This window comes from Rutidosis leptorrhynchoides, chromosome 6, assembly GCF_046630445.1.
Source record: "Rutidosis leptorrhynchoides isolate AG116_Rl617_1_P2 chromosome 6, CSIRO_AGI_Rlap_v1, whole genome shotgun sequence".
Classification (NCBI taxonomy): Eukaryota; Viridiplantae; Streptophyta; class Magnoliopsida; order Asterales; family Asteraceae; genus Rutidosis; species Rutidosis leptorrhynchoides.
Genome location: NC_092338.1, coordinates 226,377,665 through 226,449,753, shown reverse-complemented (window position 1 = coordinate 226,449,753; position 72,089 = coordinate 226,377,665). Strand labels below are relative to the sequence as shown.

The 72,089-nt window shown below is 33.9% G+C and overlaps 1 protein-coding gene across 1 annotated transcript; it reads left to right on the top strand.

Annotated features, from left to right (window-relative positions):
* Positions 1 to 19,275: 19,275 nt before the first annotated feature.
* LOC139854415 (sodium/calcium exchanger NCL2-like) lies at positions 19,276 to 65,902 on the top strand. Its single transcript, XM_071843720.1, has 7 exons — positions 19,276 to 19,573; positions 63,663 to 63,869; positions 64,003 to 64,184; positions 64,285 to 64,403; positions 64,493 to 64,766; positions 64,939 to 65,247; positions 65,657 to 65,902. The coding sequence occupies exons 1-7, from the start codon at positions 19,276 to 19,278 to the stop codon at positions 65,900 to 65,902; spliced, it is 1,635 nt and encodes a 544-aa protein (XP_071699821.1).
* Positions 65,903 to 72,089: the final 6,187 nt, after the last annotated feature.

The following is a 72,089-nucleotide window of genomic DNA, read 5'->3' as shown; positions in this document are numbered from 1 at the left end:
AGCTGCAACTCTCTCCGCTTCTAGCTCTTCAGCAGTTTTGTCACGAGCAGTGACCTCTACATCATCATCAAGATCAGCGGATAAAAGAGCAGAGCGAACCTGCATCACGGAGTTGGCTGCAAAAATTATACATAAACAGCAATATAAGTAAACATAACAAACAATAGACACAAATCTATATATATAATAGGATGATCATATCACATCCTACCCTGGTTTTTCTCACGAAGTACTGGCACAGAATTGCTTGGCCATTCTTGACTCACTTTGCACAGCAGAAGAATTCCCTCATACCTTTCGTATGATCTGGGCAGAAGACGGAGCTCTTTCAAGCTATTTACTATCCGCTGCTCTGAGGGAGAAATCTTAAAGCCCTTTCCTATACCAGCATCAATAGCACCCCATTCCCGGACAACGGAGTACTCTTCCGGAATAACGGTCTCATCAACAAAGAAAAATGGACTTTTCCAGTCCTTTAAATTTGAAACTCTTTTCGGACCAACAAAATGGTTATTTTTCTTACTATCAATAGTAAGCCAGCAAACACTAATTGTACGAATTCTAAACAAAGAGATAAAAACTTTAATGCGAGGCTTTATATTAATAGCATTGCAGTACATTTCAAAAAGGATGATTTTTTGAAGGCCGTGGGGATGCATTTGACTAAGACAGGCCTTATAATATCTAAGAAGGCGAAGAAGAAAATTAGTAAGGGGAGCACGGAGGTTGCCGTGGGTAATTTGTAAGGCGTATAAAGTAATTTTTCCCTCAGGAGGGTTGTCAGCAGTTTGTCTATTGGTGGGAAGAACAGGGTTGTATTGATTGAGATGGCGGAAGGCAATCTTTAAGCCATCTAAATATTCACTTGTCAATGATGAAGCCATCGTGCTAACTTCTGGGATGTCAGCGGTATTTGATGAAGAAGGCTTAGCGTGCTCTTGGCCAGTACTCTGTGTAGAAGCCATGATAATACAGTAAAAGATATCAACAAGAAGAAAATAGCAGTAAGATGAAGTGTACTGACCTTGGAAGACGGTAAACCTTAAAAAGTTGAAGATTGAAGAAGGCGATGAAGATTTGGGGGAGAAATATGCTTTTTAGATCTTGGCAAAAGTAAAAAAGTGATGGTAACAGGGTTATGACGGTTTTTATAGGATTTCATCGATGCAATTTTTATGGCCACGATTAAGACACGTGTAGGGGTGAGTTTAAACGAAGGGTACGAAATAACACTTTTTACAGCTGGAGGCGCGTGGATGATCTCAGCCGTAAAAAATTAATCATAACAGCATCAGTAAAATTCGTCTGCATTTAATGCCTAAAATGTTTTTCCCGATGCAAGTGGGCAATGAACAGGCTGGTTTGGCATGCGTTTTCAAAAGTTTAACGACTTAATCATTCTTCAAATGCTTAAGTCATTAAACTGGGGGGACTTAATGGTGTATCCTATCGTATACACGCATAAAAGGCATAACGGTTGCATAAAAGTTGCATCAGGAAGGCTGGAAACAACAGTTTTGTGGAGTTAACCGTCCAGCGTTCTCTGTTGTACAGGCTGCTCCGTCATGAGTAAGCCCTGAAGGCCGCCTAGCGCGTAAGCCCTGGTTGGAGAACGCCACCTTCAGCGTAAATTACAGATCACGAATAACAGAACGTATCATCATCTGACACGTGTCCCCGAGAAATCTGGTGGATCTGACACTATAAATAGACCCCTTGGGTCGTCATTTTACACAGTTCAGATATTCTGACAACTTTGAGAGCTGAGACTTCACTTCTCTCTCTATCTCTCTACTTTCTCTCACTAGAAGTCATCCGGCCAGCACTCTTACGCTCTACGGACGACAGATTGATTAAGCCACCCCACAAGTTTCTACACTTGTGAACCGGGTCTGCAGGGATTATTTCCCGAGGGTAAAAATTAATCAGAAACACTCCGCCCTCCTAAAGCTAGATTACTTCTAGTATCTTGTTGACACACTAAGCCTTACCTCATAAGGAAATAGGTGTTAACAATTACAAACACAAGTTTGAATCTTTATAACAAAATAACAAGTTTTAAAGTTAAAAGATATAGATCTACAAAGTGGGTAAAGATTTGAAGCTAGAAAGCTTGAATCTTCCATGTTCTTGAAGGATTCAAATCCATGTTTGAATCTTCAAGATGTAATCAAGATCAAAAGCTAAAAAGCTAGACCCATGATGATGATGATGATGAATTCATGGTGATGAGAAGGAGAAGAAGAAGAAAAATTCAAAATACTTACACTTTTAGAGAGAGAAAGAACTAGAGAGAATTAGAGAGTGTGTGTGTGAATTACAAATGAAAGCAAGTGTAAAATGGATGGAATAAGGCTAGTATTTATAGTTGAATGAGGGAGGGGAGGGGTGAAGGTGTCCGTGAATTAGGAGGGGGGACAAGGGAGACAAAAGTTTGCTTTTTGGTTAATGGTTGTCTAAAGTTGGTGCTTATGTTGGGATCCCATGCAACATTAAGGATAATACTTGACATAAATGCTAGTATGTTCCCTCTAATAAATGGACATTTATCTTACATATTAATGGGTCACTAGCTAATATTAATTGGACTACTTAAATAGTCCACTAACTAGTGTAGGGTGGGCTAAGGCCCAACAAGGTAGAAAGTCTAACAAGACTAACTAGTAAGCATAAGTAAATTACTACGCGTAATTAAGCATTCATAAACCCAAGTAATTATTATTATAAAATAATAATTAAGATTTCGTAGTCATAATATCCCGATTACGACAAAAGTTAAATGTGTACGTAGTACGCAGTTTGTTCGTAACTTCAAGAGACACTAACGGTCATAAAGGTTTTCGATGAACAAATTAAGTATCCAACGTACTTAAAGGCACGTTTTAACACATAAATGAAAGTAAGCCATGAAATGTCCCGTTCATATTGATTATGAACGTTCCATATTAATTGATTTCGTCACGAGGTTTTGACCTCTATATGAGACGTTTTTCAAAGACTGCATTTATTTTTAAAACAACCATAACCTTTATTTTATCGATAAAGTTTTAAAAAGCAATACGTAGATTATCAAATAATGATAATCTAAAATATACTGTTTACACACGACCATTACATAATGGTTTACAATAAGAATATATTACATCAAATATAAGTTTCTTGAATGCAGTTTTTACATAATATCATACAAGAATGGACTCCAAATCTTGTCCTTATTTTAGAATGCAACAACGGAAGCTCTTAATAATCACCTGAGAATAAACATACATAAAACGTCAAAAAAATGTTGGTGAGTTAAAGGTTTAACCTATATATTATCAAATCATAATAATAGACCACAAGATTTCATATTTCAATATACATCCCATACATAGAGATAAAATTCATTCATATGGTGAACACCTGGTAACCGACATTAACAAGATGCATATAAGAATATCCCCTATCATTCCGGAAAATCCTTCGGACATGATATAAATGAATTCGAAGTACTAAAGCATCCGATACTTTGGATGGGGTTCGTTAGGCCCAATAGATCTATCTTTAGGATTCGCGTCAATTAGTAGATCGGTTTACTAATTCTTAGGTTACCAAGCAAAAGGGGCATATTCAGCTTCGATCATTCACCCATATAATGTAGTTTCATTTACTTGTGTCTATTTCATAAAACATTTATAAAACTGCATGTATTCTCATCCCAAAATATTAGATTTTAAAAGTGGGACTATAACTCACTTTCACAGATTTTTACTTCGTCGGGAAGTAAGACTTGGCCATTGGTCAATTCACGAACCTATAATAAATATGTACATATATATCAAAGTATGTTCAAAATATATTTACAACATTTTTAATACGTTTTACTATTTTAAATTTATTAAGTCAGCTGTCCTCGTTAGTAACCTACAACTAGTTGTCCACAGTTAGATGTACAGAAATAAATCGATATATATTATCTTGAATCAAACCACGACCCAGTGTATACACGTCTCAGGTTAGATCACAACTTAAACTATATTTGAAGGAAGTCGTCTCCAGACATGGAATACCAATCTCTTTTATCTCTGATAGGGATGGCAGATTTATTTCAAGATTCTGGCAGACATTACAGCAAGCGTTAGGAACTCGTCTAGACATGAGTACTGCCTATCATCCACAAACTGATGGGCAGAGCGAAAGGACGATACAAACGCTTGAAGACATGCTACGAGCATGTGTTATTGATTTCGGAAACAGTTGGGATCGACATCTACCATTAGGAATTTTCCTACAACAACAGCTACCATTCAAGCATTGAGATGGCGCCGTTTGAAGCACTTTATGGTAGAAAGTGCAGGTCTCCGATTTGTTGGAGTGAAGTGGGGGATAGACAGATTACGGGTCCGGAGATTATACAAGAAACTACCGAGAAGATCATCCAAATTCAACAACGGTTGAAAACCGCCCAAAGTCGACAAAAGAGCTACGCTGACATTAAAAGAAAAGATATAGAATTTGAAATTGGAGAGATGGTCATGTTTAAAGTTGCACCTTGGAAAGGCGTTGTTCGATTTGGTAAACGAGGGAAATTAAATCCAAGGTATATTGGACCATTCAAGATTATTGATCGTGTCGGACCAGTAGCTTACCGACTTGAGTTACCTCAACAACTCGCGGCTGTACATAACACTTTCCACGTCTCGAATTTGAAGAAACGTTTTACTAAAGAAGATCTCACTATTCTGTTAGATGAAATCCAAATCAACGAAAAACTCCAATTCATCGAAGAACCCGTCGAAATAATGGATCGTGAGGTTAAAAGACTTAAGCAAAACAAGATACCAATTGTTAAGGTTCGATGGAATGCTCGTAGAGGACCCGAGTTCACCTGGGAGCGTGAAGATCAGATGAAGAAGAAATACTCGCATCTATTTCCAGAAAATTCGTCAACACCTTCAACAGCTTAAAATTTCGGGACGAAATTTATTTAACGGGTAGGTACTGTAGTGACCCGAACTTTTCCATGTTTATATATATTAATTGAGATTGATATTTACATGATTAAATGTTTCCAACATGTTAAGCAATCAAACTTGTTAAGACTTGATTAATTGAAATATGTTTCATATAGACAATTGACCACCCAAGTTGACCGGTGATTCACGAACGTTAAAACTTGTAAAAACTATATGATGACATATATATGGATATATATATATAGTTAACATGATACTATGATAAGTAAACATATCATTAAGTATATTAACAATGAACTACATATGTAAAAACAAGACTACTAACTTAATGATTTTTAAACGAGACATATATGTAACGATTATCGTTGTAAAGACATTTAATGTATATATATCATATTAAGAGATATTCATACTTGATAATATCATGATAATATAATAATTTAAAATCTCATTTGATATTATAAACATTGGGTTAACAACATTTAACAAGATCGTTAACCTAAAGGTTTCAAAACAACACTTACATGTAACGACTAACGATGACTTTACGACTCAGTTAAAATGTATATACATGTAGTGTTTGAATATGTATTTATACACTTTTAAAAGACTTCAATACACTTATCAAAATACTTCTACTTAACAAAAATTCTTACAATTACATCCTCGTTCAGTTTCATCAACAATTCTACTCGTATGCACCCGTATTCGTACTCGTACAATACACAGCTTTTAGATGTATGTACTATTAGTATATACACTCCAATGATCAGCTCTTAGCAGCCCATGTGAGTCACCTAACACATGTGGGAACCATCATTTGGCAACTAGCATGAAATATCTCATAAAATTACAAAAATATGAGTAATCATTCATGACTTATTTACATGAAAACAAAATTACATATCCTTTATATCTAATCCATACACCAACGACCAAAAACACCTACAAACACTTTCATTCTTCAATTTTATTCATCTAATTGATCTCTCTCAAGTTCTATCTTCAAGTTCTAAGTGTTCTTCATATATTCTACAAGTTCTAGTTACATAAAATCAAGAATACTTTCAAGTTTGCTAGCTCACTTTCAATCTTGTAAGGTGATCATCCAACCTCAAGAAATCTTTGTTTCTTACAGTAGGTTATCATTCTAATACAAGGTAATAATCATATTCAAACTTTGGTTCAATTTCTATAACTATAACAATCTTATTTCAAGTGATGATCTTACTTGAACTTGTTTTCGTGTCATGATTCTGCTTCAAGAACTTTCAAGCCATCCAAGGATCCTTTGAAGCTAGATCTATTTTTCTCATTTCCAGTAGGTTTATCCAAGGAACTTGAGGTAGTAATGATGTTCATAACATCATTCTATTCATACATATAAAGCTATCTTATTCGAAGGTTTAAACTTGTAATCACTAGAACATAGTTTAGTTAATTCTAAACTTGTTCGCAAATAAAAGTTAATCCTTCTAACTTGACTTTTAAAATCAACTAAACACATGTTCTATATCTATATGATATGCTAACTTAATGATTTAAAACCTGGAAACACGAAAAACACCGTAAAACCGGATTTAACCGTCGTAGTAACACCGCGGGCTGTTTTGGGTTAGTTAATTAAAAACTATGATAAACTTTAATTTAAAAGTTGTTATTCTAGGAAAAATGATTTTTATTATGAACATGAAACTATATCAAAAAATTTTGGTTAAGCTCAAAGTGGAAGTATGTTTTCTAAAATGGTCATCTAGACGTCGTTCTTTCGACTGAAATGACTACCTTTACAAAAATGACTTGTAACTTATTTTTCTTACTATAAACCTATACTTTTTCTGTTTAGATTCATAAAATAGAGTTCAATATGAAACCATAGCAATTTGATTCACTCAAAACGGATTTAAAATGAAGAAGTTATGGGTAAAACAAGATTGGATAATTTTTCACATTTTAGCTACGTGAAAATTGGTAACAAATCTATTCCAACCATAACTTAATCAACTTGTATTGTATATTATGTAATCTTGAGATACCATAGACACATATACAATGTTTCGACCTATCATGTCGACACATCTATATATATTTCGGAACAACCATAGACACTCTATATGTGAATGTTGGAGTAAGCTATACAGGGTTGAGGTTGATTCCAAAATATATATAGTTTGAGTTGTAATCAATACTGAGATACGTATACACTGGGTCGTGGATTGATTCAAGATAATATTTATCGATTTATTTCTATACATCTAACTGTGGACAACTAGTTGTAGGTTACTAACGAGGACAGCTGACTTAATAAACTTAAAACATCAAAACATATTAAAAGTGTTGTAAATATATTTTGAACATACTTTGATATATATGTATATATTGTTATAGGTTCGTGAATCAACCAGTGGCCAACTCTTACTTCCCGACGAAGTAAAAATCTGTGAAAGTGAGTTATAGTCCCACTTTTAAAAATCTAATATTTTTGGGATGAGAATACATGCAGGTTTTATAAATGATTTACAAAATAGACACAAGTACGTGAAACTACATTCTATGGTTGAATTATCGAAATCGAATATACCCCTTTTTATTAAGTCTGGTAATCTAAGAATTAGGGAACAGACACCCTAATTGACGCGAATCCTAAAGATAGATCTATTGGGCCTAACAAACCCCATCCAAAGTACCGGATGCTTTAGTACTTCGAAATTTATATCATATCCGAAGGGTGTCCCGGAATGATGGGGATATTCTTATATATGCATCTTGTTAATGTCGGTTACCAGGTGTTCACCATATGAATGATTTTTATCTCTATGTATGGGATGTGTATTGAAATATGAAATCTTGTGATCTATTATTATGATTTGATATATATAGGTTAAACCTATAACTCACCAACATTTTTATTGACGTTTTAAGCATGTTTATTCTCAGGTGATTATTAAGAGCTTCCGCTGTCGCATACTTAAATAAGGACGAGATTTGGAGTCCATGCTTGTATGATATTGTGTAAAAACTGCATTCAAGAAAATTATTTTGTTGTAACATATTTGTATTGTAAACCATTATGTAATGGTCGTGCGTAAACAGGATATTTTAGATTATCATTATTTGATAATCTACGTAAAGCTTTTTAAAACCTTTATCTATGAAATAAAGGTTATGGTTTGTTTTAAAAATGAATGCAGTCTTTGAAAAACGTCTCATATAGAGGTCAAAACCTCGCAACGAAATCAATTCATATGGAAAGTTTTTAATCAATAAGAACGGGACATTTCATTAGGTGACTCACATGAGCTACTAAGATCTGATCATTGGAGTGTATATACCAATAGTACATACATTTAGAAGCTGTGTATTGTACGAGTACGAATACGGGTGCATACAAGTAGAATTGTTGATGAAACTGAACGAGGATGTAATTGTAAGCATTTTTGTTAAGTAGAAGTATTTTGATAAGTGTCTTGAAGTCTTTCAAAAGTGTTATACATATTAAAACACTACATGTATATACATTTTAACTGAGTCGTTAATTCATCGTTAGTCGTTACATATAAATGTTGTTTTGAAACCTTTAGGTTAACGATCTTGTTAAATGTTGTTAACCTATTGTTTATTATATCTAAAGAGAAGTTAAATTATTACATTATCATGATATTATGATATATTAATATATCTTAGTCTGATATATATACAGTTAAATGTTGTTACAACGATAATCGTTACATATATGACTCGTTTCGAAATTCTTAAGTTAGTAGTCTTGTTTTACATATGTAGTTCATTGTTAATATACATAATGACATGTTTACTTAACATTTATAATGATTAAACATAGTGTAACAATATCTTAATATGATTCATATGTAATTAGTAAGACGTTGTTATAACGATAATCGTTATATATATCGTTTCGAGTTTCTTAATTCAAAAAAACACAATTTTATATATATAACTCATTGTTAAAATACCTAATGAGATACTTACTTATCATAATATCATGTTAACTATATATATAATCATATATATGTCATCATATAGTTTTTACAAGTTTTAACGTTCGTGAATCACCGGTCAACTTGGGTGGTCAATTTTCTATATGAAACCTATTTCAATTAATCAAGTCTTAACAAGTTTGATTGCTTAACATGTTGGAAACACTTAATCATGTAAATATCAATTTCATTTAATATATATAAACATGAAAAAGTTCGGGTCACTACAAGCCATGTATATAAAGATTCCAGAGTATAAGGTAGCACAGTACGCACAAATACGCAGTTTCTCTAAAACCACAAGGCACAGAAACAAGTCAAAAAAGTCGAATCGTCACACGAATGATATAAATTCCTTATTTGCATGATATAACTTCCTTTAAATAATACGTTTACTTACACTTATTCATTATAACTTAACCCTCAAACCTTAAATTTAGTATGTACACACTATTACACTAATAAATTTTATAAACCCTAAAACTTAGTATGTACACACTAATAAAATTTATATACGATCTCCTATATACTAGACAGTATCCATATTTAAAGTATAAACTTTTAAAGTTAATCCACAAAATTCACTCATCTTCATCAATTGCGATCGGTGTAAACTTTTCGTTCATATCTGTTCATATATTAATTTTCAAGCTTTTTCGTTCATATATATCTCTTATAAGTTCTTTTGATTTAGAACTAATATTATTACTATGATTTTGATTTAAATTACCATTATTACTTTAAATTTTATTCTGATATCCGGGTTGGGTTTTTAACGGACCCGCTCGGACCGAACTAGAACCGGACCGGAACCAAACCGTATATAATTGGTCTGGTCCTCGGTTCTCATTTCTCTAGAAATTCGGTCCTATCTGCCCCATATGTCCCATACTAGTTCGGCCCCTGTATACCAAGAAGGTGTACATAACATGCTTTTTAGATGGCGTCGCATATTCAGTTATATGCTCAATAGGCTATTTATTGGCATAATAATCTTTTTTTCTATATCAATGCATGTTTTAAAACCGGAGTCTTATAATAAAAACGAAATAGTTGCATGTATGGAGATCATGGGGGTGGGGCCACGTTGTATTGTATACGTGTGGTATGGGTCGTTTACATATGACACCAGCCATTAGTTATTTCACCTTAAATTTCACCTTAAGACAATCACTAATGCACCCGTGCTGGAGCCCAAGTACACCCAACACTCCGTTAGCACACAGCTAACGCAACATGTTGGGGGGTGGAGGGGGTGGCATGCTGGATGTTAGCACACGAAAGGTGGTGGTGTCTTTGAACAATTTCGTTTAGGTGACAAGTCCGGAATTATCTTCAACGGATATATGGAATTAATTTGCAACGGATATTGAATATTTTGCATATATATATATATATATATATATATATATATATATATATATATATATATATATATATATATATATATATATATATATACACACACACACACACACACGCACGCACACACACTGATCAATCCTTAATTAAGGAGTTACTTAATTACAGATTGAGTGCAATGAGATTATGATGGAAGATGGGATGTTTGATGATTATTTTGGGCCCCGATGATCGTCTTTCACTTTAACTATAAAGTGATCAACCACCCCGACCCGGTCTTGATTGTTAATTAGCATGATTCACCTTAACTCAATGTAAAAGTTCCTTGGACAAAGTCACAAGTGAAAATTACAAAGGCTTGGGCAAATGGCGGAGAATCAACATCCTATAAATGAGAGGTCATGCTCTCTATTTATAGTATCCGAAATATCCGCGGTTTGCGGATTGCTTAATTATCCGCGGAAGCTTAGCGGATTAAACCGCAGTCTTTCATTAATGGAAAAATATAACCGCTGTACTTATTTTCAGCGAATATTCCACATTTTTTTTTATTATAGTTCGCGTAACTTCTAATTTTGACTTTTAGCAAATAAAATATACATATACAATGCTATGTATATGATCACACACATATACATTTATCAAACACAGACCATCTATATACATTTTAAGTTCACATACATTTTATCAAACACAAACCATGAATTCGAACTAAGTTTTCATTAATTTTTAGTGTGTTTTATTAATTTTTTTTATAATCTACAAAATAATAATATAAATTAATTAAACAAAATAAATTAAAATCAATAAAAATGAAAGCATAATGAAAAAGAAATTAAAAATACCCCACCACTACCCATCAACACGCCACTAAACACGCCACACATTAGCCAGCAGTTTACCTGCACGCCCATCAAGCACTCCACCTCTACATTAGCCAGCAGTTTATCTGCACACCCATCAAACACTCCATCTCTATCCTGCAACACGCCAACACGACTGAGAGGGTTAAAGATGGTCTAATACAACACATTTTCACCATAGTGATTACAAGTAATCCAAAGGTTGGCTCAACATTCAATATCGCGAGTTGCTATTATATTTTTTATTTTTTTTTTATTTTTTTGAAGTTTATATAAACTTGATTATCTTTGTCATATAAATACAAATTAATTTTAAACTATTTGTGATTTTATTTTATTTTATCATCTAATTTAGTTAAAATCAAGATTTTAAACTACTTTCATAATTTCGCGAATTCGGAATATTAAATTAGTTAACTTTTAATATATAAAATGAATAGAACCTAGAACCGTCTATAAGCCTAATTAAGCTAATAGACATTTGACTTTGAGACCTTGAGTGTTAAACGGTTATTATGTAAAATATAACTATACATTTATATAATGTTTTCTTCTAACTTCTTATCATAATATAAAATAAGGATTTTCTTATCACACTGATAGTGGTGTGCAATATAAGTATTACACGATTTACTGGGTGCAATAAAAGTATTACACGATTTACTAATTATTACCATAAAATTATTAATATATAACTATAATATACATCATACTCGTTAATAATATTCGTTGGAGTTGTCGTTAGAAGTTAGAACCTATCTATCTATTATCTATTTACATAAAAGTATTACCCATTCTACTGATTGTTACTTTAAATATAATATATAACTATTATATGCATCATGTTCGTTAATAATATTCTTTGAAGTTGTCATTAGAAACTTTTTATTTAAATAAATATTCACCAGGAGTTTGATGAGAAACAAGGGATAACTATATGTTATTGTATGTAACTCTCATATTATATATACTAGTGAAATGACTCGCGAAATCACGAGTTTTTTTAAACGAAACAGTTTAATGATATGTTTTATGTATTAAGTGAACGTAAATGTTAAAGTCACTTAGTTTAATAACCCGTGGAACCACATAGTCCGACTAAGAAACTCGTCAGCTGAACATTTCATCAAAAACCTCAAATGCATATTAAATAATCCACATCCAATCATAAGAGATAATATTGGTTGCCATTTTATTTTAAAAATGTAAATTAAAATATAAATTTAGAATTTATTTCTTTCTGTTTAACTTTTATACCTTCTGGTATCAATTCAAAATAATTCAAAATTATTAAGAATTAATATAATTATTAATAAGATTTGATAATAATAATTAATGAATAAAATTTAATTTTAATTCAAAATTATTTTGATTAATGACATCATCCACAATGCTTAAATTTCTTTTCTTTTTTTTAATTTTTTTTAACAAAAAAATTAGCCTAAAAACGACATTATCATTATATGATTTTAATAGAAATTATAGATTAAATATTTACTAGAATTTTTTTATGTATTAAATATTTTTTAAAAAATTACTAGTATAGTGGTATGGAGGAAGGCCTCTAATTAATAGGTTGAAAGTTAGTTCAAGAGCGGGCACTTATCAGTATTTATAAAAATGTTTCTGTATAGTACATTACTCCACAATTGAGAATAGGAACCCTCAAAAGGAACCGGTTTTAAAAAAACATGAAAAAATAGGTTCCTAAAGTGAATGGGAACTGGTTTTAAAAAGAAGGAAATTGAGAACCAATTTTTCGAAAAAAATGGTCTCTATTATGAACTTTAGAATCCGGTTTCCATTTTGAAAACCTTTTTTTTTATTATAAATCCGATCCTTATTTATCAAGCGGGGAATGATAATTTTGAGCTTAGATTACCGAATTTAGTTTTTTAGCCACACCAACCTTATCTCTTGAAAATGTCCCGTTCATATTGATTATAAACGTTCCATATTAATTGATTTCGTTGCGAGGTTTTGACCTCTATATGAGACGTTTTTCAAAGACTGCATTCATTTTTAAAACAACCATAACCTTTATTTTATCTATAAAGGTTTAAAAAGCATTACGTAGATTATCAAATAATGATAATCTAAAATATACCGTTTACACACGACCATTACATAATGGTTTACAATAAGAATATATTACATCAAAAATAAGTTTCTTGAAAGCAGTTTTTACATAATATCATACAAGCATGGACTCCAAATCTTGTCCTTATTTTAGTATGCAACAGCGGAAGCTCTTAATAATCACCTGAGAATAAACATGCTTAAAACGTCAACAAAAATGTTGGTGAATTATAGGTTTAACCTATATATTATCAAATCATAATAATAGACCACAAGATTTCATATTTCAATACACATCCCATACATAGAGATAAAAATCATTCATATGGTGAACACCTGGTAACCGACATTAACAAGATGCATATATAAGAATATCCCCATCATTCCGGGACACCCTTCGGATATGATATAAATTTCGAAGTACTAAAGCATCCGGTACTTTGGATGGGGTTTGTTAGGCCCAATAGATCTATCTTTAGAATTCGCGTCAATTAGGGTGTCTGTTCCCTAATTCTTAGATTACTAGACTTAATAAAAAGGGGCATATTCGATTTCGATAATTCAACCATAGAATGTAGTTTCACGTACTTGTGTCTATTTTGTAAATCATTTATAAAACCTGCATGTATTCTCATCCCAAAAATATTAGATTTTAAAAGTGAGACTATAACTCACTTTCACAGATATTTCCTTCCTAGGAAATAAGACTTGGCCACGGATCGATTCACGAACCTATAACAAATATGTACATATATATCAAAGTATGTTCAAAATATATTTACAATATTTTTAATACGTTTTCATGTTTTAAGTTTATTAAGTCAGCTGTCCTCGTTAGTAACCTACAACTAGTTGTCCACAATTAGATGTACAGAAATAAATCGATATATATTATCTTGAATCAATCCACGACCCAGTGTATACACGTCTCAGGCTAGATCACAACTCAAAGTATATATTTTTTTGGAATCAACCTCAACTCTGTATAGCTAACTCCAACATTACTGCATATAGAGTGTCTATGGTTGTTCCAAATAATATATATACATGGGTCGATATGATATGTCAAAACATTTGCATACGTGTCTATGGTATCCCAAGATTACATAATATGTTAGAATACATGTATAATACAATATAAGTTAGCTAGGATATGATTTGTATAGATTTGTTAAACATTTCTCGTAGCTAAAAAGATCAAAAATATCCAATCTTGTTTTACCCGTAACTTCTTCATTTTAAATCCGTTTTGAGTGAATCAAATTGCTATGGTTTCATATTGAACTTTATTTTATGAATCTAAACAGAAAAAGTATAGGTTTATAGTCGGAAATATAAGTTACAAGTCGTTTTTGTAAGAGGTAGTCATTTCAGTCAAAAGAACGACGTCTTGATGACCATTTTGAAAAACATACTTCCACTTTGAGTTTAACCAAGATTTTTGGATATAGTTTCATGTTCATATGAAAAATCATTTTCCCAGAAGAACAACTTTTAAATCAAAGTTTATCATAGTTTTTAATTATCCAAACCAAAACAGCCCCCGGTTTCACTACGACAGCGTATATCCGATTTTATGGTGTTCATCGTGTTTTCATATTTTAAATCATTAAGTTAGCATATCATATAGATATAGAACATGTGTTTAGTTGATTTTTAAAAGTCAAGTTAGAAGGATTAACTTTTGTTTGCGAACAAGTTTAGAATTAACTAAACTATGTTCTAGTGATTTCAAGTTTAAACCTTCGAATAAGGTAGTTTTATATATATGAATCGAATGATGTTATGAACATCATTACTACCTCAGGTTTTGTGGATAAACCTACTGGAAATGAGAAAAATAGATCTAGCTTCAAAGGATCCTTGGATGGCTTGAAAGTTCTTGAAGCAGAATCATGACACGAAAACAAGTTCAAGTAAGATTTTCACTCGAAATAAGATTGTTATAGTTATAGAAATTGAATCAAAATTTGAATATGAATATTACCTTGAATTAGAAAGATATCTTACTGTAAATAAGAAAGATTTCTTGAGGTTGGATGATCACTTTACAAGATTGAAAGTAAGCTAGCAAACTTGAAAGTATTCTTGATTTTTATGAAACTATACTTATGGAATTTATGAAGAACACTTAGAACTTGAAGATAGAACTTGAGAGAGATCACTTAGATGAAGAAAATTGAAGAATGAAAGTGTTTGTAGGTGTTTTTGGTCGTTGGTATATGGATTAGATAAAAAGGATGTGTAATTTTGTTTTCATGTAAATAAGTCATGAATGATTACTCATATTTTTGTAATTTTATGAGATATTTCATGCTAGTTGCCAAATGATGGTTCCCACATGTGTTAGGTGACTCACATGGGCTGCTAAGAGCTGATCATTGGAGTGTATATACCAATAGTACATACATCTAAAAGCTGTGTATTGTACGAGTACGAATACGGGTGCATACGAGTAGAATTGTTGATGAAACTGAACGAGGATGTAATTGTAAGCATTTTTGTTAAGTAGAAGTATTTTGATAAGTGTCTTGAAGTCTTTCAAAAGTGTATGAATACATATTAAAACACTACATGTATATACATTTTAACTGAGTCGTTAAGTCATCGATAGTCGTTACATGTAAATGTTGATTTGAAACCTTTAAGTTAACGATCTTGTTAAATGTTGTTAACCCAATGTTTATTATATCTAATGAGATGTTAAATTATTATATTATCATGATATTATGATGTATGAATATCTCTTAATATGATATGTACATTAAAATATCGTTACAACGATAATCGTTACATATAAGTCTCGTTTCGTAATTCTTGAGTTAGTAGTCTTGTTTTTACATATGTAGTTCATTGTTAACACACTTAATGATACATTTAAATATCATTTTATCATGTTAAATATAGTGTATCAATATCTTAATATGATTCATATGTACCTAGTAAGACGTTATAACGATAATCGTTATATATATCGTTTCGAGTTTCTTAATTCAATAAACTCAATTTTATGTATATAACTCATTGTTAAAATACCTAATGAGATACTTACTTATCATAATATCATGTTAACTATATATATAATCATATATATGTCATCATATAGTTTTTACAAGTTTTAACGTTCGTGAATCACCGGTCAACTTGGGTGGTCAATTGTCTATATAAAACCTATTTCAATTAATCAAATCTTAACAAGTTTGATTGCTTAACATGTTGGAAACACTTAATCACGTAAATAAAAATTTCATTTAATATATATAAATATGGAAAAGTTCGGGTCATTACATCTCTCTAACCCTTCACAAATTCACCAAAATATATATCTTCTACTTATCTCTCAAACCTTTCACAAATTCACTAAAATCCTAAACTTTATTTCACATTCTAGAGTTTTTGTTTGTCCTCGAAGATCAATCACAATTTGTCTTACAAGTTCAATATAAGTATCACCACTAAACTGCATCTCTAAAGTCTCTCAATTTGTTATTGTAATTCTTTTTTTAACAACAATACGAGATTACTCGGGAGAACTTAGTTACTCACGCGTTCATCTCTCTGCAGTTGTATAACTTGCTCCCAACTGCTGTTCAGGAGGAAACCTAACCAAATCCAAGGGCATGGGCGGTAAAACCCTCTCACCCACTGCCCCATTAACGCGATGTGCGAAAGGCACCCTTGGGTGGAATTCAAAGTAAAGGGGGCAACATTGTGTGCAATGTTGCACCCCACGGGAGTCGAACTTTTGATCTCTCGGTAAGAGAGGCAGACCACTACCACATGAGCTACAACACTAAGTTTTAAAATTAATTGTTAAGGTTTAGAATGAGTATTTGCTTTATTAATTTGTATGTGTTGGTTATATATGTCCATTGTCCAAGCTTTTGTAAGGATTTCTTCAAAAAGAAGAAAGTATAACTTTTTGAAAACATTTGCAGTATATGGGAATGGATTCGTTGACGATGGTGGTTAATTACAACCATGGATGGTGAACTTTAAGAGACTATAGAATAAATTGAAGTATTTTGTACGATAACAATCTAAAGACACTATAACTTCGTGTTACATGAATTTTGTTGTATAACAAACTGGGTTTCTCAGATATGGGTTACACCATAATGGCATTCTCAGATCTAGGTTACACTGTAACAATTTATATATATATATATATATATATATATATATATATATATATATATATATATATATATATATATATTTTGGAATAAAAACATATTTTTATTAAAAAACAAGTTTCTATTTACATAATAAAAACACATTTTTAGTAAAAACCGGTTCTAAAGTCATGTTTCGAAACCGGTCTCAAATTTAGAAACCCTTACCCATATGAACCGATTTTAAAATGTTCCTAAATCCCTTAAAACCAGTTTCTTTTTTCCTTTTTTGTTGTAGTGGTATATGAGTTTGTTCTAAAAGAAATACTCCATCCGTCCCAATTTAATTGTCCCCAGACAATAAACACACGTTTAAGGAAATGTTATAAAAGTGCTGTACTTTCTGTTTACTTTCCAGTTTTACCCTTACTTTTTTTTTTCTTCTTTAATCTTATCCACATACATTAAGGACATACTATCTTCTTATTCCTTTTTATTTAAGGAAATGGACAATTAATTAAGGACATCATAAAATGGAATACTAGACTATAGATTTGTAACGTAGACTATAGATTTGTAACGGAGGTACTATGTATTTTATTTCTTACTGTATTTTGTTTCATTTAGTTCATGTTATCAAATATTTTCAATTGTTCCTAGTGCACGTCTTAATCCATGACATGTTATGACATGTCAGTACTTCTAATAGTTTTTTTTTTTTTTTTTCTTTTCTTTTGAAAAAAAAAAAAAGACAAAAAGACAAAAAATAATGTATATAGGAACTTCAACAGAAAATAAAAAAAAACCTAAATTGGGACCTACAAACCAACGAGCTTCAAAACAAGAAAGCGAGTAACAACAAAACCTAATAAAAACAAAACCTAATAAAAACTATCTAACGTTTAATAAAACTAAATGATTTAGTACTGAATAATTGCCTCTGAATAAGGTTTGCTCTGAATGAAAATAAGATGTTTGATAATTATTTAGAAAGAACGATATAAACTGACTAAAACTAATTAATGTGTGACATGAATAAAATATTCAATATACTTGTTAGTTAGATGATCACGATATGATTTGACGAAAATATTATAGATAATTTAGGCTCTTAATGGTTAAGAGAGTGTTTCATCTCTGAATGGTTCAGAGCTGAATTCTGAACCATTCATCACCATATGTCATTCAGGGGTCAGAAACAAACACACTGAATGCTGAACTAGCATTCAGTGCTAAACCATTCTATTAAGAGGCAAACAAACGCACCCTAAAAGCGAATTAAGCTAGCAAACTAAACTCCACAACCACAACAAAGCCTCTTAAAAACCAACAAAACAAACCGATGCACAAACAAACGACTAACCTAACATTCAAAAGACACCGAATTTAACCACCGCTTACTTGTAGCAGATGACAATATTTATAATTATCATTTAAAATTTTTTTAACAATTTATTTTCGTTGAGTACCATGCAAAATAAAGACTATTATTCCTTTTTTTACTCGTTTATCCCAAATATCACATGCTTCCACATGCTTACAAATTACAATATCTTGGATTTATTAATTTAATTATAATTATAATTATATAATTTATAATATGTAGTTGTACTTATTCTAACGTAATAGAGGATTGTAGTCCGATTTAAAAGTTTTAAGTCGGGAATTATACGTCAATCTCGTCTGTCACAACAAAGCAACACCATATGTCATCATCTAAAGTTATATATATTGTGTTCAATTCATTGCATCATTTCCATCTTGTCTACTTCAATCGAATTAAAACTAAACCCAACTTAAATAAAATATCTTGTTATTCACCGTTTCACATAATCGACACGCCTGAAGGAGGTCAAGGCTCAAGGTTTCACATTGTTTACTTTTTAGATAAACGAGGACGAAAATGAAAATACACGTGAAAAATTCTGGTTTTATTATTTTGCTGATGAGTTTGATGGGATTTTGCGGTAAATCTGAAGGTGTAACGGTTACATGTGAACCACAATATGGGTTCTTGCCATGCACAAGTGAAACATGGGGAACACTTTTTTTAATTGTGGTTTATCAATATGTGATTGCTCTTGCTCAAAAGTATGTCTCCAAAGGGTCGGATATGTTTTTTGGGCTTGTTGGGCCGGGTATATTTGGTGCTAGTTTGTTCCATATTCTAGCCAACTTCCCAACACTTTATCTTGTCCTTCGTAAGCTTCATGTTTTCGCTTTTTTATTTATTTATCTATATCTATATATGAATATATCTATTTATTTTTTAAATAAATACTAGTTATTTATATACACAATGGCGTAGACAGAGTACTGGGACCAAACCAGATAATATCTAAACCGAACCAAAACTTACAAAAATAAAAATCAAGGACTCGACCATTTATATATGGTTCGGTTCGATCTAAATCGAGCTTCGGTCTAAGCGATTGAGGTAAAATTATGGCCCATATATATTTTAAAAAAGCTAATATATATATATATATATATATATATATATATATATATATATATATATATATATATATATATATACAGGATCAAGAGGGAAGTAACCAATCGGGGGAAAGCGGGGGAAGCAAAAACTTTTTTTTTTTTCGTTTTTTGAAAAAACTTTGTTCACGAACATTATAGATGTGATGAAAATATGAACGTTTAGTAGAGACACTTTGTGATAAATGTTTTTATTTTGGCGGGAAAACGCTCGAAGAAGTAATATATAACAATGATCGTGTTTTTCGAGCGTATGTTGAAGTTTTAGCTATTGGGGTTTAGCTATTAGGGTTTAGATATTAGGGTTTCTAGGGTTTAGATTTAGGGTTTAGATTTAGGATTTAGATTGAGTTTTTAACACGAACGGTTTAGAGTTTAGGGTTCAGAGTTTAGGGTTTAGGCACCAAACCCTAAACCCTAAACTCTAAATCGAGCTAAATTTTACTTCACAAAACATGAAGAAAAAAAACGTTCATATTCTTCACGAACAATATTATCTTAAATGTTATTTTTGTCGATCGTTTTTCCGCCTAAATAATAACATTCATCACAAAGTGTCTTTTCTAAATGTTCATATTTTCGTGTGATCTTGATGGCGAGAAAAAAAAAAATCCAAAAAAACGAATTTTTTTTTCTTTCCCCCCCGCTTCCTCCCGATTGGTTACTTCCCCATTGATCATGCCAATATATATATATATATATATATATATATATATATATATATATATATATATATATATATATATATATATATATATATATATATATATATATATATATATATATATATATTGAGCTTTTTTAGTGTGAGAACTTTATGAACTCCAAAAAACACTGAAATTTGAGCAAAAAAAGTGACGGTCGTGCAAAACACAAGAAATTCCAGCAAAAACAAAAAACAGGGCGAGCAATTTTTTTTTTTTTGTTCTAATTACCAAAATGTAGAACACAAAATTGTTCGAATTTCAATTTTTTTTCGAATTTCACATGTTTTACAAATTTTTTTTTGAATTTAAAAAATGTAGAACACAAAATTGTTCGAATTTCACCATTTTTGTTCGAATTTCACTTTTTTATTCGCCCGCCATTTTCTTTTTTGCCCAAATTCCTTGTTTTTTTCTCGAATTCCTTGTATTTTGCTCGCCCGCCACTATTTTTGCTCGAATTCAGTGTATTTTGGAGTTCCTGAGTTTCACACTAAAAACTAAAAAGTTTTAATATATATATATATATATATATATATATATATATATATATATATATATATATATATATATATATATATATATATATATATATATATATATATATATGACATGGATAAATGAAAAAAGCTTGATCATATAAATAAATTAATCCATCCAAATTTAACATTAAAGTAGTAACCAAAAATTCACATGATAGAAACGTATAAATAAAACAAATTTAAAAGGTTTAATTGGACCTAGCTTCAAACCGCTAAATTGGCCTTGATATTATTAACAAGCCACCGTGTCTTTTTCTTTTGGGTAAAGGGATTACCCCGACAAATATTATTAAAAAATAATAAAAGAATAATACAGATAAGACCAGCTGCTACTAGAAAGCCTAGCAGTCCAGCACAGCGACCAACCTAGCTACCCGAAACAAACAAGATAACTAGGACCTAACAAAAAACAACACAAGCTAATTAGCCTAAATCCAGTCGATCTTCAGTTGCTCAACATATCTTGAAGGTTTGAACCGCACCGACATATGCTTTAAACGAATATTGGATCGAATTAATTCAAAAAGTTGATCCACCGATTAATGCTTCCCTTTGAACAGCCGATTATTCCTCTTCTGCCAGATAAAATAAACCGTTGCAGCAAAACACAATTTTGCCACCACCACTCTAGACGATTTACGACTAGCAATCGGGATAAGAATATCTCTACACACTTTCCAATCATCACTATACATATTGATACGGATCATAGCCAAAAAACGCTTCCAAACAGTGGAAGAAAACGCACATTTAAAGAAAAGATGAGCATGTGAGTCCATGTTATCATTACAAAAAAAAACATTTAAGAACCGGATTAGCACGTAACTCTCATGGTTTTAGTTTGTCTTGAGTTTTTAGACGCTCTCCCATAAGTAACCACATAATAAATGCGTGCTTAGGAATAGTTTTAATTGGTTTTTTTTGTATGTAGGTAAATCAAAATAAATAAAATGATTTTTCACGTAATGTTCTATATTACAAATTACGAATGAAAGTCACAAAATGCTACCATGTGATAATGTAATATTTTAACTATATAACTATATAATAATTATTATGATAGTATATTGTATTATATATTATATTATTATTATTATTATTTATTATTATTATTATAAAATAGCAATTAGTGTATATAGATATAAAGTTCATTCAGGCTCGTGAGCCTGTTCGAGCTCGAAATATGAAGCCCAATGCGCGCCGCGCATTACTTTAGTTACGAATTTACCAGCCATTTTAAATATATATACAATATGTACAAACCGGTTTCGGGTCTTACACTATATCTCTTACTTTACTAATTCATTGTCTTCTTCGTTATTTTACCTGCAAGTTCCATTAGACATAATCAAAAGTTTTAACTTTTTACATAAAAAAATCAAAATAGTGATCTGAATATTTGATACCCCAGGTCCGGCTCTGGTGAGGAAAGTTATCCATACGAAATCTTTCGTTCGGTTTAAATTTTTATTTTTTCGGGTTTAGCCCGGACCGGATACCCAAAAAAATGAAAATTTTTAAGTCAAGAACCGGATCAAATAACCTAGAATATTACGGTTTTGAGTCGGTTCTTTCTCCATTCTCGGCTTTTTCTGTTTTACCTAAACCATGCACACTAATACAATCAACTTAGTAATACAACTTTATTAAATTATATGATCGATTAGTCCATGACTAATCTATCACAACTCAATAATTGTAGGTTAATCTTATTTAGTCTCAAGTGGATACACATATTTTTTAATCAAAGAGCTTAGCGGTTTCGAAGAGATATGTAGACGTACTGGAAGGGTTTTAGAATCAACCTAACACGAACTAGAGGCGGAATAACACTAGAACATGTAATATTTGAATACACTAAGGGTCTTCTGGTTCGTACGGGTCAAACCAAGATGGGATCTTGATTAACACGAAGCCTAAACATGATATTCCATGGTATATGGACGTAAGGGACGAGTTGCAGACAACATAGGGTTGATATAATGCATAACCTAACAAATGAGGCTTAAAATCGTATATATACTGATGACATAGTCGGTCGACTGACTCCGTTAGTTGGTCGACTGTGTTACTCAGTCGATCGACTATATTTTTACAGTTGGTCGACTGTCATACCAGTTTAGCCATTGACTTCAAGCGTTCACGTACGATGACTAATATTCAATAGTCACACAAAAGTAAACAACGTTCAACACACAATGTTCAATATTACATGACCGAATTGACATTAATGAATACATAAATAGGGATTTATGAATATGCACTAACAAACTTCCCCTAAGACCTTGTTCTACTTTAATCTTTGGCTGTCCTTCAGTATTGTTACGGATCTGTTACTAAGTTGTTCAAGTAGCACACTTTCGCAACACAGAGTTAAGATATCCTCTTCGTAACGGTTTCGCAAACCACAAAGGATCTAACACTCGTATTGAATCATTCTCATCGTCCTTTGTATTTTCTAATACGATGACCACTTCTTCCAAGCGTTCATCATAATAACACCAGCGAAAACGAGGGCTGAAATTTTTCGGCATCTTTTTCAGTGGTACAAACTTCATGTAGTTGCCTGCTTTAAATTTGACAATACATTTCTGATGCGTAATTATGACTTTAAAAATGCAATTTAGAACAAGCTTTCTTCACCCAACAGATCTGAACACAAAACCCCCCATTTGTAACAGCAACAACCCAAAACAGAGTATAAAACTCTGAAATGAGAACACAAAGGATAAAGAATCTAAACCCCAAATTGATAAAGATACCACCACAATCAGATATCTAGAAACACTCCAAACCTTAAATTATAGTTGATAAAGATTCCACCACAACTATAATATCAAATATAAAGATTTGGATTTCACCACAATGTTTGATAAAGTAACACCACAAACACTGATAAAGAAATCACTCTTAGCCACCAAAATCAATGATTCGTAAAGACACAGAGATTTTATAACTAGATAAGCTCTATCAAACTTTCATTCATTCACCAACCAAGTTTTACAATTACAAGAGCTCTCTATTTATAGGAGAAGCATATCAGCTACTTTGTAGATAAGACAAAAACATAAAAAGGAAATGGAGACAAAAAGCACAAACGATTACAAATTAGCCAATAAGAATAAATGACATAATCTGCAAAAAGTCTGCCATTTGGTAGTTCTCCTCCCATGATAAAAAGCATGCAATGATAGACAAGAATCCTCCTTGGATAGCTCAACATTCTAGAACAGCCACACACACACGTGTTAAGCACATGACTTGGCCTGGTTATTGAAAAGCAAAAGTAAACTTTGAATCGTATCAGCATGTTGGCCCTTCGAAAAGAAAACATCGTCATTTGCTGGTTGCACTAAAGTTCATATTGCTGGTTGTACTAAACTTCGTATTGCTGGTTGAACTAGCTTTATCGGCTGAGTATAACTTTGCCGGTTGAACTAAAGTCATCTTGCTGGTTGAACTAAAGTGCATTTGCTGGTTCTTCTTCTGTGCTGGCTTGCCTTCAACTACCAAAAACTTTATTCTTGAACTTAACTACTACAGTTTAAGGACTGAAGTAGGGTAACCCCTGAGCCTCTTGAACCAGCTCGAGAAACACTCAGATGATATGAAAGATATGGCAGCAAGACCATGTCTTGACCATATTCGGGTGTAACTGATGTAAAGCTTGTGCTGGTTGCATTGTTGGTTGTGCTGCTGGTTAAATTTCCCAGCTCACCCGAACCAGTTTCCTTTCGCCCGTTTTCTTGTTTGTTCCGTAGTAGATCTTCGCAAACTGTGGTCATAACCCTGTAAAGTTCTTCGACATAAACTATCTCCTTATCATTCTCGCAACAACGTCAGAGATTCTTGTATAATCTCTGTACAACATATTCAACTTGGCTACCTCCATAAATTTATAGATAGGTAATGACTTGAAATCTCATCCATGTTTGAAATAGAAAACCCCAAACTCCTTTTTGACAGCATACACGTCCAGTTCCTTGATGTAGGCCTAGTCGATAACTTTTCCTTTAACCGAATACTTGTTTTTACAATCAATGAATTTAACAAACTTCAGCTCCAACTTCGGCTTCACACAATATTCTTTGATACTCATTAGGATCTTCCATGCTTCTTTCACAACCTCAACCTTCTCCTTGTTTATTCTGACCGGTAAAAACCCCTCGGGAAACACCTCGGTCTTTTCCTATTACGCACATCATCAATTTTGAAAAACTCAGCAAAAGTGGGTAGATCGTCTATATTTACATCGTCGTACTATGGATAATCCTCAATCGTGACTTCTTCGATGACTACCTCATCAAAATTATCGTCGCTTTCATTCTCAGCAACTGTTTCAAAAGAAACATCTCTAGAGTTGGAGGGACCTGCAAAAGATGTGTTAGCTTGCGCGTTAACAAATGTACTTGCATGTTGCTCTTGACGCACTAGCCCGTCGAGCTCTTCAAGGCTCAGATCGTATGGGATCTCTCTGTCTTCTAGATCATTAAAACAGTGGAATGTTTTAGGAGATCTTGCATTTCCAAATAATCACGTAAATAATAATCCACATTAAGAGGAATTAATGACAGTGGGTTTTCAGCAGTGCCTTTAGCAACATCCAGAGTCAAATCATCTAAACCATGATCATTCATATCACCAAAATCAATTCCTTCATGAAGATCAATCGCTTCCAAATCAAACTTTTGTTCCCACTCATCCATTCTCCGAGACACAGTACTCAATGCATTCTCTGCTTTCACAATAAATAATGGTTGACTATCAATCTTTTCATTTAATCTTTGGATCTCACCTTTTCGTGTTTTCACCAATGTATTTAGTCGAGCAATTTCAACAGCCTTCTTTCTATCGTTTTCTTCTGTATCCTTCTTAAATTTTCTGAAATCTGCCATTATATGTACAACTCTCGTACTCAAAGTTGTGATAGCAGGATCAGAAGTAATAGTAGTTGATGCTGCAACTGGTTGTCCCGACATGGTTTCAAGCTTAGTAACTTCAGTTGCAGCAGGAGTCTATGTCTGTTGATTCTATTGAGGCTGTTGTTGTGATTGAGCAATCGAGTATGTTTCTTCATCCTTCTTCATCCTTCTTAACCAACCTGAATCTCAAGCACTTCTTCTTTAGCTTTCTGGATACCAAAGGACCTTCTCGAGCAACTTTCTTTCGCTTTCTCAGCTTAAATTGATTTGGATCAACATCTTCACCTTCATCTTCCTCATCAAGCAATATTTGACCATGTTTAACGTTTGGTGGTGGTTTATCAACTTCATGATTAGCTTCACCAAAAACCACTAACTCAATCTCAGTACCAGTACACAGATGTACTATCTTCTTAATGACACAATATATCGTCCGGAAATTCGTACTTCTCATTAGCAAGATGACATATTAATCTCTTGTAGGACTCATGAGGAGTATTCACCCTTTTCTGCTTCATTCTATTAAACGTTGCATTAGAGAGATGATTCAGCTTAATCTCATGTTGCCAAATCTTATTCTACTCAGGCACCTGCTTCTCAATCATATATTGCAAAAACCTCGGAAACATTAGGTGGCTCTTCTTCTTCACATTCACCACCAGGCTTTTGAAAAAATAGCCCAAAGAAGTTGTACTTTGCATTCAACACTAACGCTACAAACATGGAAGAATATAGTTCGTTCATTTCATCAAAACCTCCCAGCATAAGACTCAAACATCGAAGAAAAACTAGCATAAGGTATTTGTATAGGTTGCAAAAGCGTGTGCGCTTTACAATACCTTTCTCAATATTTCCAGAATAACTGTACCTTAACAAACATCTCTTAACCTTCGTTCTGTTTAAAGTAATCAACATTGTATCATCTTCATCAAAACCTAGATCTTCACGAATAGTCTGAGCTGAGATTCTAACAATTGTACCACCCATGCTGCTAAGAATAATGTGTTTCCCTTACTCAGTATGTACAGCTGCCTTAGACCAGAATTCTCTCAAATATGAGTAGTACGGAGTACATTCGAAAGCAATAGCACGAAGAATCCTATACCTCTTCAAAAATTGATAATCCTCACAAACTCAGGCTTGGTCTCCGACCCTTCCTCATCTAGACAAGCTCGCAAATTAGCACCTTCATTGGCTTTCAATCCAGTCAGATTCTTAGACAGAGGAATTTGTGGTTCTCATGTCTCATTACAAGAGTGAACTTCGTCCCGAGACATGATTAAATATTGTACAAACAAATATTCGAAAACCAAAATCGTCAATAAAAATATAAATTTACGTAAGGCTCCACAGTCGATTGTTGATGACAAACGGTCGACTTTCAACGACAAACGGTCGACTGCGTGTACAATCGGTCGACTATTGAGACATTCGGTCAATTTTCAGGACACATAGAAAATAGGTCGATTGGAGGCATAACCAGTCGACTGTCAAACACAGTCAATCGACTGTGTTCTTCAGATCGAGTCCCAACTTTAAACATAAATCCTACAATTTTTGTTTGGTTCTGCTTCAAACGATGCTTAAAAGGGCAACAGAGGATGCTGATGAACTCAATACCATTATCAACTAACAAAAACACTTCCATCAATGGTCTTAATCAAATAAAAACTAAACTAGAACGAATTACCTCAAGTGCATTATGGCGCTGTGATCACGATCAAATGTGTACAGAAAAATCAAAATAAAAAAACTCATTCCAACACTTTCGAATTTTTGGTAAAAATCACAATTGGTCAAGTGAACCAACCGACTGGCTCCTGTTCCCTTTTATACCTTAGTCAACAGTCAGTCGATTGAGCAGTCATTCGAAAGGTTAAAAGACACACATACATCAGTCGACTAAAATGATAGGCAGTCGTTTGACGTTTCTATCGGCCGACTGAATTACACTGTCAGTCGATTGACATATCTGTCGGTCGAGTGTGTCTCGGGCGGTTGACTGTAACTAGGGTTTCTAAATATCAAATTTTAAAATTTAAACACTGAAAACTCCCTCTATTCAAGTCCACTAGGCTGATCTTACACATGAAAATATTCACATTTTGAGTATTAAAAATCACTTGAAGAATTCAAAGTCTTAGATGTATACTTAGTTCCTTTCAACACGGACTTCGAGACATAATTCGCAACTCCATGAAAGTATGGATACATGCAAATGAACAATGATGCAAATATTTTCGTATTTTTCAAACTTTATGACAAAACACACCAAAAATCCTTTTGTATATTCCAGAAATATCATGCAAACTTGACATGTATGATCACACAGGAGAACATGATTACAATTTAATTGATTCTCACATATACATATACAGTATCAATATAAGACAAATAAATGATGCTACTTAACCATGAAGAATAGAACTTAACCAAGCTTATGATATATATTATGTAGAAATCAAAAGTTCACCCAAGTCAACTCTGATAACTAGTAAACTTAGGCAGTTAAACTCATAGAAGAAGAATAGATATGATCTAGATTGCACGTATTCATTGGATAAGCACAAGTATGATCTAAAATTCATCACAAGGTCAACATAGTGTACGGAATATCACATATTTTTATGAGTTGTTTAACCTTTTGATTTAAGGATCATAACTGACCTATAGTAGCAAGAAACTTAACGTTCATTCATTTTAGATTAAGCACCTGCAAGTTAACTTTCTAATTATTGGTAACAATCCTTATTAAGCTTTCAAAAACTTTCCTCTTAGACTTTGATGATCACGTTAAATTAATTACTTTAACATTTTTCAATGCTAGATTTTGATGAAAGACTTAGTCCTCATTTAAGATCGCACAATTTATTAGGTAGTCAATTGAGCACAAATCTATTGATGATGTCCGTTATCACATCGATGTACTTTTGATTTAAATAAATAGAAAGATTCTCACGGCATTTTTAATAATCCTAATAGCCTTTGGCTTTTATCTTTAACTTATACTTTTCGTTCTAGTTGGCTTAGCTTATCTGCAAAAATATTGAATATTCTGAAAGGGTGCATTGAGCATATCCAAATTTAGCGATACACCCGATGAACCTTCGCTATAGACCCCATGCTTCGTAATTATTCTTAAAGTTATTAGAGAAAATAGAAAATTTTAATATGAAAGACAATGCTTTCTTTGGGAGTGATATATCATGATACCCTCTAGTAAACATCCCGTGCTGTCTAGGCCTTAATGGGCACAATCATGTACCACATACAATAGATGTGAAGTCCTACTAAGAGTTAGCGTTATGGACATAATGATTTGAGTTCCCTAGATCTGGTAAATTTCTCCCCCTCAGATTGAGATAACTTATTTCATCCTTAATAGCATTAACGAACAGAATGCTTTGCTTGAAACATCTCTTGTCTTAGACTCAGATAGAATCTTGAATCTTGTCATTGCGTACAGTTCTAGATCCTTAAATTGAATTGGTTTTGATTCTTGAGTTGTGGTGCACCATCCTTATTTACAATCATGATACATTACAATACACATTTTATTACTCAATCACAATATTACAATCATGATATATGTACACATTTTTTTTTTGATTTTCTGATGTTTCCATTCTAAGTAAAAACAAAAATATGTAAAAACAAAAATATGTTGATAACTTCAACATAGAAATATAACTACATATATGATGATGATGCACCACAGTCTTCGAATTAAGTTGAATCTCGAGAAGACTTGTCTTCAATCTTTGGCATTGACGTTGTCTCCTCACATTTGATGTCGCATACTCAAATCATTCATTTTCTGTGATAGGAAAGACATTCCCCTTTGGATAAACTGACTTTTTGAGTGATTAGTTTCAAGTAAAGCATGAAAGGTCAATAGAAATTAGTATGCACACACCAAAAAAAGTATTCTCAGGTTGAGGATATTCCTTAACAACCTTCTCTATCGAGTATAAGTCGTAGTAGGGGAGACCGTTAACTGAATGTTGATTTCCTCAACCATTATTTCTCAATACATTCTAAGTGATAATTAGGTGACAACCCTCAAACGCTATAAACCTTTCCACGATATTTATGAGTTCTTTGTGTGATCATCTCAATCTAGAATTAGGTCAGTAAAACCTACCAATACATCGTGAATTAACTTGTACTACTTAGTTTATACGCAGAATGATAAACCTGCAAGTTCAGTAATACAATCATTTTCCTACAAGTAGATCAAGCAACTCATTTTCAGGATTTTCTATTTTATATGGATTTTCATATTATCATTTTTTTCTTCTAATGTTTCCATTTTGTCCCCCTAAAATACTAAAACCGAAATCTTTTTACCTTTTTAGATTTTATCTGTACAGGAGCATAAGAAAATATGTAGAGCATAAAATAAACTAGCATTCAAAATAGAAATATTCTAATTGTCATGCAGTAAAGAAACATGTAGCAACTACAACTATCATGCAAATGAACATGCAATTATACAGAAAAAGCATAATTTGGAGTTATTCCTAAGTCTCTTTGTCGGGAACAACATCAGATAAGGTTTTGACACCTAATTCAAAATGTGGTTTATCAAAAGCTTTAGTGAAAAGATCACCCCTTTGGGTCATTGTTCCTATTTGGACAACATCAATCAGCCTTTTATAATAGCAGTCTCTAATGTAATGGTATTTAATCCTTATGTGTTTGGTCTTAGAGTGATTCACATGGTTCTTAGTAAAAGCTATGTCACCAGTATTATCAACATAAATAGGAGTGTTAGTAATATTTAAACCGTAGTCACAGTGCTACTTTGTATCCAGATAACATGAGATGTACAGCTGGTTGCGACAATGTATTCAGCTTTACAGGTAGACTGGGCTACTACTGTCTGCTTCTTGCACTGCCAAGTGACGATTCTGTTTCCAAGAAATTGACACCCCTCCTGACGTTAATTTAAGATCCTTATTGCAACCACCATAGTCTGAATCACTGTATGCTGTAGGCTTAAAGTCACCATCACATGGATACCATATACCCAAATTTGGAGTCGGCTTTAGATAACGCATGATCTTCTTCACCACCAGTAAATGGTTGAAATTAAGATTAGCCTGATAACAAGCACACAAGTATACAACAAACATGATATATGGTCTTGACGCGGTTAGGTACATTAGGGATCCGATGAATGATTGCCTAATATAAGGTTTGATCAACCTTAACACCTTCAGTTTTCGGTGTATTCCCGTGATTCACCGTTAGAGGAATCTTTGCAGGATGTTAATCTTCCATTTTGAATCGGCTCAAAATATGAGCTATATACTTTGTCTGATGCAGAAAAATTCCCTTGTCTGTTTTTTCAACCTGTAAACCAAGGAAAAATTTAATTGTACCCATCAGACTCATTTTGAACTTCTTTTGCATAACATCCTCAAACTCTTTAACTATTTTTTGATATGTAGACCTAAAGATAATGTCATCCACATACACATGTACCATCATAATGTTCTTGTCCTTATCTTTGATGAAATGTGTCTGATCGATGACACCTCTTCTAAAGCCATTTTCAATAATGTAGTTGGACAATGTAGCATACCATGCCCTAGGAGCTTGATGAAACCCATACAATACTTTATAAAGATGATAGACTTTCTATAGAGAATGTGGATCAGTAAAACATGGTGGTTGTTCAACATGAACTGTCTCATTTAGAGTACCATACAAAAATGCACTATAAACATCCATTTGATAAACTTTGAATCCCATGAAGGATGCAAAGGCCAAGAAAATCTAAATAGGTACAAGCCTAGCTACTGGTGTAAACACTTCATCATAATCAATGTCCAGGATTTGTAGATATCCCTTCACCGACATTCTCGCTTAGTTTTTTATCACTATCCTTGAATCATCCTTCTTATTCTTAAAAACCCATCTGCAACCATACGGAACGCAATCGTGAGGTGGATTAATGAGCCTCCAAACACCCAAGTGCTTAAAGTGCGGCAACTCCTCTTGTATTGCGCTTACCCAATTATCATACTTCAAAGCTTTGGTCACATCCTTCAGCTCAATTTGACACACATAACAGGAATGTGCATGTATGAATATTTTGCATGTATTGTTCAATGAAGTGTAAAATGCCGTCACCACATTTGTACTTACAGGTTGTCGTTGTCTGATTATCATACGTGGATGTATCATTTAAAGATACGTCAGACACCCCTATTGTATCAATCACATAATCTTCCAAATGCCTCAGAAGTTTGATAGTTCGAGCAGATTTATGAACACTTCCGGTAAAGCCGGTTCTTCAGGAACTATAACAGTTGGTGGTAGATTGTGAATATTTTCCTCATTTCTAGTAGGTTCAACATTCAAAGTAGGTTGCTCTTATGCTTTAGAATCAGATTCATCGAAGGTTAGAGTAAGGTTATAGTTACTCACTTCATCATTACTTGTGTGATCATGATGCACAACATTCTTGACCAAATCATCTACAGAATTTTGCTGATCATACATCATTTTTAGCAATAATATCTTCATTAAACATAATCCGCGGGAGACCAAATGAATGAAACAATTTTTCATAATAAAATTACCATGGAAACCCCTTCCTAACAGGAACTGCAGCATTTCTTTGAACATCTACCTCGAAACGTTCTTCAATAAATTTAGACTCAGTGTTAAACACTCTTTTGTTTGGATTCCCATAACCAAGAAACATACTGGGAATCGCCTTAGGATTAAATTTTCCTCCAGTGTCCCGTATCATGATTGTACACGGTGCACCAAAAGGTTAAAAATGTTTAATATTAGGCTTCCTCCTTTGTAACAATTCATAATAGGTCTTCACATACCTCTTAATCACTAAGACTCTGTTCATCGTGTAAGATGCTATAGCAGCAGCCTCACTCCAAAAATTAACATGTAGACATGAGTCGGCTAACATAGGTCTAATGGCCTCAATTAACATTCTGTTTCACCTTTCAGCAAAATCGTTTGATTGCGAAGTATACACTGGATTGAACTGTTGTTGAATACCTTTCTCATTAAAGAAACTCTCCATATGCTGATTATTAATTTTAGTACCTTTATCTGTGCGAATCATCCTAACCTTCAACTTATACAACGATTTTAGCTTCAAAATTAAGAATCTTATCTGCTCAATAGTATTTGATTTCTTCTTTAACAGCACCACCCCAAGAATAACGTGACTACTCATCAGTCACCACCAAACAGTAAGAATCTATATTGATGCTTGCGACTAATATGACCAAAGAGATCCATGTGTAACAACTCTAGAGGAATATCAATGGAGTGATGCTTCTTGGATGCGCGTGACTTATTTGTCTGTTTACCTTTATTACATGGAAGACATCCTTCAGGATTCTGAAAACTTTTTACATTCACTCCCTCAACTAACCCATTGTGAATAAGACTGTTCATTTGTTTCTCAAACCCTAATGACCTATATGCTTATGCCATGAGATTGACTATTGTTCAGTAGTTTTTGATATAAAGGCTTGATGACCTGTTGCAGCTTTCATATGAGCCGTGGACATATCCAAAATATACTGGTCTTTACATATGGGAGCAATCATAAGGATCATATCTTTTGGTATCACATACTCTTTGTTCAGAATATAACAAAATTTATCATCAAAGGTGACTTTATGTTTCTTGTCGAGATACATACAGCAGATTGTTTAACATATGCTTCACATAATTCACCTTATCAAAACTCACATTAGGATTTAGAAATAACTCCTTGAGCTGAAATTTAACCATCCTCATTCCAGAAAAAGAAACTGATCCTCCATTCACTGACTTGACGTTGAAAAGTAAGGACATGTTTCTTGTCATGTGTTGGGATGCTCCACTATCAACAATCTAGGTATTGATGCGTTTATCATAGGCAACCTGAACAAAAAGTGAAAGATATTAGTTTGAGAGGGACACCCATACCCTAATGGCAGTGGGTTTCCCATCAACACCGATAAATTTCTAGTCCATCCATTGACCTTTGGATCTTGATGGATCTTTGGACTTTTCAACACCATGTATCTCTGCTTTAGGTTTCTAAACATGTCTTTTAACAACAGTTTTCTTATAGTAATCATTAGTTTGAAAACTCTTGTTTACATTTAACATCACTCGTCGAGATGACTTCACAGGAGGATTTAACCTGGGTCTATAAAAAAATTTTGAACTATTACTTGAGGAACCTTTAGTAATGGTCCTCGAAGCATAGTCATTAAATTTTGGGTTTAGGTCAACTTTCATGTGTGGTGTCTGCCATCCCAGTTTATAATTTACCGCCCAATGTCCCACTTTCCCATAATTATAACAACACTGAGATTCAACATAATGTACACAATTATTAGAACTACAAGATTGAGTTCTTTTAACATGTGGTCCGGAATAGAGATTCCTAGGGGATGAGGTGAAATGTCCCGTTCTTATTGATTAAAAACGTTCCATATTAATTGATTTCGTTGCGAGGTTTTGACCTCTATATGAGACGTTTTTCAAAGACTGCATTCCTTTTTAAAACAAACCATAACCTTTATTTCATAAATAAAGGTTTAAAAAGCTTTACGTAGATTATCAAATAATGATAATCTAAAATATCCTGTTTACACACGACCATTACATAATGGTTTACAATACAAATATGTTACATCGAAATCAGTTTCTTGAATGCAGTTTTTACACAATATCATACAAACATGGACTCCAAATCTTGTCCTTATTTTAGTATGCAACAGCGGAAGCTCTTAATATTCACCTGAGAATAAACATGCTTTAAACGTCAACAAAAATGTTGGTGAGTTATAGGTTTAACCTATATATATCAAATCGTAACAATAGACCACAAGATTTCATATTTCAATACACATCCCATACATAGAGATAAAAATCATTCATATGGTGAACACCTGGTAACCGACAATAACAAGATGCATATATAAGAATATCCCCATCATTCCGGGACACCCTTCGGATATGATATAAATTTCGAAGTACTAAAGCATCCGGTACTTTGGATGGGGTTTGTTAGGCCCAATAGATCTATCTTTAGGATTCGCGTCAATTAGGGTGTCTGTTCCCTAATTCTTAGATTACCAGACTTAATAAAAAGGGGCATATTCGATTTCGATAATTCAACCATAGAATGTAGTTTCACGTACTTGTGTCTATTTTGTAAATCATTTATAAAACCTGCATGTATTCTCATCCCAAAAATATTAGATTTTAAAAGTGGGACTATAACTCACTTTCACAGATTTTTACTTCGTCGGGAAGTAAGACTTGGCCACTGTTGATTCACGAACCTATAACAATATATACATATATATTAAAGTATGTTCAAAATATATTTACAACACTTTTAATATATTTTGATGTTTTAAGTTTATTAAGTCAGCTGTCCTCGTTAGTAACCTATAACTAGTTGTCCACAGTTAGATGTACAGAAATAAATCAATAAATATTATCTTGAATCAATCCACGACCCAGTGTATACGTATCTCAGTATTGATCACAACTCAAACTATATATATTTTGGAATCAACCTCAACCCTGTATAGCTAACTCCAACATTCACATATAGAGTGTCTATGGTTGTTCCGAAATATATATAGATGTGTCGACATGATAGGTCGAAACATTGTATACGTGTCTATGGTATCTCAAGATTACATAATATACAATACAAGTTGATTAAGTTATGGTTGGAATAGATTTGTTACCAATTTTCACGTAGCTAAAATGAGAAAAATTATCCAATCTTGTTTTACCCATAACTTCTTCATTTTAAATCCGTTTTGAGTGAATCAAATTGCTATGGTTTCATATTGAACTCTATTTTATGAATCTAAACAGAAAAAGTATAGGTTTATAGTCGGAAAAATAAGTTACAAGTCGTTTTTGTAAAGGTAGTCATTTCAGTCGAAAGAACGACGTCTAGATGACCATTTTAGAAAACATACTTCCACTTTGAGTTTAACCATAATTTTTGGATATAGTTTCATGTTCATAATAAAAATCATTTTCTCAGAATAACAACTTTTAAATCAAAGTTTATCATAGTTTTTAATTAACTAACCCAAAACAGCCCGCGGTGTTACTACGACGGCGTAAATCCGGTTTTACGGTGTTTTTCGTGTTTCCAGGTTTTAAATCATTAAGTTAGCATATCATATAGATATAGAACATGTGTTTAGTTGATTTTAAAAGTCAAGTTAGAAGGATTAACTTTTGTTTGCGAACAAGTTTAGAATTAACTAAACTATGTTCTAGTGATTACAAGTTTAAACCTTCGAATAAGATAGCTTTATATGTATGAATCGAATGATGTTATGAACATCATTACTACCTTAATTTCCTTGGATAAACCTACTGGAAAAGAGAAAAATGGATCTAGCTTCAATGGATCCTTGGATGGCTCGAAGTTCTTGAAGCAGAATCATGACACGAAAACAAGTTCAAGTAAGATCATCACTTGAAATAAGATTGTTATAATTATAGAAATTGAACCAAAGTTTGAATATGATTATTACCTTGTATTAGAATGATAACCTACTGTAAGAAACAAAGATTTCTTGAGGTTGGATGATCACCTTACAAGATTGGAAGTGAGCTAGCAAACTTGAAAGTATTCTTGATTTTATGAAACTAGAACTTTTGGAATTTATGAAGAACACTTAGAACTTGAAGATAGAACTTGAGAGAGATCAATTAGATGAATAAAATTGAAGAATGAAAGTGTTTGTAGGTGTTTTTGGTCGTTGGTGTATGGATTAGATATAAAGGATATGTAATTTTGTTTTCATGTAAATAAGTCATGAATGATTACTCATATTTTTGTAATTTTATGAGATATTTCATGCTAGTTGCCAAATGATGGTTCCTACATGTGTTAGGTGACTCACATGGGCTGCTAAGAGCTGATCATTGGAGTGTATATACCAATAGTACATACATCTAAAAGCTGTGTATTGTACGAGTACGAATACGGGTGGATACGAGTAGAATTGTTGATGAAACTGAACGAGGATGTAATTGTAAGCATTTTTGTTAAGTAGAAGTATTTTGATAAGTGTATTGAAGTCTTTCAAAAGTGTATAAATACATATTAAAACACTACATGTATATACATTTTAACTGAGTCGTTAAGTCATCGTTAGTCGTTACATGTAAGTGTTGTTTTGAAACCTTTAGGTTAACGATCTTGTTAAATGTTGTTAACCCAATGTTTATAATATCAAATGAGATTTTAAATTATTATATTATCATGATATTATCATGTATGAATATCTCTTAATATGATATATATACATTAAATGTCTTTACAACGATAATCGTTACATATATGTCTCGTTTAAAAATCATTAAGTTAGTAGTCTTGTTTTTACATATGTAGTTCATTGTTAATATACTTTATGATATGTTTTATTATCATAGTATCATGTTAACTATATATATATATATCCATATATATGTCATCATATAGTTTTTACAAGTTTTAACGTTCGTGAATCACCGATCAACTTGGGTGGTCAATTGTCTATATGAAACATATTTCAATTAATCAAGTCTTAACAAGTTTGATTGCTTAACATGTTGGAAACATTTAATCATGTAAATATCAATCTCAATTAATATATATAAACATGGAAAAGTTCGGGTCACTACAGTACCTACCCGTTAAATAAATTTCGTCCCGAAATTTTAAGCTGTTGAAGGTGTTGACGAATCTTCTGGAAATAGATGCGGGTATTTCTTCTTCATCTGATCTTCACGCTCCCAGGTGAACTCGGGTCCTCTACGAGCATTCCATCGAACCTTAACAATTGGTATCTTGTTTTGCTTAAGTCTTTTAACCTCACGATCCATTATTTCGACGGGTTCTTCGATGAATTGAAGTTTTTCGTTGATTTGGATTTCATCTAACGGAATAGTGAGATCTTCTTTAGCAAAACATTTCTTTAAATTCGAGACGTGGAAAGTGTTATGTACAGCCGCGAGTTGTTGAGGTAACTCTAGTCGGTAAGCTACTGGTCCGACACGATCAATAATCTTGAATGGTCCAATATACCTTGGATTTAATTTCCCTCGTTTACCAAATCGAACAACGCCTTTCCAAGGTGCAACTTTAAGCATGACCATCTCTCCAATTTCAAATTCTATATCTTTTCTTTTAATGTCAGCGTAGCTCTTTTGTCGACTTTGGGCGGTTTTCAACCGTTGTTGAATTTGGATGATCTTCTCGGTAGTTTCTTGTATAATCTCCGGACCCGTAATCTGTCTATCCCCCACTTCACTCCAACAAATCGGAGACCTGCACTTTCTACCATAAAGTGCTTCAAACGGCGCCATCTCAATGCTTGAATGGTAGCTGTTGTTGTAGGAAAATTCTGCTAACGGTAGATGTCGATCCCAACTGTTTCCGAAATCAATAACACATGCTCGTAGCATGTCTTCAAGCGTTTGTATCGTCCTTTCGCTCTGCCCATCAGTTTGTGGATGATAGGCAGTACTCATGTCTAGACGAGTTCCTAATGCTTGCTGTAATGTCTGCCAGAATCTTGAAATAAATCTGCCATCCCTATCAGAGATAATAGAGATTGGTATTCCATGTCTGGAGACGACTTCCTTCAAATACAGTCGTGCTAACTTCTCCATCTTGTCATCTTCTCTTATTGGTAGGAAGTGTGCTGATTTGGTGAGACGATCAACTATTACCCAAATAGTATCAAAACCACTTGCAGTCCTTGGCAATTTAGTGATGAAATCCATGGTAATGTTTTCCCATTTCCATTCCGGGATTTCGGGTTGTTGAAGTAGACCTGATGGTTTCTGATGCTCAGCTTTGACCTTAGAACACGTCAAACATTCTCCTACGTATTTAGCAACATCGGCTTTCATACCCGGCCACCAAAAATGTTTCTTGAGATCCTTGTACATCTTCCCCGTTCCAGGATGTATTGAGTATCTGGTTTTATGAGCTTCTCTAAGTACCATTTCTCTCATATCTCCAAATTTTGGTACCCAAATCCTTTCAGCCCTATACCGGGTTCCGTCTTCCCGAATATTAAGATGCTTCTCCGATCCTTTGGGTATTTCATCCTTTAAATTTCCCTCTTTTAAAACTCCTTGTTGCGCCTCCTTTATTTGAGTAGTAATGTTATTATGAATCATTATATTCATAGATTTTACTCGAATGGGTTCTCTGTCCTTCCTGCTCAAGGCATCGGCTACCACATTTGCCTTCCCCGGGTGGTAACGAATCTCAAAGTCGTAATCATTCAATAATTCAATCCACCTACGCTGCCTCATATTCAGTTGTTTCTGATTAAATATGTGTTGAAGACTTTTGTGGTCGGTATATATAATACTTTTGACCCCATATAAGTAGTGCCTCCAAGTCTTTAATGCAAAAACAACCGCGCCTAATTCCAAATCATGCGTCGTATAATTTTGTTCGTGAATCTTCAATTGTCTAGACGCATAAGCAATCACCTTCGTTCGTTGCATTAATACACAACCGAGACCTTGCTTTGATGCATCACAATAAATCCCAAAATCATCATTCCCTTCAGGCAATGACAATATAGGTGCCGTAGTTAGCTTTTTCTTCAATAACTGAAACGCTTTCTCTTGTTCATCATTCCATTCAAATTTCTTCCCTTTATGCGTTAATGCAGTCAAGGGTTTTGCTATTCTGGAAAAGTCTTGGATGAACCTTCTGTAGTAACCAGCTAGTCCTAAAAACTGGCGTATGTGTTTCGGAGTTTTCGGGGTTTCCCACTTTTCAACAGTTTCTATCTTTGCCGGATCCACCTTAATACCTTCTTTGTTCACTATGTGACCGAGGAATTGAACTTCTTCCAACCAAAATGCACACTTTGAAAACTTAGCGTACAATTCTTCCTTCCTCAATACTTCTAACACCTTTCTCAAATGTTCACCGTGTTCTTGGTCATTCTTTGAGTAAATAAGTATGTCATCAATGAAAACAATGACAAACTTGTCAAGGTATGGTCCACACACTCGGTTCATAAGGTCCATGAACACAGCTGGTGCATTAGTTAAACCAAACGGCATGACCATAAACTCGTAATGACAGTAACGTGTTCTGAAAGCAGTCTTTGGAATATCATCTTCTTTCACCCGCATTTGATGATACCCGGAACGTAAGTCAATCTTTGAATAAACAGACGAGCCTTGTAGTTGATCAAATAAGTCGTCGATTCTCGGTAGTGGGTAGCGGTTCTTGATGGTAAGTTTGTTCAACTCTCGGTAGTCGATACACAACCTGAATGTACCATCTTTCTTCTTGACAAACAAAACAGGAGCTCCCCACGGTGATGTGCTTGGTCGAATGAAACCACGCTCTAAAAGTTCTTGTAATTGGCTTTGCAGTTCTTTCATCTCGCTGGGTGCGAGTCTGTAAGGAGCACGAGCTATTGGTGCAGCTCCTGGTACAAGATCTATTTGAAATTCAACGGATCGATGTGGGGGTAATCCCGGTAATTCTTTCGGAAATACATCGGGAAATTCTTTTGCAATGGGAACATCATTGATGCTCTTTTCTTCAGTTTGTACTTTCTCGACGTGTGCTAGAACAGCATAGCAACCTTTTCTTATTAGTTTTTGTGCCTTCAAATTACTAATAAGATGTAGCTTCGTGTTGCCCTTTTCTCCGTACACCATTAAGGGTTTTCCTTTTTCTCGTATAATGCGAATTGCATTTTTGTAACAAACGATCTCCGCTTTCACTTCTTTCAACCAGTCCATACCGATTATCACATCAAAACTCCCTAACTCTACTGGTATCAAATCAATCTTAAATGTTTCGCTAACCAGTTTAATTTCTCGATTCCGACATATATTATCTGCTGAAATTAATTTACCATTTGCTAATTCGAGTAAAAATTTACTATCCAAAGGCGTCAATGGACAACTTAATTTAGCACAAAAATCTCTACTCATATAGCTTCTATCCGCACCCGAATCAAATAAAACGTAAGCAGATTTATTGTCAATAAGAAACGTACCCGTAACAAGCTCCGGGTCTTCCTGTGCCTCTACCGCATTAATATTGAAAACTCTTCCACGGCCTTGTCCATTCGTGTTCTCCTGGTTCGAGCAATTTCTAATAATGTGGCCTGGTTTTCCACATTTATAACAAACTACATTGGCATAACTTGCTCCGACACTACTTGCTCCGCCATTACTCGTTCCGACACCATTTGTTCCTTTCGTTCTATTAACCCCTGGTCCGTAGACCTCACACTTCGCCGCGCTATGACCATTTCTTTTACACTTGTTGCAAAATTTGGTGCAGAACCCCGAGTGATTCTTTTCACACCTTTGGCATAGCTGCTTCTGATTGTTGTTGTTGTTGGGCCGTTTGTTGTAGTTGCGATTGATGTTGCGATTGTTGGGATAATTGTTGCGATTATTGTTGTAATTGCTGTTGTTGTTGTATTGGTGATTCTTATCACCATTTTCCTCCCACTTTCTTTTGACTTGCTTCACATTGGCCTCTTCAGCAGTCTGTTCTTTAATTCTTTCTTCAATCTGGTTCACTAGTTTGTGAGCCATTCTACATGCCTGTTGTATGGAGGCGGGCTCGTGTGAACTTATATCTTCTTGGATTCTTTCCGGTAATCCTTTCACAAACGCGTCGATCTTCTCTTCCTCATCTTCGAATGCTCCCGGACACAATAAGCACAATTCTGTGAATCGTCTTTCGTACGTGGTAATATCAAATCCTTGGGTTCGTAACCCTCTAAGTTCTGTCTTGAGCTTATTGACCTCGGTTCTGGGACGGTACTTCTCGTTCATCAAGTGCTTGAATGCTGACCACGGTAGTGCGTACGCATCATCTTGTCCCACTTGCTCTAGATAGGTATTCCACCATGTTAACGCAGAACCTGTGAAGGTATGCGTAGCGTACTTCACTTTGTCCTCTTCAGTACACTTACTTATGGCAAACACCGATTCAACCTTCTCGGTCCACCGTTTCAATCCGATCGGTCCTTCGGTTCCATCAAATTCCAAAGGTTTGCAGGCAGTGAATTCTTTGTAGGTGCATCCTACACGATTTCCTGTACTGGTAGATCCAAGGTTATTGTTGGTATGTAGCGCAGCCTGTACTGCGGCTATGTTTGAAGCTAGAAAAGTACGGAATTCCTCTTCATTCATATTCACGGTGTGTCGAGTAGTCGGTGCCATTTCCTTCAAAATAGTTAAATGGAACAAGTTAATCATACAGAATATTAAGAGTAGTTAATAGTATTTCGTAGCATAATATGAACTCATTTATAAAAGCTTTTTCTTCATATTAGCGTTTTATAAGTTTAAATTCGGGTAGTACCTACCCGTTAAGTTCATACTTAGTAGCTAATATACAATTCAACTACTACAATTCTATATGAAAAACTGATTATAATAATATTTCGCGTTCAAACTTTTATACAATATTTTACAAACTTACAATACCGCTTATTTTACATAAAGCATGAAATATAGCACACAATAACTTTGATACAAGATAGTTGTGAAGACAATTCTAGCTAGTACACAAGTCGTTCAGCAAAGGCAATAAAGACACGTAATTCATACGTCCAGAAACAAGTCATGCATTCTGGTTTTACTAGGACTACTTCCCATCCTTGGTCTTGTGCAACATAACCGTTATGGCCGTTGATAAGACAGCGTGTTGTAACGTCATCAAAGGGACGAGGGTTACGTAATGTCCAACAGTCCCGTAATAATCTAAAAACCTCATTTCTTACCCCAATTACCGACTCCGTCACTTGTGGAAACGTTTTGTTTAATAGTTGTAGCCCGATGTTCTTGTTCTCACTTTGGTGAGAAGCGAACATTACTAATCCGTAAGCATAACATGCTTCTTTATGTTGCATGTTAGCCGCTTTTTCTAAATCACGAAGTCCAATATTCGGATATATTGAGTCAAAATAATTTCTTAACCCGTTGCGTAAAATAGCATTTGGGTTCCCCGCAATATATGCGTCAAAGTAAACACATCGTAACTTATGGGTTTCCCAATGTGATATCCCCCATCTTTCAAACGAAAGTCTCTTATAAACCAAGACATTCTTGGAACGTTCTTCGAATGTCTTACAAACTGATCTCGCCTTAAATAGTTGTGCCGAAGAATTCTGGCCGACTCTAGACAAGATTTCATCAATCATGTCTCCGGGTAGGTCTCTTAAAATATTGGGTTGTCTATCCATTTTGTGTTTTTAAACTGTAAAATAGACAAGAGTTAGATTCATAAAAAAAAATACTTATTAATACAAGCAATTTTTACATATATCATAAAGCATAAGAACACTATATTACATATATTACACCACACGAATACAACTATCTTATTCCGACTCGCTCGTTTCTTCTTCTTCGGTTTTGGTTCGTTTTGCCAAGTTTCTAGGGATATATGATGTTCCCCTAATACGAGCCGTCGTTGTCCACATTGGTTTAGAAAAACCTGGTGGTTTAGAGGTTCCCGGGTCATTGTTACAACTTAAGGACTTCGGGGGTTGACGATACATATAAAGTTCATCGGGGTTGGAATTAGATTTCTCTATTTTTATGCCCTTTCCCTTATTATTTTCTTTTGCCTTTTTAAATTCAGTTGGGGTAATTTCTATAACATCATCGGAATTCTCGTCGGAATCCGATTCATCGGAGAATTGGTAATCCTCCCAATATTTTGCTTCCTTGGCGGAAACACCATTGACCATAATTAACTTTGGTCGGTTGGTTGAGGATTTTCTTTTACTTAACCGTTTTATTATTTCCCCCACCGGTTCCGATTCTTCATCCGGTTCCGATTCTTCTTCCGGTTCCGATTCTTCTTCCGGTTCCGACTCTTCCGGTTCTTCTTCGGGAACTTGTGAATCAGTCCACAAATCATTCCAATTTACATTTGACTCTTCATTATTATTAGGTGAGTCAATGGAACTTGTTCTAGAGGTAGACATCTATCACATAATATCAATCACGTTAAGAGATTAATATATCACATAATATTCATATGTTAAAAATATATAGTTTCCAACAAAAATGTTAAGCAATCATTTTTAAAGAAAACACGGTCGAAGTCCAGACTCACTAATGCATCCTAACAAACTCGATAAGACACACTAATGCAAATTTTCTGGTTCTCTAAGACCAACGCTCGGATACCAACTGAAATGTCCCGTTCTTATTGATTAAAAACGTTCCATATTAATTGATTTCGTTGCGAGGTTTTGACCTCTATATGAGACGTTTTTCAAAGACTGCATTCCTTTTTAAAACAAACCATAACCTTTATTTCATAAATAAAGGTTTAAAAAGCTTTACGTAGATTATCAAATAATGATAATCTAAAATATCCTGTTTACACACGACCATTACATAATGGTTTACAATACAAATATGTTACATCGAAATCAGTTTCTTGAATGCAGTTTTTACACAATATCATACAAACATGGACTCCAAATCTTGTCCTTATTTTAGTATGCAACAGCGGAAGCTCTTAATATTCACCTGAGAATAAACATGCTTTAAACGTCAACAAAAATGTTGGTGAGTTATAGGTTTAACCTATATATATCAAATCGTAACAATAGACCACAAGATTTCATATTTCAATACACATCCCATACATAGAGATAAAAATCATTCATATGGTGAACACCTGGTAACCGACAATAACAAGATGCATATATAAGAATATCCCCATCATTCCGGGACACCCTTCGGATATGATATAAATTTCGAAGTACTAAAGCATCCGGTACTTTGGATGGGGTTTGTTAGGCCCAATAGATCTATCTTTAGGATTCGCGTCAATTAGGGTGTCTGTTCCCTAATTCTTAGATTACCAGACTTAATAAAAAGGGGCATATTCGATTTCGATAATTCAACCATAGAATGTAGTTTCACGTACTTGTGTCTATTTTGTAAATCATTTATAAAACCTGCATGTATTCTCATCCCAAAAATATTAGATTTTAAAAGTGGGACTATAACTCACTTTCACAGATTTTTACTTCGTCGGGAAGTAAGACTTGGCCACTGTTGATTCACGAACCTATAACAATATATACATATATATTAAAGTATGTTCAAAATATATTTACAACACTTTTAATATATTTTGATGTTTTAAGTTTATTAAGTCAGCTGTCCTCGTTAGTAACCTATAACTAGTTGTCCACAGTTAGATGTACAGAAATAAATCAATAAATATTATCTTGAATCAATCCACGACCCAGTGTATACGTATCTCAGTATTGATCACAACTCAAACTATATATATTTTGGAATCAACCTCAACCCTGTATAGCTAACTCCAACATTCACATATAGAGTGTCTATGGTTGTTCCGAAATATATATAGATGTGTCGACATGATAGGTCGAAACATTGTATACGTGTCTATGGTATCTCAAGATTACATAATATACAATACAAGTTGATTAAGTTATGGTTGGAATAGATTTGTTACCAATTTTCACGTAGCTAAAATGAGAAAAATTATCCAATCTTGTTTTACCCATAACTTCTTCATTTTAAATCCGTTTTGAGTGAATCAAATTGCTATGGTTTCATATTGAACTCTATTTTATGAATTTAACAGAAAAAGTATAGGTTTATAGTCGGAAAAATAAGTTACAAGTCGTTTTTGTAAAGGTAGTCATTTCAGTCGAAAGAACGACGTCTAGATGACCATTTTAGAAAACATACTTCCACTTTGAGTTTAACCATAATTTTTGGATATAGTTTCATGTTCATAATAAAAATCATTTTCTCAGAATAACAACTTTTAAATCAAAGTTTATCATAGTTTTTAATTAACTAACCCAAAACAGCCCGCGGTGTTACTACGACGGCGTAAATCCGGTTTTACGGTGTTTTTCGTGTTTCCAGGTTTTAAATCATTAAGTTAGCATATCATATAGATATAGAACATGTGTTTAGTTGATTTTAAAAGTCAAGTTAGAAGGATTAACTTTTGTTTGCGAACAAGTTTAGAATTAACTAAACTATGTTCTAGTGATTACAAGTTTAAACCTTCGAATAAGATAGCTTTATATGTATGAATCGAATGATGTTATGAATATCATTACTACCTTAATTTCCTTGGATAAACCTACTGGAAAAGAGAAAAATGGATCTAGCTTCAATGGATCCTTGGATGGCTCGAAGTTCTTGAAGCAGAATCATGACACGAAAACAAGTTCAAGTAAGATCATCACTTGAAATAAGATTGTTATAGTTATAGAAATTGAACCAAAGTTTGAATATGATTATTACCTTGTATTAGAATGATAACCTACTGTAAGAAACAAAGATTTCTTGAGGTTGGATGATCACCTTACAAGATTGGAAGTGAGCTAGCAAACTTGAAAGTATTCTTGATTTTATGAAACTAGAACTTTTGGAATTTATGAAGAACACTTAGAACATGAAGATAGAACTTGAGAGAGATCAATTAGATGAATAAAATTGAAGAATGAAAGTGTTTGTAGGTGTTTTTGGTCGTTGGTGTATGGATTAGATATAAAGGATATGTAATTTTGTTTTCATGTAAATAAGTCATGAATGATTACTCATATTTTTGTAATTTTATGAGATATTTCATGCTAGTTGCCAAATGATGGTTCCCACATGTGTTAGGTGACTCACATGGGCTGCTAAGAGCTGATCATTGGAGTGTATATACCAATAGTACATACATCTAAAAGCTGTGTATTGTACGAGTACGAATACGGGTGGATACGAGTAGAATTGTTGATGAAACTGAACGAGGATGTAATTGTAAGCATTTTTGTTAAGTAGAAGTATTTTGATAAGTGTATTGAAGTCTTTCAAAAGTGTATAAATACATATTAAAACACTACATGTATATACATTTTAACTGAGTCGTTAAGTCATCGTTAGTCGTTACATGTAAGTGTTGTTTTGAAACCTTTAGGTTAACGATCTTGTTAAATGTTGTTAACCCAATGTTTATAATATCAAATGAGATTTTAAATTATTATATTATCATGATATTATCATGTATGAATATCTCTTAATATGATATATATACATTAAATGTCTTTACAACGATAATCGTTACATATATGTCTCGTTTAAAAATCATTAAGTTAGTAGTCTTGTTTTTACATATGTAGTTCATTGTTAATATACTTTATGATATGTTTTATTATCATAGTATCATGTTAACTATATATATATATCCATATATATGTCATCATATAGTTTTTACAAGTTTTAACGTTCGTGAATCACCGATCAACTTGGGTGGTCAATTGTCTATATGAAACATATTTCAATTAATCAAGTCTTAACAAGTTTGATTGCTTAACATGTTGGAAACATTTAATCATGTAAATATCAATCTCAATTAATATATATAAACATGGAAAAGTTCGGGTCACTACATGAGGGATGTTTCTTGAGTAGCATACGCGCTTCAACCTGTTGCTTCATGGCCTGCGAAGTCTTGGGTGTACATTTTGGGTAAACTATTAGTCTTAGGACTCTCACTCTTATGGAGTTCTTCAGGTGCTGGAGTAACAACATATTCCTTTTCTAAATTCAGACCTTTCTTATACTTAACAGGTGTTTGAAATTCAAGCTTCTCCTTAGGGTTCCTAGACTTCTCAACTGGTGTTGGTTTTGGTTTCCTACTAGCACTATCCTAACCAGCATTCAATGGATTTTTCAAGATGGTAATTGGTTTGGACTTTGGTGCTACAGTTTTAGGAAGCCCTATGGTTTTTCTCTTCTCAGTTGGCTCAGTTACCTTCTCAACCACCTTCACTTCAACCTTTGGACTCTCAATCTATAATGTCTTAGGTTTAAGGATTTCACTAAGCAAGAATCAGAAGGTTTACTAATGTACTCATTCCTAAGAGGAGGTGGGCACTGGGTAACCTATACACTTCCTGCCATCATTCTTGGTGTAGACAGTGTAGTCAGTAACATATTACATTCTTTGTCAATTATCATTTCTAGCCTTTTCTGACTCAGAGCTAATCTTAATCTTCTTCTTTTTTTTCTTAGCACACTCAAGTTGATTCAAGTATAGCTATTACCTTTTGATCATCAATTACAGTAGCTCTTAATTCACCTACATGATTTTCTAGTGTCTTAATGGCTTCCTTATATTCCTTCTACTTATTAAAGTGAATCAGATTATCCTCAGACAATTTTCTAATCTGAATTTTATCTTTCTTAAAAATTTTAATCTCCATCTCTAACTTAGGGTAGTTATTACAGTCTAAAGGGATTTCATTTAGTTTAGAAATTATGCATTCAATTCTAGCTATTTCCTGGTTAGATTTAGCCCAATTAACACATACAAAAGTAGAGTCAATGTTTTCCTTAGATTCACTTGAAGTATTTTCCATGAACGCATACTCACTCTTCTCACGCTTATCTCCAGTCTCTGAGTTTGATTCGGATTCTGACTCTAAACTAGAACTATGATTAAGTACATCTGTCCTTTCCTAATTTAACCAAATACCAACATTACCGAACTCACTATTAGCTTCAGCATCAAATTTCACTGGAACCTTCTGTGAATTAGATTCAACTATAACCTCTTCACTTGCAGACTCATCTCTTGCACAATCACACCAATCAAACCTTAAACCAGATTCATCATCTTATGATGATGAACTGCTCTCATCATTCCATATGTCACCATCATTGTGCATCACATACTTAAACTTTTCATTAACCCTCTTGTTAATAATACCTCTTCTAATATATCTAACCATAGCATGAGCTCTCTCAAGTCTTTCTTCCATCTTGCGAACGTAACATTTGCACTCATTATCTATACCAACACAACCCGCTCTCTCTCTTTCTCATTTCTTAGACTCCGTTTCTTCCTCTCACTTTGGCATTCTCACTATAGGTAGCATTCAAAGCTTTTGATTTATCATTTTTCACATCATCCTTATTCACCTCTTCAATCGGCATAGTGACTCTGTTTTTGGCTCCCTATTCTGACCATGAAATGGATTGTGAAAACTAGCTTTTGGTGGGCTAGTGCACATTCTTTGGAATGACCTAACTCATTACAGTTATTGCATCTCACCTTCGACATACCAAAACCAAACTTAGTATCCCTAGAGACACCCAAACTCTTCTGACCAGTTCTCTTCAGATACTTCTTTTCCCTTCTAATAACACTTCTCGCTGCCCATAGGATGTCCATCTTTTCAAATTCATCCCCATCAATCTATTCCGCTTCAAGATGAGCATTCCCATTAACCATGTCGTTATACGAATTAACCACCAAGGCAACCAAAGCCATATCTTCCTTAACAACTGCTAGAGGCCTTTTTCTTAGATTCTAAGTATTGTGCAGGCTTAAGTTCCTGATTAGAAGTTGAATGACTCACACTAATTAGCTGATCCACCGGGGACTGATCAATCACAGTTTGAACAGGTTGTGGAGAACTTACTGCAAAGTCACTAGGAACGAAAGCTGTTTGCAAATGGAGCATGTACTTTACCTGAACCGGTTGTAACAGCTTTAAAGAGTTTCGGGTTCTGTGGAGTCTCAAGACACTTTCTCTTTGCCTCTATGTCTAAGTCTTTCTTTATCATTTTCAAGGTGAATGATTCCAATGTAAATTGTGTATTAGTAGCCAATGCTTCCTTCAGAACCTTTATAGCTTTAGTCTCAGTCAATTCTACACCAAAATTATGTAGTTCATAAATAAGATGATGATATCTAGTAATCGTATCCTCTAGAATATCATTACTTAGAGCAGTAAATGATTTCCACTCTTGCTTAAGGACCTTTCCTTTCTTTACACGATACAGATAGTTGCCTTCTACAGCTGACTGAATAGCATTCCAGAGAGAATATGACATCTCGTGACTCTGAAAACTGATGATAGATATTCTTATCTAGTCCCTAAATGACTTAGGTATAACACTTAAATTCCATGGCATATGTCTCTCTTTCAGTCTGACTCAAGTCAGCAAATTCCTTTTTAACATTTTTAGTACCCACTGGCGATTGATATTCGTTGATTATCAAATCCCGTATACGTGGGTCAAGTCCTTTCAGATAATTGATGAATCTTGATTTCTATCGGATATAGTTGTGATGGCCCCGTCAAAACACTTAACGGCTCTGTCACTTGGTCCCACAGCTTGATCGAACTTAAATGAATTTAATAAATGACAGTGCATTCTTTTATTTCAAAAGTTTTCCAAAAAGGAAAGCATACCAAAATATGTAGTTTAAAAGTAACCCAACATATTAATAATCTAAAGTTGACACGAAAACATTGTCAACAACCCACAAGTATTAATTATTCAAAAACCGAATGCAAGCCAAAGTTTCATAAATTGTTTCATAAAAATCTACCCAAATGCATGCAGACTCTTCTAAACACAGCAGAAGCATCACATAAACTCAAGTACCTATGAAAACATGCGAGTAAACTGTCAACACAAAGGTTGAGTGAATTATAGGTTTAAATAATTGAATAAACTTTAGACCACAAGATTTAAAAATGTTAGAAAACATTAAACATTATTCCATTATCAATGAGCCACCTGGTAACCACTTAACCCTTTATTTACCCTTGCCAAACACAATAAAAATATACACTTGGACAGTGTATCTACAACAAATTACGAAGTACTAAACATTCCGATTATAAATTGCTAGCGCAACTAGCTCGAAATGGGGTTGTCAAACCCGATAGATCTATCCGTAGGATTCGCGTTCACCGGTAGAAACCAATGATTACAGTTACCAGACTAGGGAATATTTTTGTCCAACTCACAATTAATAATTTAAATTTAATTGTCACTTGTGTCTAAACGTGAAATAAAATGCATGTAATCACATCCCAAAAATATACTTTGAAAAGTATGTAAAAACGGGACTATAACTCACCTTAATAGTAATGAATTAACCAACACAATTAAGCGAACAGCAAATGTAGTACAGTGATCAGGAATGATCACAACGCCGACCTATAAATAAAGCATGTCGATATAAATAACTAACTTAGGTCAAGTCTTAGTATGATAGCTATTGTACATGTTGCAAGTAGTCATAGAACAATACTCAATATGCATCGGTTTGATCGGAACAGCTTACGGACACACACTTTCTATTTTTAGAAAGTTTTTATTTTTAGCAGGTTTCCATTTTTGGAAAGTTTCTATTTTTGGAAAGTTTCTATTTTTGGAAAGTTTCTATTTTTGGAAAGTTTCTATTTTTGGAAAGTTTCCAAATTTAGAAAGTTGCTATTTTAGGAAAGTTTATAAGTTAGGAAAGTTTCCTTAATTAGAAAGTCAACAAAAGTCAACTGAAAGTCAAAGTCAACTGAAAGTCAACTCAAAAGTCAACCTTGGTCAAACATGGTCAACGTAAATTTTAAAAGTATAATTTATAGTAATAATATAAGTTATAACGTTTATTAAAGTTAAATATGTCTAATTATGTCATAACATAAGTTTTATTAAATTAAAATGAATTATTAAAGTTAATATAAGTTTAAATGATATAATTAATATAACATAAGTATTTAATTAATTAATTAAATATTAGTCATAATGTAAGTATTATTAATTAATAATAAATTTTAAATCATATCATAAGTATTATTAATTAATAATGAATTATTAATCATATCATAAGTTTCTAATTATAATTATTAAATCATAAGTATTTAATAATTATATTATAATTAAATAATAACTAAGTCTTATAATAATTAAATAATTATTTAATCCTTATTATAAGTCTTATTATAATAATCTCATAATATAAGTTTAATATTTATCATAAGTATTTTTCCATTAATAATGAAGTATTATTAATCATATGTTTAATTAAAAAGTTAATTAAATCATAAATATTAATTAAATGATATAATAAATATATATCATAAGTTGTAATTAATAATAATTACCTTTTTTTATCATAAGTAATTAAATTATAATGAAATCCATTATTTATATCCTAAGTTTAATAATTAGTCAAAAATTTTAAATCAAAAGTTCATCGGGTCGTATCCTGAGCCCCGGGTGTCGGTTTTCGGAGAGCCTTACATATATCTCCGCCTAAGTAAACCACTCGACACTTTGGTACACTCAAGAACACCCCATGAACAGTCCACAAGTCGTGCTATACAGCCAATACACCACTTGGACTTCAATTCAATTAATAACGTGTTTTGGACGTAACGGGTGATTCGTGGCTCGGATTGAGATGACCCGAACATGAAAGTTCGCCCCACCATCAGTCCTAACACACTAACACACCCTAAAGTCACCAAATATGGTCACAAAGTCGGACCAAACCTGGTTCATACCAAAATCACATTCAATCTTAACAAAATACCACTTTGATCATAATTAGGGTTCCGAAAATCGAAACGACATGAATCCGGAGTCTAAAATTAATGTCTTGATGAGAGGAACTCATTTATATACTTTATTTTATGCTCAAAATCAGTTACAATATCATAAACACACGAAAAAGCTGCTGTCCCAATTTTATCAAACCGAAAACATAAGTTTACGAGTAATTCTACGCATACAATCAACATTACAAAAACTAATAATCATCATACTAATAATATAAACATAAAATACATAAAAATAAATAAAAAATTGAAAGTTCTAGGGTTAGGGTTTATACCCTAATCAAGAAACGAGAAGTATAATCGCGTAGAGAACGGAACGAGGAACGCGTTTATGTAGATAATCTCTTGATCCAAGCTTGAAAAATTGATGAAGATGATGATGTTGGTGAAGGTGGGCGACGGCCAAGGAGGGAGGAAGAGGGAGAGCAAAGTGCAAATTAGGTTTTGATAATTTTTGTGGAATGATAAAATGAATTGTCAAAAAAAAAAAAAAAGAAATCAAGGGAATTACTCCCCCCTCCCATGAGGCTTCGGCCGAAATTCTTAGTGGGGTGGGCCCCACTTGGTCCATCTCACTTAAATGTAAATTCCTGATGGCCCGAAAGCCCGAACGAGTCCCGAAACGCGAAAACGCACTTACGCGATTAAAAATCCGGAAAGATAACAAACGCGCGACGAAAAATAAATATAAATACACTATATAATAATATGATCTTAAAATATCATATTTAAAATGATTAGGATTTAAATATCCCAAAAACGCGACCGTTGGTTTGAAAACCGAAAAGATTCGCCGGACAGAAATCAGCGATTCGTATAAACGTACGATTTAAAATATGAATACATATATTCACATAACACATAATAATTAATATATTATTACTAATATAATAATATAGGTCATGAAATGATGTAATCCAATTAACAGTTAACGGTCGTTAAATAATTAACGGTAAAAGATAACGGAAAAAGTAAGGTCGTGACAGTACCTTCCCGTTACAGAAATTTCGTCCCGAAATTTAAGCAGGTGTAGGGGTTGACTCAGCATCTGGGAACAAATGCGGGTACTTCTGCTTCATCTGATCTTCACGCTCCCAAGTGAACTCGGGACCGCGTCTGGCGTTCCATCTAACCCGGACAATAGGAATTCGGCTCTGCTTAAGAGTCTTAACTTCTCGATCCATAATTTCAATAGGTTCCTCAATAAAGTGTAGTTGCTTATCAACATGAAGTTCTTCCAAAGGAATAGTCTTATTGGCTTCGGCCAAACACTTCTTTAGGTTCGATACATGAAAAACATCGTGAACAGCACTGAGTTCTTGTGGCAACTTCAAACGATAAGCCGCCGGTCCAACTCTCTCAACAATCTCAAACGGTCCAACAAAACGAGGACTTAACTTTCCCCTTTTACCAAAACGGATTACACCCTTCCAAGGTGAAACCTTTAACATAACACGATCACCAACTTGAAATTCCACATCTTTCCTTCCCCTATCGGCATAACTCTTTTTCCGACTTCTAGCGGTTCTCAACCTTTCCTTAATCTGTACAATCTTCTCGGTAGTCTCGTGAATAATTTCTGGACCTGTGAGTTGAGCATCCCCAACCTCATTCCAACAGACAGGAGACCTACACTTCCTACCGTACAGAGCTTCAAACGGTGCGGCTTGAATACTTGCGTGATAACTGTTGTTATAAGAAAACTCAGCTAGCGGCAAATATTTATCCCACCCATTTCCAAAATCAATAACACACGCTCGTAACATATCCTCCAACGTCTGAATGGTCCTTTCACTCTGACCATCCATTTGAGGATGATAAGCAGTGCTCATATCTAATCTAATTCCCAAGGCTTCCTGCAAAGATCGCCAAAACCTCGATACAAATCGACTGTCTCGGTCCGAAATTATGGATACAGGAACACCATGCCTAGAAACAATCTCCTTCAAGTACAAATGAGTGAGCTTCTCCATTGAATCTGTTTCCCTAATCGGCAAAAAGTGAGCCGACTTAGTGAGTCGATCTACAATCACCCAAATAGTGTCATAGCCACCTGCAACTCTCGGTAACTTAGTAATAAAATCCATCGTAATTCCTTCCCACTTCCACTCGGGAATCTCGGATTGTACCAACAGTCCAGATGGTTTTTGATGTTCAGCTTTAACCTTAGTACAGGTCAAACACTTAGCCACATACGTAGCCACATCACCTTTCAAATTTGGCCACCAATACAGCTCCTTAAGATCATGATACATCTTTCCTGAACCAGGATGAATAGAGTACCTAGACTTATGAGCCTCATCCAAAACCAGTTGTCATAGTTTACCAAACTTCGGAACCCAAAGACGTCCTGCAAAGTACCTAGTACCATCTGCTCGAATCTCAAATTTCTTAGCCATACCTCTTACGTTCTCTTTCACAAAATTCTCTTCCTTTAAGGCTTCTTGTTGTACCTCAAGAATCTGCCTTGCGAGGTTTGTTCTAATTGTCATATTCAAGGCCCTAAATATGCGAGGTTCAGCCCTTTCTTTACGACTCAACGCATCAGCCACAACATTGGCCTTACCCGGATGATACAAAAGTTCACAATCGTAATCATTCAACGTCGCAATCCACCTTCGTTGTCTCATGTTCAACTGTTTCTGATCGAGGATATGTTGAAGATTTTTGTGATCTGTGTACAAAGTACACTTGACCCCATACAAATAATGTCTCCAAATCTTAAGTGCAAAAACAACGGCCCCCAACTATAAATCATGAGTTATATAGTTCTGCTCGTGAATCTTCAACTGACGTGATGCATACGCAATAACTTTCTTTCGTTGCATCAAAACACAACCAAAGCCTTGACGCGAAGCATCACAATAAACAACAAAATCATCATTACCCTCAGGTAGTGACAATATCGGAGCGGTAGTCAACTTCTTCTTCAAAATCTGAAAAGCAGTCTCTTGTTCATCCTTCCACTCGTACTTCTTCCCTTTATGCGTTAAAGCAGTCAGAGGTTTCGCGATACAAGAGAAATCTTGAATGAACCTTCGATAGTAACCCGCCAATCCTAGAAACTGACGAATCTGAGTAGGAGTTTTTGGAGTTTCCCACCTTTCAATCGCCTCAATCTTCGCAGGATCAACTTGTATCCCTTGTTTACTAACAATGTGTCCAATGAATTGAACTTCTAGTAACCAGAATGCACACTTAGAGAACTTAGCGTACAACTCTTCTTTCCTCAACAGATCAAGCACTAACTTCAAATGTTCCTCGTGCTCTTCATCACTCTTCGAATAAATAAGGATGTCGTCGATAAACACAATAACAAACTTGTCTAGATAGGGTCTACACACACGGTTCATGAGGTCCATGAACACAGCAGGTGCATTCGTCAATCCGAACGGCATAACAAGAAACTCAAAGTGACCGTAACGGGTGCGAAAAGCAGTTTTCGAAACATCAGATTCTTTAACACGCAACTGATGATAGCCGTAATGAAGATCGATTTTTGAATAAACAGATGAACCCTGAAGCTGATCGAACAGATCATCAATTCTCGAAAGGGGATAACGGTTTTTAATAGTAAGCTTGTTCAACTCACGATAATCAATGCACAAACGAAAAGAACCATCATTCTTCTTAACAAACAGAACAGGAGCTCCCCAAGGGGATGAACTAGGACGAATAAAACCTTTGTCTAACAACTCACGGAGTTGACTTGACAATTCTTGAAGTTCAGAAGGCGCAAGACGATAAGGAGTACGTGCTATAGGAGCAGCACCGGGAACAAGATCAATTTGAAATTCTACCGCGCGTTGTGGCGGAAGGCCAGGTAAATCTTCGGGAAATACCTCGGGAAAATCTCTAACAACATGAACATCTCCAACACTCTTCGTTTCTCTTTCGAAATCAACAACATGGGCTAGAATAGCATGACAGCCTTTGTGAAGATGTTTAAGAACCTTCAAACAGCTAATAAGATTTAACTGTCGGCACCTCTTATCTCCAAGAACCATCAGCGGCTCTCCAACCACATTAGTAATACGGATTGCTTTATCATATTACACAATCTCAGCACAATTCGCAGATAACCAATCCATCCCAATAACAACATCAAAACTACCAAGTTCAATCGGTACCAAATCTATCTCAAAATCTCTACCAGCTAAACTAATGTTACACTTATGATGCACAGTCTTAGCAGTGAGTACCTTACCATTAGCTATTTCAACAACATACGTATTGTCTAAAGGAGTTAACGGTGTTTTGATTTTTGGACTTAATTTACTCGACACAAAACTCAAATCAACCCCTGAATCAAATAGTACATAAATTGATAAATCGTTGACCGAGAACGTACCAGTAACAAGTTTAGGATCTTCCTCAGCATCCCTGGCGTTAATGTTGAATGCTCTACCACGCGCAGTCTCTGCAGTCTTCTTGTTGGGACAGGCATCACGGAAATGCCCCGGCTTCCCACACTCGTAACAAACTCTCGGATTACCACCATTATTCAATTTTCCATTGCCATTACCATTACCACCTCTATTACTAGCATTATTACCACCTGCGGCAGGAGCAGTAGAACCCAGCAGAAGCACCGTACAATCCTTAGCAATGTGTCCCTGTTTGGAACACCTCTTGCAAGTCACGGTACAGAAACCATCATGAGCCTTGTAACAACATGGACACACACGCTGACTACGGTTATTCGAACCAGAAGTATCCTGCTTTTTCTGCTGATTCTGGTTTTGATTGCGGTTATTATCCCACTTTCTCTTCCCATTATCAGCTTTCTTAACAGCCTCTTCACTGGGTTCAGTTACAACAGCCTTGCTTCTTCTCAAGATCATATCATTCAACTTATGAGCCATTGACATCGCAGCCTCAATAGTTTGGGGCTCACTAGATTCAACTCCATGTTCAATTTTCTCAGACAACCCATCAATGTAAGCTTCAATCTTAAGATTCTCATCGGCATAAACATTAGGGCACAACAAAGTCAACTCAAAGAATCTCTGCTCGTAGGCATCTTATTCGGTGCCCTTCATTTTCAAGTTTTTAAGTTCAACCTCTAACTTCTTAAGCTCACCCCTAGGTCGGTAGCGGGTGATCATTCTTTCCTTGAAATTATTCCAAGTTAAACCATAAGCCACATCATTTCCCAAACTGTTAACCAAGTTGTTCCACCAGGTCAATGCACTATCCTTCAAAGTGCAGCTAGCAAAACTAACCTTGTCCTCCTCTCGGACTCGACTAACCCTGAAAATAGACTCGATTTTCTCGAACCAGCGGGTAAGCCCTATGGGTCCTTCTGTACCACTGAATTCCTGTGGGCGACTTGCCATAAACGTTTTGTGGGAGCATCCCACCTGATTGTTGTTCGCATTAGCATTCGCTGCCATAGCAGCAGCTATCCCTTCGGTAACAAGAAGTTGGATACGGGCTTTGTTGGACTCTCTAGGAGGCATGATCTTCAAAACAGAATAACACAATCGTTAGTACTAAGAATAATACCAGTGTTATAAAGGAATAGATCGAACACGAAAAGATTAACCATTAAAATAATAGTCAGTAACCACTATGAGTAATAACATGACAGTTATGATTGTTATAGAAATAACCACCACATGCATACATATTTTATGATAACATCATACAACATACATAGCACCTAACATACATGATCTACATTACGCATAATATAACATGCCAAGAGTCACAACATCAGAAGTAAAATGTGATAATGATAATAGATGTCATAAAAATAACCATCCATACATAATGAAAAACATCCCATAACAAAATCTTAATAAAATCCTCGGCAAAACGTCGTACATAACCCAAAAATGTATGTATGAAAGGACATTAAGTCTTATGAAATAAATTATCAATCATGAATCATCATATCACATCTGCTTAGAGCGGGTGTGATAAGCTGGGCCAGCATGAGTCTCAGCAGAAGGCTCATACTTCCGCAACTTTCCTTTCACTTCTTCCAACTCTTCCTTCAAACCACGAACTGTGCTCTCTAGAGCCTCAAACCTAGCGTCAACTTCACGGTTACGCTTACGACTCTCGATCCCAACATTGTTCTTGAAGCTAACAAACGAATCCATACTAGCTCGTATCTGGTCCATCATCTCGTTATGTGGCAAAATACACATACAATCACTGAGAGCATTAATACGCGTCACTTCATTGTAAGCCCTGTTCATATGGGTAAGGGTGGAAAAGTAGTAGTGAACAGGATCATCGATCTTCGGTTGATCAGCACGGCGTCTGGCAGCAGCCGGAGGAGCAGGAGCAGCAACTGAGTTATCGCTCGAAGTCGACATCTGCAAACAGTAAAACCGCAAACCACATACCAAAAGATATAAATGCTAATGATATAACTCATACAAAATGAAATGCATAATAATGCTATAGCAAAAGGGTCGGGCTGTAGACTAGACTCTAATGCACCCTAAGAACCATGGGTTGACCACATTAAGACCGCTTAGTTCCCTACAACCAGATCTCTGATACCAACTGTGATGGCCCCGTCAAAATACTTAACGGCTCCGTCACTTGGTCCCACAGCTTGATCGAACTTAAATGAATTTAATAAACAACATTGCATTCTTTTATTTCAAAAGTTTCCCAAAAAGGAAAGCATACCAAAATATGTAGTTTAAAAGTAACCCAACATATTAATAATCCAAAGTTGACACGAAAACATTGTCAACAACCCACAAGTATTAATTATTCAAAAACCGAATGCAAGCCAAAGTTTCATAAATTGTTTCATAAAAATCTGCCCAAATGCATGCAGACTCTTCTAAACACAGCGGAAGCATCACATAAACTCAAGTACCTGTGAAAACATGCGAGTAAACTGTCAACACAAAGGTTGAGTGAATTATAGGTTTAAATAATTGAATAAACTTTAGACCACAAGATTTAAAAATGTTAGAAAACATTAAACATTATTCCATTATCAATGAGCCACCTGGTAACCACTTAACCCTTTATTTACCCTTGCCAAACACAATAAAAATATACACTTGGACAGTGTATCTACAACAAATTACGAAGTACTAAATATTCCGATTATAAATTGCTAGCGCGACTAGCTCGAAATGGGGTTGTCAAACCCGATAGATCTATCCGTAGGATTCGCGTTCACCAGTAGAAACCAATGATTACAGTTACCAGACTAGGGAATATTTTTCTCCAACTCACAATAAATAATTTAAATTTAATTGTCACTTGTGTCTAAACGTGAAATAAAATGTATGTAATCACATCCCAAAAATATACTTTGAAAAGTATGTAGAAACGGGACTATAACTCACCTTAATAGTAATGAAGTAACCAACACAATTAAGCGAACAGCAAATGTATTACAGTGATCAGGAATGATTACAACGCCGACCTATAAATAAAGCAGGTCGATATAAATAACTAACTTAGGTCAAGTCTTAGTATGATAGTTATTGTACATGTTGCAAGTAGTCATAGAACAATACTCAATATGCATCGGTTTGATCGGAACAGCTTACAGACACACACTTTCTATTTTTAGAAAGTTTCTATTTTTAGCAGGTTTCCATTTTTGGAAAGTTTCTATTTTTGGAAAGTTTCTATTTTTGGAAAGTTTCTATTTTTGGAAAGTTTCCAAATTTAGAAAGTTGCTATTTTAGGAAAGTTTATAAGTTAGGAAAGTTTCCTTAATTAGAAAGTCAACAAAAGTCAACTGAAAGTCAAAGTCAACCGAAAGTCAACTCAAAAGTCAACCTTGGTCAAACATGGTCAACGTAAATTTTAAAAGTATAATTTATAGTAATAATATAAGTTATAATGTTTATTAAAGTTAAATATGTCTAATTATGTCATAACATAAGTTTTATTAAATTAAAATGAATTATTAAAGTTAATATAAGTTTAAATGATATAATTAATATAACATAAGTATTTAATTAATTAATTAAATATTAGTCATAATGTAAGTATTATTAATTAATAATAAATTTTAAATCATATCATAAGTATTATTAATTGATAATGAATTATTAATCATATCATAAGTTTCTAATTATAATTATTAAATCATAAGTATTTAATAATTAAATTATAATTAAATAATAACTAAGTCTTATAATAATTAAATAATTATTTAATCCTTATTATAAGTCTTATTATAATAATCTCATAATATAAGTTTAATACTTATCATAAGTATTTTTCCATTAATAATGAATTATTATTAATCATATGTTTAATTAAAAAGTTAATTAAATCATAAATATTAATTAAATGATATAATAAATATATATCATAAGTTGTAATTAATAATAATTACCTTTTTTTTATCATAAGTAATTAAATTATAATGAAATCCATTATTTATATCCTAAGTTTAATAATTAGTCAAAAATTTTAAATCAAAAGTTCATCGGGTCGTATCCTGAGCCCCGGGTGTCGGTTTTCGGCGAGCCTTACATATATCTCCGCCTAAGTAAACCACCCGACACTTTGATACACTCAAGAACACCCCAAGAACAGTCCACAAGTCGTGTTATACATCCAATACACCACTTGGACTCTAATTCAATCAAAAACGTGTTTTGGACGTAACGGGTGATTCGTGGCTCGGATTGAGATGACCCGAACATGAAAGTTCTCCCCACCATCAGTCCTAACACACTAACACACCCTAAAGTCACCAAATATGGTCACAAATTTGGACCAAACATGGTTCATACCAAAATCACATTCAATCTTAACAAAATACCACTTTGATCATAATTAGGGTTCCGGAAATCGAAACGACATGAATCCGGAGTCTAAAATTAATATCTTGATGAGAGAAACTCATTTATATACTTTATTTTATGATCAACATCAGTTACAATATCAAAAACACACGAAAAAGCTGCTGTCCCTATTTTATCAAACCGAAAACATAAGTTTACGAGTAATTCTACGCATACAATCAACATTACAACAACTAATAATCATCATACTAATAATATAAATATAAAATACAGAAAAATAAATAAAAAATTGAAAGTTCTAGGGTTAGGGTTTATACCCTAATCAAGAAACGAGAAGTATAATCGCGTAGAGAACGGAACGAGGAACGCGTTTATGTAGATAATCTCTTGATCCAAGCTTGAAAAATTAATGAAGATGATGATGTTGGTGAAGGTGGGCGGCGGCCAAGGAGGGAGGAAGAGGGAGAGCAAAGTGCAAATTAGGTTTTGATAATTTTTGTGGAATGATAAAATGAATTGTCAAAAAAAAAAAAAAGAAATCAAGGGAATTACTCCCCCCTCCCATGAGGCTTCGGCCGAAATTCTTAGTGGGGTGGGCCCCACTTGGTCCATCTCACTTAAATGTAAATTCCTGATGACCCGAAAGCCCGAACGAGTCCCGAAACGCGAAAACGCAGTTAAGCGATTAAAAATCCAGAAAGATAACAAACGAGCGACGAAAAATAAATATAAATACACTATATAATAATATGATCTTAAAATATCATATTTAAAATGATTAGAATTTAAATATCCCAAAAACGCGACCGTTGGTTTGAAAACCGAAAAGATTCGCCGGACAGAAATCCGCGATTCGTATAAACGTACGATTTAAAATATGAATTCATATATTCACATAACACATAATAATTAATATATTATTACTAATATAATAATATAGGTCATGAAATGACGTAACCCAATTAACAGTTAACGGTCGTTAAATAATTAACGGTAAAAGATAACGGAAAAAGTAGGGTCGTGACAATAGTCATTTAGGTTTTCAAGTCTAGGAACACAAGTGAAGCTTCCTAATTCTTTGCCTGCCATTAAAAGGTTCTGGAAACCAGGTGTAATCGCCATGGCGTAGTCAAGTTAAGTGTATAATGATGGTTCAGATAATGTTTAAAAATTCTCATAAATTTTAAAGTATTAAACTGCTATACAGTCGGTCGGTTGTCCCAACAGTCGGTCGATTGTCCTTGTCAATCAGCCGATGGTCGACACAGTCGGTTGTCTATCTTAAGTCAAAGTGTCAACAGTCTGTTACACTTAGTCACTTGGTATTATAAACTCAATTAGTCAATTGTAGCACTCAAACGATCAAAGGGATAGCTCAATCGGTCGATGATACTTAATAGACGGTCGATGATCTACTAAAGTAGGTTGATGGTCTTACAAACGGTAGATGTTCAGACAAACGGTTACTCAGTTGGTCAATTGAAGGAACAGTCGGTCGACGGTGTTCTTGACAGCGGCAGTTTTTCAAAAATTAGGGTTTTGAACTAAAAATGATTTTTTGCACGATATTTGACGAAAAAACACATACAAACACTTAACAGACCTTCGTATGACTTCTGCAAATGCCCTAAATCAATAAAAATTAAACCTTTAACGTGAAAACATAAATATTTTGATCCAAAACCACTTTTAACCATAAACCAAAAATAAAAACGAAATAAAACGATTGATTCAGAACCAATGCTCTGTTACCACCTTGTAGACGTACTGGAAGGATCTTAGAATCAACCTAACATATATATATATATATATATATATATATATATATATATATATATATATATATATATATATATATATATATATATATATATATATATATATATATATATATATATATATATAAACACTGGAACAAGCAATAATAAAATATACTAAGGGTTTTGGGGTTCGTACAGGTCAAACCAAGATATTTTCTTCATTAACACGAAGCCTAAACGTGATATTATGTGGTATATGGACGTAAGGGACGAGTTGCAGACGACCTAGGGTTGTTATGATGCGTAACCTAAAAAATGAGGGTTAAATTCGTATATATACTGATATCACACATAGTCGGTCGACTGACTCTGTCAGTTGGTCGATTGTGTTACTCAGTCGATCGATTTTTTTGCAGTCGCTCGACTGTCAGATGAGTTTAATCGTTGACTTCAAATGTTCATGTACGATAACTAATATTCAATAGTCACACATAAGTAAACAACGTTCAACACACAATGTTCAATATTACATGACGCATTAATGAATACATAACTAGGGATTCATGAATATGCACTAACAAGATCTCTTCATCAAATGGAATTATGAAACACACAAATCTAAAATGATACAAACAAAATATTAATTATGTATATTTGATCATTAAATTACAGAAACTGGATTATCGAATGATGTGGAAGATGCATCCAGTAGCACTGAGATTGGAATGAGTATACTAACAGGATCAACAGTCATGAATCTAACTCTTATTTGGCCTTCGGTCATCACTTTTGGTAGCTATAATTTTACATATGATGATGAAGAAAACGATGAGCCTCAACTTCCTGAAGACGAGCCATCATTCGTAACAAAGTTGTCAGGTAATTAACTTTCAATATCATATACAACCAAAGGACTTATGGTGTAGCGGTATACAAGTTGACAACCTTGTGGGTCGGACGGTATGTTTTTTAGAAAAAAAACCCGGTCGCTTATGATCTTTTGTTTTTTTAGCATATGGAGTTACAACAGATATAGAAACAAACTACACGGCGAGAATCATGCTTATTTCATCGATTCCCTTTGTCCTTCTCCAACTACCAGCAATCATCACTTCAACGTCTGTAACTCGAGTGATAATTTTAGTTACTCTCATCCTTGTGGTGTCTCTCTTCTTTATTTATATGTTGTATCAGGTTAGTCTTCTAAGTTTTATTCGTTACACAAACCTGGATAACTTATTTTTGGCTTAATTAAGTTAAAATGATTAACAAATACTATTTAATTTACTTGTAGATGTTCCAACCATGGATTCAAAATAGGACTGTTGAATACGTGACTCAAAAGTTTGTTAAGAGCAAATTAGAAGCACTGCTCTCTAGAGATGGAAGGCCAAACGTGCGACTTATTAAAGAGTTTGTATTAAATAATATCTAATAACCCTTTTTTGTTTTTAATTAAGAAGGAAACATCATGATTTATGACTGATGGTATTGATGTACAGGATCTATGATGGACTTGACGTAAATAATGATGGTCAAGTGTCCAAATCTGAGTTAAAAACCCTAATATTGGGAATACAGTTGCAAGAACAAGGAGAAATAAGTGATGACTTGGTAGAGAAGGTTATGGAACAATTCGACATTTCAGGCGATGATTTTATTCAACTAAATGAATTTATTAGAATTATGACAAAATGGTTAAGGGATACAAGAAAGTCACTCGCTCAAAATGGCACCTATAAACCTCTTATAAGTTTCTTCATCAAACACAACAGGGTAACTTTCTATTTTCAAGAACTTAAATAGTCTTCTTTTTCTAGTGAAAACTATTTATTAGAAGAAGGCTTTATTTAGTTCAAGACTATTTGTAACATTAACTTGCCTAATTTTAATGATACATAGTTAGAATGTACTAAAAAGTTACATTTATTTGTTTATGCAAAAACAGGATGCGAATGCAGATGCAGACGAAGAACAACAAATGGCTTTGATACCTAAGCAAACCCCTAACAACATGAGTTCGATATTAGAGTTCTTAGAGGCTCTATGTTTGGTACTATTTGGAACTGTTGTGACAATGGTTATTGGGAAACCACTTACTTCTAACCTAGTGACTTTTGCTAGTAATGCAAATGTCCCAAGCTTCTTCATTCCATACTTTATAGTACCATGTTTCTCAAACATATCTCGACTGTTAGCAACAATCAATTCCGCAAGACAAAAGACTGAGCGAGCTGCATCTTTAACGCTTTCACAGGTATTGAATACCTGCTTGCAATCCTACTTAACATTTTTTTTTTACTGAAAGTGTACTTTAAATGGTTCACTTATAGGATGTTTATAGACTAACAATTTTGACCCAATGTTGATCCCATCATCGACAATAATTTATTTTTTTATTATTATATTAATTTTATTTTGGACGAGTTATAACAGTAATTACGATAAAGATATAATATATACTTATTATTTTTTTTTTTTTCAACACTTGGATTATGCATTATGTTAAACATTCTCATCATATATTTTGAATATTATGTTAGCCCTATGAAATTAGGCCTATTAGTCATTTATGTGCCTCTTCTAAACACCATAAAGAATAGATATGAGCATGACACTCAGAAATGAAATGTTTGATACATTTTACTAAATATATACTTTTGCAGATTTATTCGGGAGTCGCCATGAGTAGTTTAAGTAGTTTGACGACGTTTTTGTCAGTAGTGTACATAAGAGACCTGCCATGGGACGTATCAGCTCAAGTTTTGGTTGTGTTTATAATTTGTGGAGGGATGTCGATTTTCACAAGTACGAGGACCGTTTATCCACTTTGGACGGGCTACATGATTTATCTCATGTACCCAGTATCGCTACTCGCCTTGTATATGCTTATTGTTGTTTGTGGTTGGTAATTAGCTCAGTAATCTTTCATTGTTTTTCAGTTTGTCTCTATTCATTTACTCGAAAAAAATGTTTCCATATGTATTATGTAATTAACTAATATCAAGTTATATATGAAGGTTATAAAATGTCAATTTATGGTTAAAAAACAATACGTTGACCACAACTTTAAATATGTGAATAAACAAATGTTATACATTAAGGTGGATTAAGTCGATGATATTTGTTTTTTAAGATGTTTTATGTCTGATATCGATGTGTTTAATCATGTCTACCAAATAAAATGTGATCAAGTCTGCAAATTGTAGATAACAGACTTTATATTTTTGTCTGAAAAATTATATTCATTCTCAATTCATATAAATAATTAATTAACTATTAGACAAATCTATCTATATCTATATAATAACTAAAAGACTAGTAGTCAAAGCCTATTAAATTCAAAAAATAAATATATAATAAAGTAAATAAAATAACAGTCAATATAATTATATACTCCGTACATATTGAAGTGGATATTGATCAGGTCAAAGTTGACTTGAATGCAAAGGTATGTCATTTTAACCTTCGATCTACAGACCTCGATTAGAGTTGAGGGGTGAAGGGGATGTTGTTTTTGTCTTTTGCTGCGCCACCAAGGGTGAGAACCACAATAAATTTCCATGGGTTCCAATAAAATGTCATAAAATGAACATCAAGCCTTGTATTTATAGCTACTCGATTGACGGTTATTAAGTAATTGCCCATAGATAACCGCCCATTAAGTGAACCTTCCAGAATTTGACGGTTATGACTTGACAATTGGACCCTGATAACTCCTAAATTATACATTATTTTGATAACATTTTGAGGAGTTATCTTGGCATTTTAAAGTCATTTTAATACTAAAACACATTAAAATGGGTAAAAATGGGGAAATAGGTATTTTTAATATTTTGTTGAAGTTATGTATCAAACCATAGGAAAAACAGTAAAAAAAATGCAGAAAAATGGATGAAGCCGCCGGCCTCCATGTGATATTCCGGAATGTTCTAGATTTGATAGCAGGAATTGAAGAACTTGGGAACCAAGCAAAATATAGCCAAACCGCAAGCTTTACACTGAAGCCGCCGACTTAAATCACACGGTTTAATCTTCGTGCTACCCAAGTTCAAGCTAAATTTGGATGATATTCTCGTCTTGATTCGAAAGAAGTCAAGCCGCCGGCTTAAGTTATACAGAAAAATACGAAGTATTCTTCAAGGTCAAGTTTAACGTAGGCCCCAATCCAAGTCAAGGGAAGCCGCCGGCTTCCCATCCAAGCCGTCGTCTTGGGATGGCGGTTTTAGAAGTTATTAATAGAGGCCTTAGGGTCAGTTTTATGTACTTCAGAACTTTTTTACTCTGCATTCAGAGGCAAAACACGAGTTAGTTAGGGTTTAGCATATTTCAAACATCCAAGTTATCTAATCAAGTACTTGTTTTGCAATTCCTTTTATGTCGGTATGATTTTCTCCATTAATTCTTATCTTTTATTTGTTTTTACTTTTGTTATGGGCTAATTGTAGTAACCCGAACTTTTCCATGTTTATTTATATTAAATGAAATTGATATTTACATGATTAAGTGTTTCCAACATGTTAAGCAATCAAACTTATTATGACTTGATTAATTGAAATAGGTTTCATATAAACAATTGACCACCCAAGTTGACCGGTGATTCACGAACGTTAAAACTTGTAAAAACTATATGATGACATATATATGGATATATATATAGTTAACATGATATTATGATAAGTAAACATATCATTAAGTATATTAACAATGAACTACATATGTAAAAACAAGACTACTAACTTAAGGATTTCGAAACGAGACATATATGTAACGATTATCGTTGTAACAATATTTAACTGTATATATATCATATTAAGATATATTAATACATCATATTATTATGATAATGTAATAATTTAACATCTCTTTAGATATAATAAACAATGGGTTAACAACATTTAACAAGATCGTTAACCTAAAGGTTTCAAAACAACATTTACATGTTACGACTAACGATGACTTAACGACTCAGTTAAAATGTATATACATGTAGTGTTTTAATATGTATTCATATACTTTTGAAAGACTTCAAGACACTTATCAAAATACTTCTACTTAACAAAAATGCTTACAATTACATCCTCGTTCAGTTTCATCAACAATTCTACTCGTATGCACCCGTATTCGTACTCGTACAATACACAGCTTTTAGATGTATGTACTATTGGTATATACACTCCAATGATCAGCTCTTAGTAGCCCATGTGAGTCACCTAACACATGTGGGAACCATCATTTGGAAACTAGCATGAAATATCTCATAAAATTACAAAAATATTAGTAATCATTCATGACTTATTTACATATAAACAAAATTACACATCCTTTATATCTAATCCATATACCAACGACTAAAAACACCTACAAACACTTTCATTCTTCAATTTTCTTCATCTAATTGATCTCTCTCAAGTTCTATCTTCTAGTTCTAAGTGTTCTTCATAAATTCTATAAGTTCTAGTTTCATAAAATCAAGAATACTTCCAAGTTTGCTAGCTTACTTCCAATCTTGTAAAGTGATCATCCAACCTCAAGAAATCTTTCTTATTTACAGTAATATATCTTTCTAATACAAGGTAATAATTATATTCAAACTTTGATTCAATTTCTATAACTATAACAATCTTATTTCGAGTGATGATCTTACTTGAACTTGTTTTCGTGTCATGATTCTGCTTCAAGAACTTTCAAGCCATCCAAGGATCCTTTGAAGCTAGATCCATTTGTCTCTTTTCCAGTAGGTTTATCCACAAAACTTGAGGTAGTAATGATGTTCATAACATCATTCGATTCATACATATAAAGCTATCTTATTCGAAGGTTTAAACATGAAATCACTAGAACATAGTTTAGTTAATTCTAAACTTGTTCGCAAACAAAAGTTAATCCTTCTAACTGATGGAATTTAACAACCTTATAAACAACATGTTCTTAAGATTTACAAGTTCATAAACCCATTTTTATGATTTAAAGAAAGCGGAAGCATGAATATAAGTTCATGTTTATATGTTCAACCATTTAGTTAAATTCCTTGTTAATATCAAGTCTTGGATAAATGCTTACAAATATAACAAGTAGAGAAGATATATATACTTCCTCAAGCTAGTTGAGGGTTGTTACTAGTGTGCTAGAAGATGATGGAATGAAAGCCTCTAAGTTGAAGCCTCAAGAGTGTTATACCGACAAGCCTTTTGTTACCAACACCACCAAGGATTTGGTTAGGATTTAAGACACTTGAATAACAAGATTACCAAGAAAAAACTCTCCCTTTCTCCCTCTAAACAGCCACGGCTAGCAGCTCTCTTACAGCAGAAATATTGCAGTTTTTTTATGAGTGTTTTGCTTGTTAACTTCTTATCTTGAGTCAAGGAATGCCTTGGTTAAAAAGAGTCTTGCATGCTTAAGGAATATGTTGTTCCAAGTAACCAAGCAAGCATGGGAATCACACCCAGGAGTCCCAAAAACTGCATTCCTTTTTCATTTAAATAACAAGTGTAATTTATATAAAACTTGTTAATACAATTACAAAACTTGTTAAATAAAACCATGCATTATTTATGTTACTTATATTTTATAAACCTTTTATAAAATATAAAATAATATAATCATTTATACCTATAAACAATTATATATAAATTATCCAAATAATTTACCTCAAGTGATAATACTTTAGAAAACCGATTTTCTAAAATCCAAGTGTCGCGTATTTACTTAACAGTCCATCCGTTAAAATAAATACATATAAAGTGTTGGTAAGCTTGTTATTGGGTATGACCCGACTTGGATCATAACATAGTGGCCACGTTAATTTAATATGTCTCTCGGGCATACGAAATACCTTCAATCTCCCACTTGCACAAGAAACATAAGAAATTAATGCAAGTGATGGATACCACCTAACGACCGTCCATCATCCCCAATATATTATGACTTTTGCCATTCAATAACATCATCTCTTTCAAGTTCCCATCTCGAATATGAATAGGTGAATCTTTCATTAATCCTTTCATCCTAGATGTCATGTTAACTCCAAGAGATACAGAGTGATCACTCTCTTATAGATTTAACTTTATCAGGCTTTAGACATCTGACTCTCAACGAATAAGAGGGACAAATTCCATCTTAACTACATACGTCCTAAATATGTACTTTGTATTATACCTGAGCTCTTCCTTATGAACTACCATATTTCAGAATAGCGAAGGAAAGAATCATGGTACAATACTTGGTAAATATCCGAACCCAATATGTATCTCAGGTCAGAGGATACAATGATATTCGCCTTTACTCAAGATTACATGTGATCAACCACAAAGGCTCCATTTAGTAAGTCTTGAGGGCGGGTCTTCCAATATTTGTATCCCGCAAATATCTATGAACCTTGGTTGCAACCTTGCACCACATTCATCCCGTGAATGTATACCAATCCGAGTTCATAATAGTCTAAACCTCACACTTGTTCCCACAAATGTGATCGACTACGAAATTTAGAATAATTGCTTATTCATGGATAAAATATGCAAAATAGGAACATAGCTCAAAATAAATTAATACCATAATTATATTAATGAGTTTAAACAATTTCATTTCGATACATTACTTAAAACAGATCATGACCAATCACTAGAATATCGAAGCCCTAATGCACTAACATGCCCTTGATGTTTTGCACCATGTAAGAGCTTCGTGAGTGGATCCGCAATATTAAGATCTGTGTGAACTTTGAGAATACATATCTTTCCCTTTTCAACTTCATCCCTTATGTAGTTGAATCTCCGCTCAATGTGACGGGTCTTTTGGTGAGCACGAGGTTCCTTGATTTGTGCAATCGCACCCTCGTTGTCACAAAAGATCTCAAGAGGGTCCTGAATGGAAGGGACTACTCCTAAGTCGTCGATGAATTTCTTTATCCATGCAGCTTCCTGAGCTGCCAATGATGCGGCGATGTACTCTGACTCTGTAGTGGATAAAGCAACAACATCCTGTTTTGAACTCTTCCAAGAGATCGAACCTCCATTTAACGTGAAGACATAACCGGATTGTGATCGAGAATCATCTCGATCAGTTTGGAAACTCGCGTCCACGTAACCTTTTACAGCGAGTTCCTCCTCACCAGACCCATATATTAGAAACATATCCTTAGTCCTCCTAAGGTATTTTAATATACTTTTGACAGTAATCCAATGACTGTTTCCTGAGTTATTCTGGTATCTACTTGTCAGGCTTAGAGCGCATGACACATCCGGTCTCGTGCATATCATTGCATACATGATTGACCTAATGGCAGACGCATATGGGACTTTCTTCATTCTCTCATGTTCATCTCTCGTGGTGGGGCACTGAGATGAACTGAGAAGTGTTCCCTTTTGAATAGGTACCAAACCTTTCTTAGAGTTCTCCATCTTGAACCTTTTCAAGATCTTTTCAATGTATGCACTTTGATTCAAACCTATCAGTTTCTCGGATCTATCCCTGTAGATCCTAATCCCCAAAATGTATTGTACTTCTCCAAGATTCTTAATGGAGAAGCATTTACTTAGCCAAGTTTTAACACCTTCTATTGCCGGAATATCATTTCCAAATAATAATATATTATCCACATATAATACAAGGAACATGATAGTACTCCCACTAGCTTTCTTGTATACACAAGCTTCATCACCATTTTTAATGAAGTCAAATTTCTTGGCCTCCTCATTAAAACGATGATTCCATATTCTAGATGCTTGTTTCAATCCGTAGATTGACTTCTTTAACTTGCATACCTTTTTAGGACACTTCGGATCAACAAAACCTTCAGGCTGAACCATATAGACATCTTCCTCAAGATGTCCATTTAGGAAAGTGGTCTTGACATCCATTTTCCATATTTCATAATCATAATGAGCAGCAATGGCAAGTAATATCCTAATAGACTTTAGCATTGCCACAGGCGAAAAAGTTTCATCATAGTCAACCCCTTGAGTTTGAGTGAAACCTTTTGCTACAAGTCTAGCTTTATATGTATCCGATTTTCCATGTATGTCGGTTTTCATTTTGAAAAGCCATTTAGAATCAACTAGCCTTGAGCCAGTAGGTTGTTCAACAAGTCCCAAACTT

What these genes read in the sequence shown, in the direction of transcription:
- LOC139854415 (XM_071843720.1), top strand. Translation starts at nt 19,276, where the DNA reads ATGAAAATACACGTGAAAAATTCTGGTTTTATTATTTTGCTGATGAGT. An exon ending in AACGTGCGACTTATTAAAGA is followed by an intron (nt 64,404 to 64,492) that starts GTTTGTATTAAA and finishes ATTGATGTACAG; the next exon opens with GATCTATGATGGACTTGACG. An exon ending in CATCTTTAACGCTTTCACAG is followed by an intron (nt 65,248 to 65,656) that starts GTATTGAATACC and finishes ATACTTTTGCAG; the next exon opens with ATTTATTCGGGAGTCGCCAT.